The sequence below is a fragment of the Camellia sinensis genome, chromosome 8, assembly GCF_055761805.1.
Source record: "Camellia sinensis isolate YWXY chromosome 8, ASM5576180v1, whole genome shotgun sequence".
NCBI classification, from domain to species: domain Eukaryota; kingdom Viridiplantae; phylum Streptophyta; class Magnoliopsida; order Ericales; family Theaceae; genus Camellia; species Camellia sinensis.
In genome coordinates, this window is record NC_138968.1 from 17516331 (window position 1) to 17588419 (window position 72089).

Sequence of the window (72089 nt, forward strand, 5' to 3'; positions counted from 1 at the left end):
GAGTTACCAGCTGAGGCAAAAATCAGTGTGGTTCGGGAGGATGGACCTGGTCAAGGGTTAGACGACCTAGAAGAGCTGGAAAAGGATATTGCCAATCTAAAGTTCTTCAACGAGCAGGACCTAAGGGATGTGAACATTAACTGGTTCGACTTGGATGGGTCAGCAGAAAATACTGGGTGGCTCAGCAACGAGCCAAATGTTGTTAAGGTACCTCAGCTAGAACAAGGGCAATCAGAAGCCGGAATATCAGCGGTGGCCAGAATGGCCAAGAATCAGGAGAAATCGCCGGAGAGCACGGGTGCGAAGAATTTTGCTCGGGATCCAGGCAGTTTGAGTACAGTAGACATTGAATAGGAGGCTGCACTGAAGCGTCTTGAGCAAGAAAAGATCGAGGATCTTGAGAGGGCTAGGAAGGCCAATGCCCCTGTTGTGACGAAATGTGTTGTGAGCACAGAAACAGTTGCAATGGGACTGGACAGTTGTTTGTCAGTTGCCGACGGGATGTGGTGGGAAGACGACGACTTACGTCTTGCCCACACCAACGAGGACTGGGGACAGAACCAACCAAATGACACTTGGTATGTTGAGGAGGTTGACCATATGACCAGGAGTGGGCGGTATTTCAAGCCCCCACACTTGGACTAACTGGAGGCATCCGAGAAGGACAAAGAAACGGAGAGGCAGAAGGAAAAACTGCTGGAGGAGAAGGCTGTACTGAAGTAGCTTAGGAAAATGCAAGCAGACATCTCCATCTAGGGACTGCTTATGGCCTCGAGGGTTCACAGACAGGCTGTCCTTTCTGCCATGGACAAGGCAAAACTTTCAATTGATACCACACCCGAGCAGTTGGTAGGGCTGGTTTTCCCGGGAGGAGCTTCCCCGATCTTGACGTTCACCGACAAAGAACTACCGCCTGATGGCTCAGATCATAACAAACCACTCTACATCTCTGTGGAGTGTAGAGAGAAATGGATACCGGTGGTCTTGGTCGACACGGGGTCCATAATCAATGTATGTCCGTCGAGAACGGTGTATGCTATCGGGTTAAAGCCCGCGGATTTTGTGCCTACGACCCAGGTGATACGAGCCTATGATAATACCAGCCGAGAGGTGATGGGGACCGTACGGATTAAGACTCATGTTGGTCCAGGGCAACAGGACATTGAGTTTCATGTCTTGGATGTTCCCGCAACCTTCAATCTACTCGTTGGGCGGCCGTGGCTGCACCAGGTGAAAGCCGTCTCTTCCACCTTACACCAAATGCTGAAGTACCCTCACAGGAAGGGGGTGGCAATTGTTTTTGGAAATTCTTTGATACATCCGCCGTCAAAGGTTTCTACACCAGTTCTGGAGATTGAGTATGGCACGGAGGATGTATTTCTGTCAGGATTCACCCTAGTTGAGGCCCGGGTTGTACAAAATATGCTAGCTGTTGATGAGGGGCTATATGTCAGTGAACAATCTGTCTACCTTATGAACAAGCTTCAACACATGCCCGAGATGGGATTGGGGCGAAGTGGCTGGAATGGCGTTGCAGCATCGGCCGAAGTGCCGCACAACCCATATACCTTTAGCTTAGGTTATCTGCCTACCAAAGAAGATTGGGCGAGAAAAGGAAGAGAGATGGCCGGAAGAGCCAAGGCAAAGCAAGCCGGCCGGGAAGCATACCGACCCATCCAAGGGACCCTGAATGAACGCTTTGTCCAGGAAGGGGAAGACTTCCCATTCTGCGGCTTTCCGGAGCCCTGGATAAATTCAGAGCAGCGGCGCTTGCCTGGCTTCAAAATCTTTTTTGATCTTCAGTTGTCCGGGGATGAAGTTGCCTAGGAGCAGATAGACCCACCAGCTGAGGCTGAGCAGTGCAAGAAGGAGGATTCCGAGAGCACAGAAATTGAGATGGGGGTAGCATTGGCTTGCCTCCTCTCAGATCCTCAAATCGTACCGGAGTGCTTGGAGGATAACTTCTTAGGTTCCATGATCAGGGATGAAACGGCTGTGGGCCCATCTTCAGGCATTCTTAATACATCCAGCGCACCCTCCCTCATCTGGCAATACGAGGAGGGCTTTTTATCGAGCAGTTCTGGATCAGGTAGTGATCCAGAATCTGATTCCACTGAGTCTGTGGAGTTGGAATCAGATTCCAGCTCTTCTGAGTCTGAGTCCTGTATTCTTGGGAGTGATAACCCGGATGCCACCGTCCTGTCCAGGCCGTCTTTTTCTTTTTCCTTTGAGTCTGTTGTAGCAGAGGAATCAGGCAGACTGGATGTTATTAATGAGAATGGTACGGCTGTGGCTTCCAAGTACTTTTTTGTGCCTTTAATTTATTGCATTAATCAAAACTTTCAAAATTTTGATGAAAACGACGAGGAAGAAATTCCTCCGATTTTATAATGTTTGATTGATCAAGAGCAGGAGAGGTTTGTAAAACCTTTGGTTGATGAAATCACCGCAATTAATGTTGGTACTGAGAAGGACCCGCGGCTGGTCCAGATCGGGTCCACGTTGTCTTCGGAGAAGCGCCAGTGCTTAGTCATTTTATTAAAAGATTTCAAAGATGTTTTTGCGTGGTCTTACGAAGACATGCCTGGAATCAATCTTGAGATTATACAGCACCAGATCCCTCTTGACCCAGAGGCCCGACCTGTTAAGCAGAAGCTCCGAAGGATCCACCCGAACTGGGCTCTGAAAATCAAAGAAAAGGTCACCAAACAGATCGACGCAGGGTTCCTGTTAGTATCTGAGTACCCAACTTGGTTGGCCAATATAGTTCTGGTGGCGAAGAAGGATGGCAGAATTCGGGTATGTGTGGACTTCAGGGATTTGAACAAAGCCAGTCCGAATGACGACTTTCCTCTGCCGCATATCGACGAATTAGTGAACTTCACTACTGGGCATGCGCTACTCTCGTTCATGGATGGGTTTTTAGGCTACAATCAGATTTTGATGGCACCCGAAGACAGGGAGAAGACTGCTTTTACCACCCCGTGGGGAACCTATTGTTATAGGGTAATGTCGTTTGGGTTGAAGAATGCTGGAGCTATATATCAATGGGCTGCGACCACGATTTTACACGATATGATCCACAAAGAGGTTGAGGTGTACGTGGACGACATGATTGTCAAGTCCAAGGAAAGAGAGGGCCACTACACCGCCTTACAGAAATTCTTCCAACGGATCAAAGAGTATCGGTTACGGCTGAATCCTCAGAAATGTACATTTGGTGTTACAGCAGGGAAAATGCTAGGTTCTTGATCACACAGAGAGGTATCGAGGTCGATCCTTCCAAAATCAAGGCCATCTTAGAAATGCCACCACCGAGGACTGAAAAGGAGGTGCGAGGCTTTTTGGGTAAAGTGCAATTCATAAGACGATTTATTATAAAATTAATCTTGATTTGTGAACCACTGTTTGGTCTCCTGAAGAAAGGAAGAAGTTCCAATGGGACGACCGATGCCAAGTTGCTTTTAAACAGATCAAGCAATATCTACAGAACCCACCTGTGTTGTCACCGCTTGAGCCGGGGAAACCATTGATTCTGTACCTATTAGTGACCGAAATGACGATAGGCTGCATGCTTGCACAGGAGTCTGAGGACAAAGTGGAGAAGGCTATCTACTATCTGAGCAAGAAAATGCTGGATTACGAAACCCGCTACACGCCGCTAGAAAAGGCTTGTCTGGCCTTGGTATGGGCTACCAGGAAGTTGAGGCACTACCTATTAGCTCACTCTGTAATACTGGTTTCGAGATTAGATCCCATCAAATATCTCTTCGAGAAACTGGCACTTACGGGTAGGCTAGCTCGTTGGTTGCTTCTGCTTTCCGAATTTGATCTGAAGTACATGACGCACAAGTCAGTGAAAGGGAGAGCGGTAGTGGAGTTCCTAGCTGACCACCCAGTCAAAGGGGATGAAGCAGTTAAATATCTGTTCCCAGACGAGGCCATTTTACATGTCGAAGAAGAGACTTGGACAATGTACTTTGACGGAGCCTTAAACCAATACGGGTATGGGATAGGGGTGTTACTGATAGCACCCGACAATTCCCGTATACCTCTAGCATTCAAACTCCAGTTCAAAGTATCGAACAATGAGGCAGAGTATGATGCATGTATTGCTGGATAGGAAGCCGCCTTGGAACTAGGGGTAAAACGGTTGGATGTCATCGGGGACTCGAACCTTGTTGTATCTCAAGCTAAAGGAGATTGGAAAGTTAAAGAAGAAAAGATGAGAATCTATCACCAAACCTTGGACATTCTGATTCTTCAGTTTGAAAAACTAAACTTCACTCATCTGTTGAGAGAGAACAACAGGTTCGCCGATTCATTAGCAACTCTATCTTCTATGATAGACATCCCTTTTGGAGTTCGGATGCGTCCGATCATCATTGAACAAAAATTCGTGCCGGCCTACGAGCTGATTGCTTCCATAGATGAGATACAAGATCAGAAGCCCTGGTATTATGATATCTAGAACTTCTTGGAAAAGGAAGCTTATCCACCAGGGGCAAATACCAAAGATAAGAGGGCAATTCGAAGAGTGGCCTCTCAGTTCATCGTCTGCGGAGGTAAACTGTACAAGGGGGGTCATCTCGGGATGCATAAGCTATGTGTTGATGCTGAAGAATCCAAGTGCCTGATGGAGGCCATCCACAGAGGAGAGTGCGGAGCGCACATTAATGGGGTGATGCTAGCCCAGAAGATCCTTAGACAGGGTTTTTATTGGTTAACCATGGGGGAGGATTGTATTGGCTTTGTCCGGCGATGCTACAAATGTCAGATCCATGCAAACCGCATGAACATTCCGCCATCAAAGCTGTACAATATGACTTCACCATGGCCTTTTTCAGTCTGAGGGATTGATGTAATTGGGGTTGTCACTCCAAAGGGGTCCAACGGGCATAAGTATATTCTGGTAGCGATAGACTACTTCACGAAGTGGGTTGAAGCCCAATCTTATGCTGTGTTGAAGGCGCCGCACATTGCTAAGTTCATCAGGAACAACATTATCTGTCGCTACGGGGTCCCGAATGAGATTATTTCGGATAATGGTTCCCACTTCAAGAAAGAGGTGATCGACTTGTTGGAGAAGTACAACGTGGCTTTTCATAAGTCATATACATATCGGCCACAAACCAACGGAGTTGTTGAGGCCGCCAACAAGAACATCAAGCACATTCTGCAGAAGATGGTGGAAACCTACAGGGAAACCCCAAGAAACTATGAAATCCAATCAAAGGAGTGACAAACTGCATATTTTTGTTTTAGCCGAAGAGTCCTTAAGCCTTCGTTTGAAATGTGGGTTGATTTTTTAGCTTTTTGTCTTTTTGACTATTTTAGCCTGGGCTAAAAAGTCTCGTTTAGGATGGACTTTTTGGCTTTTGTGAGAGAAAAAAATGAAATAATTATGGTTTGGATGTAATATTTTGTCTTATTGAGTTAAAAAGTCTATTTTGTCTCTTTGTGACTAAAATAACCCAAACCCAAACCCTAACCTTTATGCCAAACGAGCTAATTCAAGACAAAGTTGATTTTTTTACAATTCAATTTAAAACTAATAAGGAAACACCTAAAAAAAAGCTTTAGAAAGTTCAAAACAAGTCTAAGTAACTACAGGGTGGTTGGCCTAGTAGGTGACGATTGGAGCTTGCAGGTTTGCTTCCTCCGAAGTCTCAGGTTTGAATCCCCTAGCCAGCAAACACATACCTTGGGGCCACGGACCGCAAGGCATAAGCCCTATTTCGGAAGGCTTGTTCGGGATGTAGGGTCTTAGTTTGGTGCGCGTAAGCTGGCTTAGGATACCCTACATAACAAACAACAACAACAACAACAACAACAAAAGTCTAAGTTGACTAAGGCCTATTTTGAAAAGCCACACTTTAGCCAAAAAAAATCCTTATAAAAAAGTTAACACTTTTCTTTAATTTTTTGTACAAGTTTTTTTTCGTAAAAAGTTAATTTTTTTATAAAAAAAGTCAAATTGCAAAACAATCCTAAATAAATTTTTCCACAAATCCATAAAATGTACTATGTCAAAACCAAATCAACTTGAGAGTAGACAATGAGCCCAAATCCAACGTAGCCTTCGTAAAAGAAAACCACTGAACTATAAACTTTCTTTGCTGAATAGTTAGAATTTTTGTTGATATATTCCATGACATATTGTCATATAACATATTGTCATATTCAGCCTTAAATGTTATTCAAACTACCATTACTAAGATGATGAGTACTTGGCTTTTCAAACTTTTGGGTAAAAAAATACTTTAATAAGAATCGCCTTAGGATATAGAGCACACCATTACAAGAGGACTATTAATAAAAAAGCCATATATAAGTTGTAGTATTGAAAGGCTATAGTAATACCATTCATAAACAATTAATTCTACACTCATTGATAAGAATAATGAGATTAATCCTATTACATAGTCAAAAAAATATTGCTAATTCATTATTTCATTGAGGTTCAGAAATTATTTCTAACTCACTATTAAAAGTTCTTCCACCTATTGTTCCCCTTGTTGACATTGGATTTGTGGAAGCAAATGGACTGTAGGGAACTGTTAGAGTGTCTCTATCTCCTTCCAACATCTGCACCACAACTTTCATCGATGGTCAGTCCACTGGGTACCATTTTATGCACCAAAGTCCCACAATTGTGAGTTTCCTTATAATTTTTGCATCCCCGTCTACCTCAATTTGTATTCCTAGATCTTCTCCTTAATCCAAACATTTATATATCCATTCCAGAAAGTAACACTCACTATTTTTTTGTGTTACCGTATTTTGCCTCCCTCCAACCATATCTAGCAACAACATCCCAAAACTATAAATATCTGATTTGTATGTGTGATGACCGAGTATGTCCCTCGTTTAACCTGGAATTTACCCTAATAGAGTGTCAGGTTAATTTGGAACCTTGTTGAGTGTTTGGGGTTTGTGTTGTCCGGAGGGTTTATCTCAATGTGATTTCTATTCACGTATTTATTCGGTGTTGAAGTTTCTTTCTTCCGAGAAGTGCGGGGTCAGGTCCGGAGTGCCCGGGAATGAATCAGAATTTTGCTAGGTTGCTGGGCCTAGGCCACACGTTCGGGGCCCTAGGACGCACGTGTGGGATGGGACCGCACGTGCAGGGAGTGAGGCCGCACGTGCGGTGAAGGTTGAGCAGCAGGGGTTTGCACACTGTCTAAAAAGCTCATGCAAAGTGAGGTTCGAAAGGGGGCATTGCAGGTGTGGGGGTGTAGGCCGCACGTGAGGGAGAGGCACACTGCACGTGAGGGGAAGGGCGCCGCACATGCGGCCAACTGGGCAGCCCAAAACCCTGTTTTTCTTCCTCTTTTTGGCCGAACTTAAATCACATTTGGGGCTTTTCTATCTCACTCTAAACTCTATTTTTCTCCTCCTTCTCTCTAGAAAACCTCCTCAAACATCAAAACTCTTGATTTCTTGAAGTTCCTTGGGTCAAGATCCATCTTCTTCCTCTAATATTCAAGATCAAGCTTGGGCTCTTCTTGGTGTAGTGAAAGTTGAGGGACCTTCCATCAAAACTAGGGTTCGTCTCTACTTCTTCATCAAGCATTGAGGTAGGGAAATTTCCTTGAGTTATATATATTTATGTTAGATTTGGTTGATTTTAAAGGTTTCATTAATGATATTGAAAGTTTGGTGTTGTCTCATAAATGCTAGGGTTTTAAAAGTGGATTGATCTCTCTCTTTCTAAAATATCTTCTTGAGGATTTTAACTCACATAATAGGAGGGGTGATGTCTTGAGAGAAACCCCTTTCAAAAGATGGGGAGATGTTTGTTTTGGTTTTTGACATAAAGCCCTAGAAATTTTGGAGATTTTTAAAATATGTGAACATGTTTAGGGGTATCTTGTTGTTTTGTAGTAAGAGAGGGAACTTTCATCATATGTTTAGCAATAATGACAATTTACTTGGTATATGAGAAATGAGGTGTTATTTAACATTTTTGTTAAACATTTGAAAGTGTATTATTGTGAAATAACAAATGGTTGTGCACCTTGGATAGTGAAAATTGTAAACATTGGGGCTAATGTTCGAAAGACATCACAAGTAGTCTTGAAGAGGCTAACTTGTTATGAATTTGGTATGATGGGAGATTGTTGTAGCTATAAATTGATGGCATGGTCATTTGTGAAATAATATTGAGGAGAAGAAATGAAAAAAAAAACGTGGTAAATTGTTAATGTTGTAGAGATGTTTGAAATGGAGAAATGTTATGAGATATTATGTATTGCATCATGTTCTCATTCGATTTATTATCATTATTGCACATCTTGAAATGAATTGGAAAACGTTTACTTTGAGAAAGATTATGTTGTAATGAGAACTATGGAAATGTTTAAGGGGTAAATACGTGGGTAAGTCCAGTTAGGAGGAGTAGATGAAATTGATAAATTGGCCTAAGTGTCCGGAGTGAAATACCGAAAACACGGGCGGAGGAGGTACCACTTCCCTTCCGGTTAGCAACCGGTAAAGTGAGGTTATTGGTAGTGCTTGTTGAGCCTACTTGCAGACACTAACCTAGGGACTACCTGAGTCGTATTTACCACCCTTTATGATTTAAAATTTGAAGTTTTGGAAATTGATGAGATTGCAAAAATGTTAATGAAAAACATGGTGATTTTTCAAGAAAGACATGACATGAGATTATTTTGAAAAGGCATTGCATCGCATTTGCACTTGCATTTAATATTGGATATCTTACATAAATGTATATACTTTGTTAGATATTTCTCTACTAGGCTTTATGCTCACCCCTATGGGATTTTGGTGCAGGAAAAGACGTGGTGATCCCGCCAAGTTAAGGGCGTGGACAATTGTGAAGAGTACATAGCTCTATTTTGTTGTGATTTAATTGCTAGCCAAGGGCTATTTTTGTATGGGTCCGAGAGGCCACTTTTGTGTAACCGGGCTTAAGCCTTGGAAGTTGTAGCCCATAAGGGCATTTATTTGTTTTTGAGAATTATATGTTTCACATGCTATAGATTCATGTGTTTTCTTACCAATGAATGTATAATCTGCATGAGAAACTTTTGTATAAACTCTATCATTAACTATGTAAAGATGGAAGGATTATTGTCATTGTTTTAGTACACATTAGTTGATGGGGTTAGTTTATGTGAATTATTTCGGGGCGTTACAGTATGACACGTTCCAAAGTTCCTGGAGAACACTTCGGGTGCAATGCAACCCACAGTCCCTCTAGCAGTAGTCACGGAAACAAAACTTTGTTCCTTTGAACACAATTTTGCTAGACCGAAATCAGAGATCTTCGGGGTAAACTTATTATCTAACAAAACATTGTGAGGCTTAATATCGAAGTTCAGGATTCGTTGATCACACCCTAGGTGAAGATATTCAATTCCTTTAGATATGCCAAGAGCATTGTCATGCAACTTCTCCCAACCAAGTGAATTCTTCTCTTTATTAGTGGATATAAACTTTTCAACTGAATTGTTTGGTAAGAACTCATAAAGAAGAGCTCTTCTGAATCCGTCAGCACAATATCCCACCAAGTGAACCACATTGATATGGCGGATTCTACCCATTGTTTGCACTTCATTGATGAACTCATCACTATTTCCTTTCACATTGTTGAGGATCTTGACTGCACCATGAACATCATTGGAAAGCTTGCCTTGGTACACTATTCTGTAACCTCCTCGGCCTACTTTGTCCTGAAATTGATTTGTTATTTTCTTGATATCTGCAAAGGAATATCTTGCAGGCTTGAGAGCTTTGTAATCCTCTAAAAATTTGTCAATCTTTACTTGATCCTCTTTTTTCATTTTGTTTGATCTATAGACAAGATATATTGTAATGACAACCATAACAAAAAGAGTTAGGCCTAGGTCTCCACCTACAATCATAATAGACAATGTTAGTAAATTTCTACCTCCTCATTGACAATTCAAATTAAAAAAAGGAAGGATCAATTCACCTGCAATCTCTAGTTTCCTCAATACACCTACAAAAGTTTAAAAACTTCTTAAACTATCACCTTTAAAATACATATACACACAAATATATATATATATATATATATAATTAAAAATTTTACCACATAGATTCATAATAAATGTATTTTTCAGTGCTAAGGAAAAGAAGCTGACATGATAGAATCAGATATCCAAATAGGGTTAAACCTCCTTAGAAAACAAACAAACAAATAAATAAATAAAAACCATTAAATCAGTAAATAACAAAGGCCTAATCAGGTTCTCAACACATCCTCCATTAGGTTTACTACCTCTAAAAAAAAGCACACAACCTAATCTATAGAGCAAGACTTATGATCGTCGCACAATCAACAAGGCTAAGTAATCTAATAGATCAAAACAAAATAAAACAAAGGCATTGAAGCTAAAATGATCTTGTAGCCCAAAGACGTCGAATTGAATTTTTTTATTTGGGTACACTATTGAGTTGTAAATAGGTAAACAAAATCTAAGCCATTAATTTGGGAAAATACCGACGTTACACACATCTGAAACTTAGATTGGATGTCCAGTTCAATTGTTTGAATTGGAGAGAAGAAGTTCGGCCCAAATTTCAATTCAAAATTGTGGTAGAATATGACATCATTGTAAAGTGAACACAATAATTACACATGAAACAAGATGGTAAACAAAATATAATAATCGTAACTTGAAGTAAAAGGGCAGAAATAGGCTAGAGTAGAAACGTACCCATAGATGGTCGTTTGGGCTTGTCTAAGCATTTAGTTGTTCCACTGCTGTTGTTATTCTTGAATCTACAATACTTGCCTTGTGCTTCACAGTTCCCACATTTCGGTTTGCTCCAATTCAATTGAAGATCATCAAATGTGATGGAGGCATAACCAAAATTTTCCTGTGGAAGTGACATGTTATACATCTTTGTGCAAGATAAATCCAGGAATGACCAAGAATAAGTGGCATAAACTTGGTGACTCTGGTCACTAAGGCAAGCAATCCGAGACCAATCAAGCCAAAATTGATCCAATGTATGGGAACAATTAATGAAGCTAAAGTCGCGATAGTAATCGTAATTTGATAGGAATTAGAAGGGAGAGGCATATAAGTCGAGGTTTTGAAGCTGTCGTGGGAAGCGTCCATGGGGGTCTGATATATGTATGGTCTAAGATTTGTAGTTGATTTTCTTGACAAACACATTCACAAAATTTGGGAGCTAGAGCATAGGGTATACACTGTGAGGAGTGCAAGAAAGATCAAAGCTAGGATGATACCCACCACAGTAGTCGGGCTGTTTCTTTTTTAGGTGGAAAGGGAATCGAATTTTAGGGCAGTGATGTTTTCTGCAACTTGTTGGCATGATGCACTCATCATGTTGTTCCTCTGCTCCTCCGAGTCTTACTACTGTAGCTGCTACTACCATTGGTACTAACAATAAGACTATGACCAATAGAATTCCTTGAAAAATTGCCATCTTAAATTAATTAATGGCTAATATTTGATACTCTGGAACAAAATCCTAATTACTCTACCCTCCCAAGTGTGCGTTGTTTGTTTTGTGATGGAAGAATTTTTTAATGGCGGTGGAGTTGGGTTAGAGAGACAATTTTTGTACTGAGGTTCAAATTTTTGAATCCAGTTGTTTGCAAAGCTTGACGATCACCATCGTCATTGGTATTGTTAGATATGGGGAGGTGAGATTTGTGCATGTTTTCAGGGCTTTCATCAGATGTGGGGAGGTAAAAATTGTGCAAGATATGAAGTAAATGCTCACCAGAGAGTTCCAAGGATGTACTTTGAATTGCTTGGTCGCTCAAACCCAAAGCCGATTTGAAAAAGAGTAATGCTATTTTGGCCACATTATGCTCAGTAAATGATGGTTGTGGTATATGCTCTTTTATAGTGTCCAACAGCTTTTGCAGAACAAAAAAGGAAATATAGTTCTCAAGTAGTGCCAAATCATGTTGAAGAGTTGCAACAGTCCGAGCATTATTGATAATCGGGTTAGCAACTTTGTCTTTATATTTGTCAATATTTGAGTGCCTCAAAAATAGTTCGAGTATGAAGCACCCATCAACTAGTAACATTTCAACTAGCTGGTGGTTGTCCAGGTCTATAGTTTCTGAATAACATCTTCGGATATCTCCTTCCAAAGCTGGTATGGCGATGGCACACTTTTCGAGGATAGAAAGTGTTGTTAGAATATGGAATATTGTATATTTAATTTAGAAATTTAATTTTAGGGTTTGATTGTGTAATTTTTTAATTCCTTTTTCATGTATCTTATATTGATTATATATAGACATGGTCTCACCCAAATTAGGGTAAGCCAATATTTTATAACTCTCTTCTTGGTATCAGGATATTTCTCATGCCTCTCAGGAAGCTTTGGGTTTTACCGTTGCTGAATTTTTTGGGTATCTTCAATCTCACTAGGAGGAGTTAGCACAGCATGAGCCATTGAGTGATTTTCCAGCTGTTGTCGCCTTTATTGTGTCTGCTCGTCTTGCTCGCCAGCACACTTATCAATTTTTGATGGGTTTAAAACCTGAATTCGAGTCTCTTCGTATTCAGATTTTGAACACATCACCTATGCCATCCTTATATGAGGCTTTTGCTACTATTGACAGTGAAATGGTTACTTTGGAGCATAATCACACATGGGATCTTGTCACTTTACCTTCTGGTGAGACGACTGTTGGGTGCAAGTGGGTTTTTACTGTCAAATACTTGGCTGATGGTACCGTGGACTGCTATAAGGCTCGTCTTGTTGCTAAAGGCTTTACACAGGTTCCTGGCAAGGACTTTGGGGCTACGTTTGCACCGATTGCTAAATTGACCACTGTTCGTTTACTTATTTCCTTGGTTGCCTCTTCTTCTTGGCACCTTCATCAACTTGATATCAATAATGCTTTTCTTCATGGGGACTTACTTGAGACTATCTACATGGATCCTCCACCAGGGTTTCGGGCTGAGGGGGAGTATACTGGCAAGGTCTGTCATCTACGTAAGTCTCTCTATGGCTTGAAGCAATCTCCTCGTGCATGGTTCCATCGTTTCAGCTCTATTATCCTACCCATGGATTTTACTCAGTGTCACTCCGACCATACATGCTTCAGTCGTCGTCTTCCCACTGGTCGATGTATTATTTTGTTGGTCTATGTGGATGATATCATCCTTACAGGAGATGACACCATTGGTATTGCTAAGGTAAAACAAGAGCTTAGTCGAGTTTTTGACATCAAGGACTTGGGTCCTCTCAATTATTTCTTGGGGATTGAAGTAGCTCGTTCTCGCAGTGGGATATCATTGTCCCAACGAAAGTATACTTTGGATATTCTTCGGGACACCGGTATGATGGGTTGCAAGCCTGCCTCTACTCCTATGGATCCGAATTTGAAACTTTCAACTGAGTCTGGTGAGTTGTTTTCTGATCCAAGTCGCTACCAGAGATTGGTAGGATGTTTGATCTATTTCACTAATACACGACCAGATTTGACATTTGTTGTAAATGTGGTTAGTCAGTTTATGCATTCACCTCATACTGCTCCTCTTGATGCTGTTCACCACATCTTAAGATATCTCAAGTCGTGTCCAGGTTTGGGTTTATTCTTCAATGGTGGGATTTAGACATGATTATCCTATTTTACTGATGCAGACTATGCCAGTTCATTGACTGATAGACGTCCCACTTCTGGGGTATGCACCTTCCTTGGTACCCATCTTCTATTATGGAAAAGCAAAAAACAGGTAGTTGTTTCTCGATCCTCTGCTGAAGCTAAATACCTCGCCATGGCTCATGGGACATGTGAGTTACTATGGCTTCGGTCCATTCTTACTGAGTTAGGCTTTGAGGAGAATAATTCCTCTAAACTATTTTGTGCCAATAAGTCTGCCATCTTGCTTGCCTCTGACTCTGTGCTTTATTAGCGCACTAAGCATATTGAGGTTGATATTCATTTTATCCGGGAAAAGGTTCGAGCTGGCATTGTATGTCCTTCATTTGTTCCATCTTCTGATCAGACTGCTAATATCTTCACCAAATCTGTAGGACTATCCCTACTTCGATATTCCATTGGCAAGCTGGGGTTGGTTGACATCTTTGATCCAACTTGAGGGAGAGTGTTGGAATATGGAGTGTTGGAATATGAAATGTTGGAATATGGAATATTGTATATTTAGTTTAGGAATTTAATTTTAGGGTTTGATTGTGTAATTATTTAATTCCTTTTCCATGTATCTTATATTGATTATATATAGATATGGTCTCACCCAAATTAGGGTAAGCCAATATTTTATAACTCTCTTCTAGTGCAAGTTTAGATATTCTCATAAAAAGAAGTAGCATGTATCGCCGTTTGTTCTCATTAAAAGCTTGCAACTCTTTGTTATGACGACGAAATGGTCCGATGGAGGCAATGCTAGGTGTATAGGCATCTTCCTTGATTTTTACAAGTTTATTTAGAACTTTATATATACTCATCTTCAGCGGCTTTTCCACTTCAGCTAGCGAGTTGTTAATCCTAAGTATCCATTCAACGGGCTATGTTTCGCCTCTTTCATCTTGTTGGTTTCTGTGTGGGTAATTTTTCAACCACACTGCCCGCTTAGTAACCAGCTGGAGAGCATCGGCAGAATAGATAGCACCTGACTGACTGTAGACGTCCCCGAACGCCCCGGGAGGAACGAGCTCCCGTTCTGTTCATTTGGGGTCACTACAGCTCAGGACTCTCAAATTTGTCATGGTTCTAAATCTGAACCAAAGAGTCCAAATCCGGCAAATCGTTTTGAGAAACAGATTTTGAAAAGAAGTGCCAAACATGGACTGCTTTGCCAGATATAGAGTCGCCACCTAAATGTTTTTTAATGGGAAATTTAGGGAACCCTGACTCGGTGCCAAAGGCCACGTGTCCGTCATCACCAAAGTTGCCTCGGCTCGGGAACTTGGGTACGATTGGGGAAGGTCACTTCGTGAGCACCCCCGCTCGCCCGATCAAAGATTGGCCTCTACTAACCATGATATCTATTTTTGAAAACATTGTATGTTCTTATTCCGGTTATTTAGCCTAGCTTACTATGTGATGCACACAGCATATAAGTATAGATCGGGTCGCCTGAATTGGAACAAAACCTTTCATGTTTGTTTTTTTTGAAAGATGGTTTGCTACCCGCAGGTAGGCTTAAAACTCACAGTCAATGATTTGTTCCAATTTAAACAACCCAACCTTCACCCACAGGCATTCAGGCAGTTATATCACATAAGCACATAGCCTCATGGTAAGCATGCTATTCATGGCAGTCACTCACACGCATGCAAGGATGCTAAAGCATAAAAACTCACCGGGTACTCCAAGCCAAAACAGAAGCTCATTAGAAATTTATGCATGAATCCTAAGTATACAGAAATGCCTAATGCAACACATGCAAGAATGCAAACTATAGCAGGCTCGGCTATTCTAAATATGGCATATGGAATGCTACAGCTAACATGTATTCAACTTGTAATTGAAATACAAATGCAGTTAGTATGATGCGCCGAGCCCGGTGCATGCAAAACAGATGAATGATGCAAACATGCTGTCATACTGTATGCTAATTGAAATATGCCCTAATCTAACCATCAAAAGCGGGTAAATAAAAGGGAGAAAGACGTGGGGTTGGAAGACATACATCACACTCACGCACACTTATTACAATTATGCCCTCGCGCAGAGGGTCCAAATAAATAGTACAGTCCCGAATAAAAGAATAGTATAGTCCGAATGCTACAGTCCAAATAATATACAAATTCCTAATTAATTAATCAAATTAACTAAGAAATCTGTAAAACTGGCGTGCAAGCCAGGGACTGTCATGCTTCTGATGAATGATGCATGTCTGGGCTGCCTTGCACAGAAATTAACTGGGATGCCCCGATTAGCCTCTGTTTTGTGATTTTTCTTGGAAAGCGCGCTAAACTCTGGAAGTTTGCTGATTCTTCATTTGCTGCAACAGAGAGCAGGAAAGGGGCATAGCAATGTATTTTCACAAATGTATGCATGCCTCGATCCTCGTGCCACCAATCACGCATATCGATGCATGATGGCCGAGGAATCAAAATGTGCAACTCAATATGGAATGAATGCACGTATAAACACAACAAAACCTAACTCCATCATGGGTAATCCAGAGTGTCGGTGACTGGGGAATTGAGACGCGTTTCGTCACTCGGGGTACGAAACGAACCTCGTTTCCCGCGCCCGGACTAACTCCTATTCCGAACGCAATGCAATATGCATGACATGCATGAATGCAACTAAGATACAGCCTAGTATGCACTATACTGTAAAAATGAGATGCCTCGAAATGCGTGCACACGGGCACGCAAACCGAGGCAATGGCATATGCAATGCAATATGGCTAAAATGGCATATAGAATGCAACATGGACTTATACTAACACGAGAGAGCCTCAGCCACACTCACATAAGAGGCCGGTGGATGACAATGAAGCGCCTCGAAATGCGTGCACACGGGCACGCAAACCGAGGCAATGGCATATGCAATGCAATGGCATGAAAAATGATATGTAAACATGCTAATGGAATTTCAGCACTAAAATGTGGGGGAAAACAGCCCCGGAATAAGGCGAAATTACACCCGATACATGGAATAGTCCCGAAACATGAATTTTGGCACCCAAAATGGCCTATAGCTATACCAAACATGCACAATGTGGACATGCAATGAATAGACAGTAGCAAGGACGCCCAAAAATAAGCATTTTTCCAGTTCAAAGAATGGCCAAACAGCAAACACAAATAGGGCAAAAATAGCATGCAAAAATGGCCCTAAATATGAGATAATGAAGCAACTCACAGCTGATGACCCCAAACAGATTAGGGGCCTTCTACAATATTGAAGAGGGGCCAAAAATAGGATCTTTTACAGTTTATGGAAAACCACAAAAATCAGCACAAGTATAGCTAAACTTTCATGCAAGAAATGGGCCAAAAGGTGGCCAAAGCACAAAGTATACTAAATATCCATCAAACAGCCAAAGGCCCTTAATGAAACATGAAGAATGAGCCAAAATAAGACTATTTTCAGTTCTGTAAAATGACCAAAAACCGAAGCATAATAGGCTGCCAAAACATGCAAGAAAAGGAGACCAAAGAGGGATATAACATGAAGTGGCATATGGAGGTCCCAAACAGTGATGAGCCCTTCTTCAATGTTGAGGAGAGGCTCAAAATAAGCCTATTTTCAGTTCTGTAAAATGCCCAAAAATGGAAGCATAATGGGCTGCCAAAGCATGCAAAAATGGGGACCAAAGAGGGGATATAACATGAAGTGGCACATGGAGGTCCCAAACACTGATGAGCCCTTCTTCAATATTGAAGAGGGGCTCAAAATAAGACTATTTTTAGTTCTGTAAAATGCCCAAAAATGGAAGCATAATGGGCTGCCAAAGCATGCAAGAAAATAGCATTCAAGGAAGATATTGAAGCAAGTGCAAGATGGGGGGCTCAAACAGGGTTGAGCCCTTAAGAAAAAGTGAAAAAGAGCTCAAAAGAAGGCCACTTTCAGTTAGGGCCGGAGCTCAAAACAGTAAGCATATATGGCTAAGAAATGTTGCAAAAATAAGCTCAAAAAGGGGGAAATGGTACTCACCCTTGAAGACAAGTCTTTTGTTGCTTCTTGGCTTTGAGAAGTGGTGCCTCTTAGCTGCTGGAAAGCTTCCCAAGTTGCTGGAAATGGAGTGGTGGTGGTGGTGCTTGGTGGTGATGAAGAAATGGGGTAGAACTTAGGAGTTTTTGAGAAAATGAGAGAGATAGAGGGAGATTTGGATGCCTATGCTTGAAACAATTTTTTCTAACCCCTGATACAAGTGTTGGAGGCTGGTTATATGGACCAAGGAGAGGGGGAGCATGGAGGGAAAGGGTGGGGGAAAAGGACCAAGTCCTTTCCCCAAAAGGTGTCCCCCGGATTTAGATATTTCTGGGGGACAACAGCTATATAGCTGTAAAGTTCAAATTGTGAGGATCATGGACGGCCACCTTTTGGAGCTGCAGGTGGCCGGCCGGCCACCCCCTCTAGCCGGCCGGCTAGGGGTCAAAAAGGTCAAGTTGATTTTCTGGCCGGCCACCACAAAAAGGTGTCCTCCCAGCTCCCCTCATCACAACCCTGTGGTTCGAATTTGGAAATTGTAAAACAGGAGAGAGAATAGGCCATTTTTAGGAGGGGGTCAAAAGGGTCAAGTGGAATTACTGGCCGGCCACCAACTTTTAGGGTCCTCCCATGTGTGTACATCACAAATATGTGGTTAGAAGTTCAAGAAAATGGGCCAAGGGTGTTCAACATTGGCTCGGAAGTGAGAAAAACGGGCGTCGGAGGGCGCCGGAGGATATAAAACTGGTTGCTGCAACAATTGCTGGCCTCCCACCCTTCTACGGCCTTCTTGGTGATGAAACAGAGGTACTTGCCAAAAATAAATGAAAACCAATGCAAAACGAATGCTCGGGGGCCAAAACGCGCAGTTCGAGGCCCCGAAAACTGCTTGTTAAACACCGAAAGTGGTATTCGACCACGAAGTGGGTCTCTCAGACCTCAGTGTCCCTCAAAAGGGAGCAAATAGGAAGTATGCCAAAAATCAGAGCAAACGGAGATGGTTAGACGATCCCGAACAGAGGCACACGACCAACAGTCCCGAAAAACCGGAAACCGGGCTCCGAAATGGGCAAAATGGCCTATAGCCACAGAATGTAGCCCACGGCCACTGAGAGACGGTCTACGGGACCTCTCCCTCCCCTCAGGAAAAGAAACAGAGAAAACCGAGTCTGGTTCGCAAACCGAGGCAAGGCACAAAAGAAGGTTCGGAAGTCCGGAGGCAGGGCTCACGGCCGTGACTCTGAAACTCCTGAACGAGCACATAATGCAACATCACCAAGCGCTCAATCGGTGACGTCTGAGTCTTAAGGTCGGTCAAAAATGGGGTGTCTACAGTTGCCCCTCTTTGACAGAACTCGGAAGTCACAAGTGACGGGAGTGAATGTCAAAGCCCAGAGACGACCCATTTTTGACAAGGCCGAATACTGAGACAAACGTACAAAGTAAACAGAGATGTGCCTGCAGGCAGGGGGGGCAAAATGCAACTGACAATGTAAGAAGCCGAAGGTAACTCAATGATCGTGCAAATGCAGCAAGCTGTAATGAAGCAAGTATTCGCAAATAGATGCAACAGTTTTAAGCAAGAATGCAAAGCAACAACTACATTTCATGCAGTTAAGAATGCAGAGAATTATTCAATCCTCGCCACGTCTCACACGGAGAAGATACGATACCTACGCGATTCGTCTGGTCGCACCAGCCTCAAATGAGCCGTACATACAATATCGTGCCTGCAAAAGAGAGAAATTCAACAAGCACAATATGCTAGAAACATATATTCAATGTGATTCCGAAAGTTTGACACACGCAGTGCCGGCAGGTGAATGCATCGTGATACGGGAATGGAACGTGCGTGACAACGCATGCTCAAGCACATAGGTGTGGCAATATCAAGAAAAGTGCATAACAATGCAAGTATGCTCATGGGAATGCAAGCTATGTGCATGATAGTGCAAAACGAGCATAAATCAAGGTGCCCGTTTGTTATGAAGTGACGAGCAAGGAAACGCGTGTTTCGGCGAAGGTGACTCGATCACGGCCTCCGATCCACTTCCTGGAAAGGCTACAACACATTCAAAAGGGATAAATCTTGATTTCGATGAATGATGATGAGACACATGTCAGAACTTGAAGCTGAAGTTCCGGCAGAGCAATTTCGCAACAGAAAGTACACTTTCTTTGAACTTTTTCAGGTCCCGGGAACTCCAATCTTCCTCAAAATTTGCAGAGAGCTAGATGAGCCTGTGGGGGACATGGCCGGCTAGTTTTATGGAGGGTAGGAAGTGGCCGGCTAGTTTTCCAAAAAGAGAATGGCCGGCCAGCCAGAAAAGGGGGCCGGCCGGCCATCTGCCCAAATCCGAGGGCAATCTGGTCTTTTTACCTCCTTTTCTTTATGCTCTCTCACCCAAACACTTTGAGCCTATAAATGCAGCCACGAAATCTTCTTCTCTTGCTTCCTACACCATTTTCTCCCCCAGATCCGGGCTCTATACGCGTTTTCCAACGCTCCACGCAAGTTGTTTTCGGGAAAATATTAATTTTCAAGCACTTTGAACCGCTTAAATTTTGGTTTCGGGGCTTCTTTTCTCATTTTCGCCACTTGAGGTGAGTTTGTCTCAATATTTGGAAGATTTTCTCGGGAGTTGACTTTTGTTGACTTTTTCATTTCCCGAGAGTTGACTTTTGTTGACTTTTTCCAATTTTGGCTCATTTTCGCTCATTTTTGCTCCTTTTGCAGATTTTCTGAAAATGGCAGGTAATTCTCCTCATGGTGGAGGTTTTCCGGGTGCCGGGGATGATTTTGATGCCATGACTTTGCCCCCGAGGGTCCGCCCCTTTATTCCCGGGAGGTATGCTCCGCCAGCACATGTCCTCCCTCGAGCCATTTTTCGTCATTTCACTGATTTTGACGATCGAGCACCTGGAGATCTACTCCTGCGGGAGCCAGAGCATCACCTCTCTTATGAGGCTCGAGAGTTATTTACTTCATTTTCTGCATTTTTCGTGAATTTCGTGTTTTTGCCATGCTTAAACACATAGTTTAGCTTATGACATAGTACTTTGTTTGCATCCTGAATATGTAGTTTTAAGCACTTGAATTTCTGAACACTCGGCCCATTAACTGATTGCGAACGTACGGCACGCATTTAGTTAGGAAATGAACACATGGCTCAAACGCTGACCTGTCGAACACACAACCCGAATTTGAAAGTGAACACACGGCACACACTGACTAGGAGTAGAACACGCAGCCCAAACTCCGATTTTCTGAACACGCAGTTCGGATTGAAGGTGAACACGCAGCCCACACTGATTAAAAATAGAACACACAGCCCAAACTCTGATTTTCTGAACACGCAGCCCAAGTTGATGGTGAACACACAGCCCACACTGATGTAGAGTAGAACTCGCAGCCCAAACTCTGATTTTCTGAACACGCAGCCCAGATTAAAAGTGAACACACAGCCCACATTGATTGAAAGTTGAACACGCAGCCCACACTTTAATTTTCTGAACACTCAGCCCAGATTAAAGGTGAACACACAGCCCACACTAATTTAGAGTAGAACACGCAGCCCAAACTCTGATTTTCTGAACACGCAGCCCAAGTTAAAAGTGAACACACAGCCCACACTAATTGAAAGTTGAACACGCAGCCCAAACTTCAATTTTCTGAACACGCAGCCCAGATTAAAGGTGAACACACAGCCCACACTAATTTAGAGTAGAACACGCAGCCCAAACTCTGATTTTCTGAACACGCAGCCCAAGTTAAAAGTGAACACACAGCCCACACTAATTGAAAGTTGAACACGCAGCCCAGACTTTAATTTTCTGAACACGCAGCCCAGCTTAAAAGTGAACACATAGCCCAAGTTAAAAGTGAACACACAGCCCACACTAATTGAAAGTTGAACACGCTGCCCAAACTTTAATTTTCTGAACACGCAGCCCAGATTAAAAGTGAACACACAGCCCACACTAATTGAAAGTTGAACACGCAGCCCACACTGATTGAAAGTTGAACACGCAGCCCAAACTTTAATTTTCTGAAATCTGAACACGCAGCCCAAATTTAAGGTGAACACGCAGCCCACATTTGATTTGCACGCAGTCTATTTACTTGCACACAGCTTATTCACTTCATTGGCACGCAGCTCATTCATTTTTATACTGACACTTGTATTCGTTCTGAATGCAGGTTAGTTCTCGCGCTGTGCGGGGATATGGCTCCACCGCTGCGAGGGATTGGTACGTCGAGCTCCCGGAGGGTGTCCGGGATTTAGTAGATCTGGCAGGGTTCGGAGCCTTCTGCATTGGGTTGTCACGTTGTCCTGCCAGGAGGACACTGATGGCGGCTTTGGTAGAGAGATGGTGGGACACCAAAAACTCCTTTCATTTCTCTGCCACTGGGGACATGACTATGACCCCTCTGGATTTTGCTGTGTTGACCGGCCTAGACATAGGAGGTTGGTCCATCCCTTATGACGAGGACATGGGCGAGTGGGAGGCCGCTTGGATATATCTGCTGGGGGCTCGCCCGCCTGTTGACAGAGCTTCGGGGAGAGTCCGATATACTTGGTTTTCTTCCCACTTCCGGCGGGCGGAGATGGAGCCCGAGACTCCTGAGGAGACAGAGCAGTATGCCCGTGGTTTCCTTATGTTCCTCTTCGGGACTACTCTGTTTGCCGACAGAGGGAACACAGTTGGGCTATATCTGTTGAGCGCTCTGGTTGACCTATCACAGGCTAGTCGATACGACTGGGGTGGCGCCGGCCTGGCTACCCTTTACTGCTATATGAGCGCCACCTCCCGCGGGCAGGGAGACTTACTTGGCGGTTACTGGAGAGCCTGGGAGATACTTTTCTGTCCCCTTGATTTACATTTCTGCTCTTCATTACTTGTACATTGCATACACAGCGTACTTTACAGACTGTATTTTGCCCTCAGCACTTTGTACTTACATTCTGCACTGCTTTTCTCAGTTATGGGTTTAGGTATACTTCCCGGCATTAGCCCCAGAGTTGGAGGTGGCAGGGCCCCCCATGACCCCATATTCACTGGTGTTCGAGGGCCCGCACCGGCCGAGACCCCGGGAGACTCTCCTTTATCTACGACAGTATTTTGACACCGTGTGACCGTCGGAGGTATTTCAGAACTCTCAGTCCCTTCCGTTTTCATCTTTGATTTGCTACGCATATTCCCGATTTCTGATTGGTTTATGGACTTGTTATCCGCAGATTACATGGCAGCCCTGGGCGCCCTTGGGTGATGGTCTCCGATTTCAGTACCCCAGAGGATCGGGCACCTCCCAGTACAGGCTCCTGCTCGAAGGACCTGTTGGTAGAGCATGGTTTCTGGGGGATCGCTTTCTGCGTTAGGTATGGGGGTATACTTCTCAGGACCCTCCCGCAGCACCCCCAGTCAGTATGCGGACTGCTGATAGGCTCTCCCACCAGGATGTAGTCGGTGCTATGCTGGGTAGTGATGCTTTGCTGCACCTCGAGGAGGGGGACTACGCCACTTACCGTCATACATATTTGATGCCTCCACTGACGGGGGTTCGCACCCCGATGACGAGGTCTGCTGGTACGTCATCCTCGAGCCAGGCCCGGGCTCGGGCTGCAGACACCCCTTCTACTAGTAGGGCTGGTACATCGAGAGGTGGGGGTAGATCGGTTCCTCCGATTCCTCCGACTTATCCTCATCCTGGATGGCCGGACATGCCGACTGAGCTGATGAGGTGGCAGTTAGGGGCTACTTCTCCGACTCCGATCCTGTTAGAGCCTCCGATGCCCGGTGATCGATACGCCATTGATCCCGACTCACCACTGGTATGCCCCATTATTTTTTCACCTATTATTCAAACATTTAGACATTCCATTATTTACTGATGATTATGAGCTCATATTTGCAGCCACCTCGAGAGTACGTGGAGGAGGTGGTCGGATTGGTGGCCTCACTTGAGGGCATGGTCCTGAGGAGGGAGGCACAGTTGTCCATCGCGGGCATCCAGGTACCCTTTAGTTTTCTGGCATTTATCATACTTCTGATGACATGCTGATTTCTACTGCGTTGATAGGCTACTTGTGTAGAGCACGTCTGACACACACCCCATTTGTACATTGTGTTTACATGCACTCATTTCATGTAGTTTTTTTGCTTGTATCTGCATCTGATGTACATATCTGGACTGATGCATTTGAATTGAACTCTTTATTTTCAGATGCCCCTGATGTACGCTCAGCCACCGGCCAGGCCACCTGGGCCTCCTCGGGGAGCTGGGCCATCTGGGCCTTTTTACGAAGCTGGGCCATTTGGGCCTTCTCAGGGAGCTGGGCCATCCAGGCCTTTCCGAGGAGCTGGGCCATCCAGGCCTTTTCGAGGAGCTCGAGGAGGGTCCACCCGCAGACGCAGGGCACACGTTGTAGAGGCGGAGCCCGAGGAGGAAGAGGAGGAGGAGGTTACCGACCGCCAGTCAGAGACATCCGCTGAGGAGGGGGGCTCCGGTCTTGGTTCGGGGAGCAGAGGCGAGGCTGAGGGGGATCCTGAGGACGACAGCTCCGACCCGGATGATGATGATGGTGCAGAGGTTGTCCCGCAGAAGAGGATGAGGAGTGCTTCTCATTCCCGCTCCCGAGGGCATTGATGCTGCTGTTTCCTGCTTTATTTTTCTTTTTGCTAGTAGTTTGTAGCACTTTGCACATTGTTAGGCAGTTTTATTTTTTGTAAAACTTGTACCTTTGTTCGTTGTAAAACATGATGGAATGAAACAGCTTTTGAAAAGGTGTTTGTATTTAGACTTTTAGCATCGTATCGCATCATTTTATTTTGCACAAAAATGGAATTGAATGGGAATGTGTATTGTGTAATCACCCAGTCAGGTAGTGAACCGACGCAGCAAACTAAGCAACTCAACTTACTAAGATATAACAGAACCTTAGCAACTTTACAACTCGATAAACAAATTGCAATAGCGTTGACAACGCAAATAAACAAAACTTAAACAAAGATTGCTTAAACATAGAGCAATGACTCAAAAACGTGAAACACGACAGCTCGACAAACAACTCGATAAGCAAAACGACAACTCGATAATCAAAACAACAACTCGATAAACAAAACTCAACAACACAAAGCGTACTCCGGACGATCTGGGCGACGGAATGCATCCAAAACGGAGGGAAACGAAGGCTTTTGACACATCTGTTGCATGGAAATGCTCGAGACTTTCCCTCGAAGGGTAAAACAGGGCCAAGGAGATACACTGGAGTATTGCCGCCACCTTTGGGAGCCGGCCGGCCAATTTTATGGAGAGGGAGAGGTGGCCGGCCAGTTTTGTAAAAAGCAAATGGCCGGCCTGCCAGAAAAGGTGGCCGGCCGGCCACTTATTTCTGCAGCCACCCAGTTTTTGACACGTGTCCTCCTGAATAGTGTTTCTCCCCCTTTAAAAGCCCCAGCTCCATGGTTCATTCAATTCACCTCAATTTTACATCAGGAATGGAAGCGTTTCTTGTTGAAAACCTTACAGCTTGGATCGCTTCTCTAGATGGTTCTGAAAAGCTGAACTTCCGGGTTTTCGGCTTGAATGCACTGTTCACGCTGAGCCGCACTCGGTTGCACCTTCCTTTCCTCCACGCCGCGGCAAGGTTCTGGAACCCAGTGACGCACGTCTTTAGCTTCAGCGGCCAAGAGGTATGTCCCACTTTCGAAGATTTTCAGGTTTTGATGGAGTCTGAATGCTCTGAAGTGATCTTGCCCCAACTCCGCTTCGGCCACGCCCAGGCTTTAGGGCGGATGTGTGGGCACACGGCACATGATGCTCGATCTCTGATCTGCAGTGGGGAACTGGATATCCTCGGCTTGATCCATCGCTTTTCCGACGCCGGTGACCGCAGCAACCATTATTGGCAAGGTTTCCGGCAACACGCCCTCTGCTTGTGTTTGTTGTCTCACTTTCTGCTTTCCTCGGGCTTCGGCGGAGCTAGCATCCGTCTGATTGAAGTTGCCCAAGGCTTGAGAGAAGGAAAGAGCTGTATCGCCATGACCTTGGCTGAGACGCTGATGGGCTTGGATTCTGTCTATCGCCGGGAGACGACTAGGTTTGCTGGGAGTCCACTGCTACTACAGGTAATGTTTCCCACCCAACCTTACATATATATTTGCTCACATCACTCGGCCCTCAGACTCGGTTTTTCTCACAAAACCCTTGTCTTACTTTTCTCTCATCGTACACCTCTTTATTCTTTATTCTCTCATTTTTCATCCCTCCCCAGGTATGGTTAATGGACAAGTTGCAGGTTGTGGACTCTTGCCCAGCCTACTCGGCTCGAGGCTATTTCTTTCAGCAGCGCCTAGTCAATGCTCTTGATGAAAGGTGGTGGTTTGATTGGATGTGCAATTTGTCCGCAGATCACATTGCTTGGCGTTGTCCTTGGCTCAACCTCCCGGCAATGAGCTATAGTATGTCCCGGCTGATTGGGGTACAGTTGATTGGTCTAACCCACTGCGTATTCTACTTTCCGTTCCGGTTCCTGCATCAGTTCGGTCATGAGCAGACCTGCCCACCGGAGGGGATTGAGTACCCAGCTACTTTCTCGGTCTGAGGTGCACAGCTTGCCCGATATGCCACAGCATGGAGGACTAGAGAGCTTCTGGCTCCTGCTCCCACTTTCAGTTGCACTTTGTCTGACGAGTGTTTGGATTGGCTCAACGAGGAGGCACAGGTTGGGCCTAGCTTGGCATCAGATGCTTCGACCAGCTCTGGGAGGGGGCGCAGAGATACTTGACTCGACTATGCCCCAAATTTATTGCTTTATTAGTACTTTCAAGTTTTCTTTATGAATGTAATAAAAAGCAACCTCGATTGTATACAAGAGCAGGAGAACTCTGTTTTGAAATCAATGAAATTGAAGGTTGTGGTACTGAAAATTTTCTGTTTTGGTCCAAAAATGGTCTTAGTTGTAAAAAAGATTAATTTGAACAAAGTCAACTTTTATTAAAACTTTTCAAAACCATTTTCGATATGGATTAGAAATGGACATGCCGATGATCTATCACTGAGACGCACAACCCCAGAAATGGACATGCCGAAGATCATCACCAAAGTTGCCTCGGCTCGGGAACTTGGGTACGATTGGGGAAGGTCACTTCGTGAGCACCCCCGCTCGCCCGATCAAAGATCAGCCTCTACTAACCATGATATCTATTTTTGAAAAAATTATGCGTTCTTATTCCGGTTATTAGCCTAGACTTACTATGTGATGCGCACAGCATACAAATATAGACTGGATCGCCTGAATTGGAACAAAACATTTCATGTTTGTTTATTTGAAAATGGTTTGATGGTGCTACCCGCAAGTAGGCTAAGACGTGGATTTGCCACCCTCGGGTGGGCTTAGAAAAACATGATTTTGCCACTATCTAGTGGGCTTAAAACTCACAGTGAATGAATTGTTCCAATCCAAATAATCTAACCTTTACCCACAGGCACTCAGGCAGTTATATCACATAAGCAATTAGCCTCATGGTAAGCATGCTATCATGGCACTCACTCACACGCATGCAAGGATGCTAAAGCATAAAACTTACCGAGTACTCCAAGCCAAAACAGAAGCTAATTAGAAATCCATGCATGATCCTAATTATACAAAAATGCCAAATGCAACACATGCAAAAATGCAACTATAGCAGGCTCGGCTATTCTAGACATGGCATATGAAATGCTACAGCTAACATGTATTCAACTTGGAATTGAAAATACAATGCAGTTAATATGATGCGCCGAGCCCGGTGCATGCAAAACAGATGAATGAATGTAAACATGCTATCATACTGTATACTAATTGAAACATGCCCTAATCTAACCATCATAAGCGGGTAAATAAAAGGGAGAAAGACGTGGGGTTGGAAGACATACATCACACACACACATACTTATTACAACATTGCCCTCGCGTAGAGGGTCCGAATAAATAATATGCAGTCCCAAATGAATAAATAATACAGTCCAAATATGTACAAAACCCTAATTAATTAACAAATTAAATTGGGAAAGCAATCAATTGGCATGCAAGCCAGGGACTGCCTCAAATCTGCTCCGGATGATGTATGATGCATGCTCGGGTTGCCTTGTGCAGAGAATCCCTCGCGATGCCCCGGTTTGCCTCTCTTTGCAATTGTTCTTGGAATGCGTGTCAAGCTCCGGAAGGCTGCCGATTTCTGATTTGCTGCAACAGAGAGCAACAAAGGGGCATGGCAAAGTATTTTCACATATGTATGCATGACTACTCTTCGGGGAGTGTAGTCCTCGATCCTTGTGCCACCAATCACGCATATTGATGCATGATGGCCGAGGAGTCGAATTGCACGACTCAATATGAAATGAATGCACATATAAACACAACAAGACCTAAACTCCATCATGGATAATCCGGAGTGTCGGTGATTGGGAATTGAGACACGTTCCGTCACTCGAAATACGAAACGTCCCTCGTTTCCCGTGCTCGGGCTAACTCCTATCCCAAACACAATGCAATATGCATGACATGCATGAATGCAATTCTAACATGCAACCTAGCATACACAATACTATGAAATGGCATACACAATGCGTGATGTAACATGGCATACACGGCGCTCTAACATACAACCTAGCATACGCAATGCTATGAATTGAAATGGCATACACAATGCATGATGGACTTACACCAACATGAGTGGATTTCAGCCACACTCACATCAGTAGCCATGAGATGAAAATGAGACTCTCGAAATACGTGCACGCATGCACGCAAACCGAGGACCAAGCCTAAGGCATCAAATGCCACTCTACCCAATGCATGGAAAGGCATGGAACATGGTATGAAAACATGCAAATTTCAGCGCTGAAATGTGATACAAAACAGCCCTGAAATATGGAAACATGGCACCCGATGCATGGAATGAACCCCGAAATTCGAAACTAGGCACATGGAATGACTTACAGCTATACAAAGCATACATTATTTGATCATGAAGCATGAAGAAAGATGCAAGACAGTCCCAAAACATGCATATTTCTAGTTTATAACAAGCCTCAAAAATGAACACAAATAGGGCTGATCTATCATGCAAAAATGGCCCTAAAAGAGAGATTAAACACGAAGGGACAGCATCCGACCCTAAATGGCAAAGAGCCCTTCAACAAAGTTGAGTAGGGGCTCAAAACAAGGTACTTTATAGTTTACATCAAGCCACGAAAATAATCACAAATAAGGCCAAACTATCATGCAAGAAAAGGCCTAAAAGAGGGGTAAAGAGACAAGTGGTAGCTTCTGTTCTCAAACAGAGGAGATCCCTTCAACAAAGTTGAAGAGGGGCTCAAAAAAAGATATTTCACAGTTTACGACAAAGGCCAAAGCAGCTCACAAATACGCCAAAAATACTATGTAAAAATTGGCCTAAAAGAGAGATAAAGAGGCAAGTGATAGTAGGAGACCTCAAACAGAGGAGAGCCCTTCAACAATGTTGAAGAGGGGCTCAAAAAACGTTATTTTACAGTTTATGACTAAGTCCAAAACAACTCAGAAATAAGCCTAAAATACTATGCAAAAAAATGGCCTAAAAGAGAGATAAAGAGGCAAGTGGTAGTAGGAAACCTCAAACAGCTGGAGGCCCTTGATCAAACATGAAAAGAGGGTCAAAATATGACTATTTACAGTTTGGGTCGGAGCCCAAAAAAGCTTGCAAGTATGGCTTAGATAGCATGCAAAACAAGACAAGAAAGAGGGAAAAAGGGACTCACCCTTGTAGAGCCAAGCTTCAACAACTTTTGGGCCAAGTTTGGGAGCTCTTCACCTCTGGAAAGCAGCCTCAAGTTACTGGAATGGAGTGTAGATTGATAGGCTAGGAGTTGATGTAGAAATGGCCAAGAACCAAGGTATTTTGAAGCTTGGATGAGAGGGATAGAGCGAGATGTGTATACCAAGCTCAAAACAATTTTTCTAACCCTCTCAAATGCAGCTGGAAGTGCTGGTTTTATAGAGGGAGGAGGGGAGGAAAAAGGGGGGGAAATGAATTCAAATTTCCCCCAAAAGGGAAGACCTTCCGACAGTGGGTCAAATGCAGAATAGCTGGCATAGCTGGAACACACTCAAGAGGGAAAAAATGGCTGGCCAGCTCAAAAGGGCCAAAGTGGTCAACCGACCGGGCAAGTGGCCGGCCAACCAGTTCAGGTGGCCGGCCGACCAGGTCAAAAGGGTCAAGGTGGCCGGCCACCCCCTAGGATGAAGCCCCGGAAGTTAGCTTTCCAATGCCGCAAACCTTGCATCAAAATTCCTCCTGTACAAAAAGTTATGCCTGTTTTGGTGAAGCCACGCAGATTCGGTCCAAACGGATTTCAACCAACCATATCTCCCCCACCCGAACTTGTCCTTAGGAGATTCTTGAGTGAAAAATGAAGCCCCGGAAGTAAGCTTTCCAATGGTGGTAACCTCATATCTTAAATCCAAATATGCAAAGAGTTATGCTTGTTTCGGTGAAGCCGCGCAGTGTTTTCCTCCTTCCCGGATTCATGCTGAATCACTTTTGACCAAAAAAAGCTGGTTTTTCAGAAAAATTGCTGGCCTCCCACTCTCCTACAACCTTTCTAACAACGAAAATAAGGTCTCCGCCAAAAATGAACCCAAACCGATGCAAAACGAAGGTTCGGGGGCCAAAACACGCGGTCCGGGGGCCCGAAAACTGACTGTTAAGCACCGGAGGTGGCGTTTGACCACGAAGTTGATCTCTCGGACCCCAGTGTCCCTCAAAAGGGAGGAAATAAGATGTATGCCAAAAACTGGAGCAAACGGAGGTGGTTAAGCAGTCCCGAACCGAGGCACACGGCCGACGGCTCCGAAAAAACTGGAAACCGGGCTCTAAACGGGAAAAATGGCCTACGACCGCGAAACGTAGCCTACGGCCACTGAGAGATGGTCTATGAGACCTCTCCCTCCCTTCAGGAAGAGAAAACAGAGAAAACAGAGCCTGGTTCGCAAACCGAGGCAAGGCACGAAAGAGTCCGAAAGTCCGGAGGCAAGGCTTGCAGCCCGGACTCTGAAACTTCTAAACGAGTGCAATATGCAATATCACCGAGCGTTCAATCAGTGACGTCTGAGTCTTAAGGTCGGTCAAAAATGGGGTGTCTACAAATCCTAGTCCCAATAGGAGCCTGGCCCTAATGGACTTAGGATTACTGCTAATCTGGGACTCCCAGTGGGATTAGGATAAACTCTCTAAGAGTCTTATCTTTACCCAAACCGAAGTCTTCTCCCAATCTAGGACTCTTGTCCATATCCAGGTTGAGTTCCCTTTTCATTCTAGGACTCTTGTCCCTTATCCACTTATCTCGAATTCCGATATCTTTGGAGATAAAGATAACCTCGGCCTTGCCGAGATCACCTCGGCGTCACGACCAGGACACGTGGCACCTCGGCTGACACGTCGGCGTCACCTTGCCACGTGTTGGTACTTAGAAAATATATCCCCACAACTGCCCCCTAGGTTCTATTACCTCGGCATTCTAAGGTGATGGAACCTACACTGTTCGTTCATCTGTGCCCCTCTGTCCGAGATCAAACTTGCCGACCTCAAAGTTCCCTGGACTTTGCTGTCCACTGGTGTCAAGAATCAAGTTTCATGCTTTCCAAGCTGCTTGAAATCGCACCTCCTAGCCGGGGTTCTGGTTCCATTTAATTCGTAAACTCCAAGTGCTTTACAACTCTTCCACTCATACTCTCTGGTGAGTTCCCGATTTCCAGTCATCTATTTGACTCCGGCGATTTTCATATCGGCGTTCATTTCATTTTGTAGGTTCATAAACTCTTTACTTGCTGTTAAGCTCAATCTTTCATAACTCTTTTGATTTACTTTAAATCTGTTTATTTGCCATCTATTGCTTTCTATTTTCATCTGTCTTCAAGTCTTGAATTGTTTGAATGCTTAGTGCCTATGCACTTGGCTTTATTCTTCAACTTTGTTATCTTCTTGACTCTGATTTTTCTTTTTTTGTTTTTCTTGTTGTATTTCCAGATTCTTGCCTTCGTTTCTGTTTTCTGCATAGTCTTAAAACCATGTCCCTTCTTGAAATTGTTGCCGAGATAACAGTAGAGAAGCTCTCCCAACTGACTGCCAATGCTGAACCACCGTCAACCGTTTGAAGTAGATTAGTCCGACATCCTTGCCTTAGTCCCTAGTTCTTAGGGTCTTCATCTTTGTACTTTTGTTTTCTTTGCATATGTCACCATTTTTTTCTTCTGAAAAATGTTTGTTGTTGGCCGATGTTAATATTCCTTGCTCCTTGATTATTATTCCTTCTTCTACTGTATTTGATAGCCATGCCGGGTAATTGACTTCTCGAATGGCCGTGAGCTCCAGAAGTCTATCTACTTCTTCCTCTACTGCTTCGACATGTATCAACGTTGGCCCTCTTGCTCTTTGGATTATAGGTTTGGCCGACCTGTCGACGTTCAATTTGTGGCACGTGACCTCGGGGTCAATGCCAGGTATTTCATAAGGTGTCCAAGCAAATACCTCAATGTTTGCTCTCAAAAAAAGCTTCCAATTCCCTTTCTTCTTCTTCGGCTAAGCCTAAGTCGAGAAGAAAGAAGCGTTCTTTATCCCCCTCCTGGACGAGGATTTTCAGTGCCTCTTCACACCTCTCGACTGGCTCCTTGCCAACATCATCTAGTACCTCTATGTCCTCGTTTTCAATCTCTGCCTTCTCTAGTTCTCGAATGCTGCAGGTGGATTTCATTGCTGCCATGGAGCAATTCTCCGCCTGCAGTTGATCACTTCTTCAATCCCATGTTCTGTTGGGAACTGCAGTAGTTGATGCAACATTGGGGAACTGCCCCCATTGTATGCAGCCATGGCCTTCCCAAGATGATATTGTATGGTGAGGGCGTGTCAATCAGCATGAATTCTGTCTTGATCTTCTTCTAACTGCTCTTGCATGATTCTATACTTAGAATTTTTTGCATGCCTTTCATACTTTGCCTCCTTTGTGCAATCTTCTCGGGGTTACATACCTCGGGTATAATAGCTACAAAACTTTTGCTTCGGCAAGATACTGACCTGTAAACTTTTCATAAATTCTAACAAGTGTGAAACATATACTACTCAATGTTAACTTTCCAAACCTTTTCTCAAGTTTCAACAAGTGTTAAAACGGTGATCTCGATCTAGCCTACTTGTAAATTGCTACAAATTTCAACAAGGATTAACATATGCTGTAACAGGGATCAACAAGGATTAACATAACAAGTGTTAAACAATAATCTATTTGTAAATTGCTACGAATTTCAACAAGTGTTTAAACAACATACTTAGCTTTTCCTCAACCAGTAAATTGCTGCAAATTTCAACAGATGATCATATGCCGGCTTAACATTATCTTGTAAATTGTTACAAATTTCAACAAATGTTAAGCATCTTCTTTGGTTTAACCAACCTGTAGATTGCTACAAGTGTTTAGCAATAACCTCGGCTTTGCTTCAACTTGTAAATTGCTACGAATTTAAACAAGCGAAGAGAAACAGTAATCTTGGCTTAACTTTAACTTGTAAATTGCTACAAATTTCAACAAGTGAAGATAAGGAACCATCTTAGCTTAACTTCAACTTCTAAATTGTTACAAATTTCAACAAGTGAAGATAAGGAACCATCTCGGCTTAACTTCAACTTGTAAATTGCTACAAATTTCAACAAGTGAAGATAAGGAACCATCTCAGCTTAACTTCAACTTGTAAATTGCTACAAATTTCAACAAGTGAAGATAAGGAACCATCTCGGCTTAACTTCAACTTGTAAATTGCTACAAATTTCAACAAGTGAAGATAAGGAACCATCTCAGCTTAATTTCAACTTGTAAATTGCTACAAATTTCAACAAGTAGTAAATGCATTCTTCTTCTCTACGCCCCTAGTGTGAACTTAAAATCCACTTGGGTTCTCATCATACATGTAGCTTCGACCTTGTCGCCGAGGTTGAATTCAAGCCGAGGTTGTCGGCCTTGGTTTCTCTATTGATCTTACTTGGCTCCAACCTGAGTTTGATTTTCGGCCTCACATCGGCGAGCCGTTTCTCTTTTCTTGTTCCGACGCCTTTGTTCCCGGCATGTCTTCTTCGGCCCTAGCATACTTCTCAATTCCGGTCAACTTTAGTCTTATCTTGTGTGTTTCCTTTTTATCTTCTGGGATCTGAGATCTGCTCATTGTGCTCTTCTCTTCTCGAACTCAGGTGCCGAGATCTTATTTTCTGGAATCTTGGATTTGCTCACTTAGGTTGAGCTCTCGTCTTTTCGGGCCTACTTGTCTAGGCTGAGATCATGTCTTCTCGGATCCGGGATCTAGGATCTGGAATCCGGGATCTGCTCACTCAGGATGAGTTCTTCTATACTTGAATGTTATCGCCTTGGGAGCGCTTATGCCCCCTGTCTTTGCATCCCTTCTGGAAGGGTCTTCGTTCCTCCGCAGGTATCTATTCTTCCATACCTGGAGGTTGTCTTCGTTGCTTCGATCTGTTGTCTTTGGTGCGTCACCTTCCTAGCCGGCTTCTTTCACTCCGTGACTCTGGTCATGAGTTTCTGTGTTGTGGTTGTCTCCTTCAACGTCAAGGTCAATTGGGCTGCCACTCCCAACAGGAGTGTCGCCCCCAATGTTTTCCCTCTGTCCGTTACTGGCCATCTATTCTCCTAAGTTCCCACAGACGGCGCCAAATTGTGTGGGTAATTTTCTGACCACACTGCCCGCTTAGTAACCAGCTGGAGAGCACCGGCAGAATAGATGGCACCTGACTGACCTGCAACAGAAAGAGAAGAATCCCGCAGTGGTTTCGACCACCCGGGGGCACTCCGACGATCAAGTCAGTATATCTCTCAAAGATAAATCAAGTATTAAACTTACAAGCTTGAGTATCAAAAACAAACCTTAGACCCATGGGGGTGCCTCTCTTTTATAGCCAATACAATCCTAGTCCCAATAGGAGCCTGGCCCTAACGGACTTAGGATTACTACTAATCTGGCTCTCAGTGGGATTAGGATAAACTCTCTAAGAGTCTTATTTTTACCCAAACCGAAGTCTTCTCCCAATCTAAGACTCTTGTCCATATCCGGGTTGAGTTCCCTTTTCATTCTAGGACTCTTGTCCCTTATCCACTTATCTCGGATTTCGATATCTTTGGAGAGAACCTCGGCCTTGCCGAGATTACCTCGACGTCACGGCCAGGACACGTGACACCTCGGCTGACACCTCGGCGTCACCTTGCCACGTGTTGGTACTTAGAAAATATATCCCCACAGTTTCCTTATCATTCAAACCAAAAACAAGAAGATTAAGATTTATATAGATGGGGCTAAAGTGGTATTTGCAGAAAAAATAAAATGAGTCTAACAACCACCACTAGTCCAAACTTATTATATACAATCCTGTAATGGTGGAAAAAATAAAGAAAATTTACACATCAATAGTATTTCCTTAAAATTATTACATATACATAAAAAAATTTATAATTTTAATTATTAATATTGATAAAATGTACCATTTATTTGTAATTATTTTAAAAATTACCACTGAACTGAAAGTTTTTTAAAAATAAACCACCACAAAAGTTTTGGGAATAGAATGGGATTTTCATCATCTCCTTTTCATAGTGAAATGAAAATCTCTGTTTCATTTTAGAAGATTGTAAAACAAATTCAAATTCAAAATCAACTGTTAGATAACTACAACATCAGCATTGCTTTGAAAACTTCATCATCTAATTTAAAAAAATAATATTTGTCAATGTCTATCTTTCATACTCACTAACCATGGAATTGATACTAAAAAATATAATTGTTTCGTTGAACTTGGCATCTTCACACACACACACACACACACAGAGTACCAACTTTAAGACATGTTTAAGAAATGTTTGATTAGTAAAATTAATAGTAAGATAATTAATAATTAATGAGATATCCAGTTGGATTAGTGATATATATAATTTCCTTCTATCCAAGTTTGTTTTACAATAAATATACAAATATATAATTCTAATTATATATATGTTTTACATTATTAATTGAGAAATTAAAAAATTTGTCAATTTTATTAAATAAATTAGTCATTAAATCTAAACTAAGTAATAAAATTTACACTCAAATGATAAAATATAAATTTCATAAATTAATAATTTCAATTCTATATTATATATAATTCACTCGATAAAAAATGGTCCCACTTTAAGTGACTTGATCACGTGAATGCATAGCATTCACCAATAGATGCACCTTTGTCCTGTCCTCTTGGCCATGTGATATGGGACCTAGGATAAGTAAATGCCTTCCATCATGAAATACTGAGTCACTAATTATTGTCCTCTTTGTTAAAATTTACCATCACCTACCACCACCTACTCCTCACCTACTACACACTCACCCTCTCCTATATATAGGAATCAACGTAAACATATCAAAACATCTATCAATAATATACATCAATTTATTTTACATGGTATCAGAGCAAAGTTGAGAAGCTAATAATTCTGCTTCACCGGCGGGCGGCCGCCTCGTCTTGGCCGCCCGCCGAACCTCTACACATACCTTCACTCCGCTGCCACATTTCTTGCTGCTGGAGTTTTGTACTCATCCCCGTGACCTCTCATGTGCATCCTTAAATTAGCATCTCTCTTGAATCCCTTTCCACATATCATACAGAAATGGCACTGCCGTTTAAACCAACACAGCACTGCCGTTCATCAATGGCGACATCGAGCACTGCCGTTCATCAATGGCATTGCCGCCGACACCAGAGAAGCAATCGATGACGACTCCGCCGCCACTCCTCTCGGCGTGCCTGACAGCAATCGCTTCGGGCGTGACCGAGAACCATCATTCTTCGTCCATTTTTATACCCTGATCGTATTTGGAGAACAGGTCGTACCTCTGTAACCAGTACTTCTTCACCAGGTCGTACCCTAATTTTTAATCGCCGTTTTCCGATCTTGTGCTGTTTCAAGTGTCGACTTTTGCTAGGCTTTGGAACCTTTTTCTTCATCCTCGTCATTCTCTCTCTCTCTCTCTCTCTCTCTCTCGGAGAACTGTGCAGAATATACAGCACAGAGGTCACGAGTGAGAAAGCTGCAATACATTTCAAGAGCTGGAACGTAGTGTAACTACTTTACAGATTGAAGTATCGGCAATGTCACTGAGGATTGCATTCTTGGATCATCAACGGTTGATTCTTAATGTTGACAATAGTGCACTCAAGCAGAGGATTGCAGCACTTGTTCAGGACAAAATTTTTAAAGATGCTTATCACGAGGCATTAAAGAAAGAAATAGACAGATTATGACAAGTATACCATGAGCAGAACCTAAAGAAGATAGCTGTCACCAAACACTTTACAGCCATTCTCTCTCTCAATTCGGAGAACAAATTTTCTCTCTCTCACTTTACTTTTTCTCTCACCCACATTGCTCCCATTTCTTTATTTTATTTTATTTTATTTTATTTTATTTTTTTTCAAAAAAAAAAAACCAACACCATTGCTGTTTTTCACAACTCCGTGTGATAAAGATTTGCACACCAAACCTTCCCTTATTTTATTCATCTAAGGGATCAACCCCAATCACACTTACACAAAAAACAAAAAAACAAAAAAACAAAAAAAAAACAAAAAAAAAAAACACAAACAAAACAACCACACCCACAGTGGGATTTTTCTTTTCCCTTCTTTACTCTCCTGCAGGTCTCTTCTTCTTACTTTTATCTTGGGTGTCCCGTGCCAGTCCGGTCTCCGTGCTTCCTAGTCCACCGAGCACGTTCACTCCCCCATACTCCTCTACTGCAACATATGGCGGACCTCCAAATCGGAACATTACAGTGGCCTTCCGCTTCAGCTCCTTATTTTCCGCCTTTAGCACACTCATCTCTGCTCGCGCATCCTTATACATGCGTTGGAGCAGAGACAGCTGGGAGTTTAACTGTTGCACCTCATTTGTCCTGCTCTGCAGCCGGTGCGACAAGTTTGTGACCGCAGTCATGGTTTCCACACATGACTTCAGAGTATACTGATTGGCCTCAATATCAGTTTGCACCGCCATTTTTTGCTCCACCGACCGCATCGGAAAGTTCAACGGAGCAAAACCAGAGGTGTTTGGTTGAGGTTCACGGGCCACCGCACCAGTTATCTCTCTTGTTGACTCGTTGAGGTCGGGAAAGAGAGTGAGTAGACCACGGGATGAAGAGGCCATATTCTGGGTAGCTGAACGGGAAGAAGAGGCCATTGTTCAGATGTTTCAGAATGCAAATATTCAGATGTTTCAGAATAAAAATGTTCAGAGGTTTCAGACTGGTTTGCACAGCCTCTGCCTCAACCTTGGTTTAAATAGCCAGGGCCGATCCGCGCATCGCGCGCCACTTGCCGACAGACGACAAAACGGGCGCGCAAGCCAAGGCGCTCACGTGCCTCGCCATCATGTCTGGCACACCTTTTTATGGATTGGGCACGCCTTTTGATGGCACGCCTTTTGACAGATTGGGCACACCTTTTGAGGGTGCGACTTTTCCAACGGTCCGACATGACCCTATAAACTGTCCCGACATTTGATTCCGGTTAGCATCTCCAACGGTCCGATATGACCCCCTAAACTGTCCCGACATTGATTCCAGTTAGCATACAGTGTCCTCTACAACGTTATGAGACCACCATCCAGTGTCCTCTACACCATTATGACACCACCATACAGTGTCCTCTACAACGTTATGATACCACCATCCAGTGTCCTCTACCACGTTATGACACCACCATACAGTGTCCTCTACAACGTTATGACGCCACCATCCAGTGTCCTCTACCACGTTATGACACCCCCTTTCAGTGTCTTCACCAACGATCTGACACGACCATACAGTGTCTCCTATCCTTTTTTATTTTTATGTATTTTCTTGTTTTGTTCCTCTCTCCAAGCTCAAGTTGGTTAGTTTCTATCCTCCTTGAGTTTGCGGGGGGCTGTTAAAATTTACCATCACCTACCACCACCTACTCCTCACCTACTCCTCACCTACTACACACTCACCCTCTCCTATATATAGGAATCAATGTAAACATATCAAAACATCTATCAATAATATACATCAATTTATTTTACACGCTTAGCGTGTGATATGGGACCTAAGATAACACTACATCAATTCACACATTTGCGGATTAAAAATTTAGTCGGTAAAAAGTTTATTTTTAGGTTCATGTATGCACGTGTAAAGCAGAGCTCACAAGAAAGTGTTTAGGTGTGCAACGGTTGCACACTATATTTCGAGGGGAATATATATTTACGTAAATTTTAGGTGTGCAACGGTTGCACACTAAGTTATTTTATAAATTACACAATATAAATATAAATTCGCGTAAATTAATCTATAAAAATTTAAGAAATTATAACTTGATATAAGTTCTTATAACCTTACATAAGTCACCTCATAAAATAGCGTACTTAAACACAAATTCATATAAGTTAATCCATAAAAATTTAAAAAATCGTAATTTGACATAAGTTCTCACAAATATATTTAAGTCACCTCACAAAACACAAATTAGCATAAGTTAATCATAAAATGTGTCGTAAATTCTCATAAAAGTGTGTAATTTAAGTCACAAAAATATATAAGTAAATGATATATCTTATGCATTACAGACTCAGAAATTATCCCTAAGGTATATTAAATGGACCCCTACCGGGTTCTAAACAAGGGCGGCCTATATATTAGGCAAATTAAGGAATGTCTTAAGGTTCCTTATTTTGAGAAGGCCCCTTAAGACCCTTCATAATGGCTTCATATTGATAAAAAAAAAATTCAAAAGCTATGGAGTACATAGTTTTTTTGGTTGAACCAAAAAAACTACGACTAATTGATACATTATTTTAAGGGCAAATTACTAACACTCCATCAAGGTTTGATTAAAATATGGGTTTTTTTCTGAGATTTGAGAAATTACATCTCGCCTCCTGAAATTTATATTTTCATAACAAATTGTCCCTCATTTGTTATGCAAATATAACTCTTAGGGGGTAATTTGTAATTTTTCAAATCTCGGGAGGGAATCTGTATTTTTAGTCGAACCTCGAGTGGGTGTTGGTAATTTGCCCTTTTTTTAATGATGAATGTAATAATCTTTTTTAATTAAATAATTATAAATTTATATTTCTAATTGATAGCCATTAGATATGTTATGGGAATCCTTCTTTAATCCAAACAAGAAACTCTCATTGTGAGGCACCAAATAACAAGTCTCATAGCAATATACCAAAGATCTAACATAAACAACTAAAGATTCTGAAAACAAAGCGAGAAATAGCGACAAGAACAATAATTAAATTCTCTAATTAGCTAAAAACAAGAAATAACTCTTAGTAGGACCTCTAGAAATCCTCCAAGGATCTATAAAAGACCACCAAAGCAAGAACTACAATTCCAAAAAATAAATAAATTGAACAAGCCAATGGCCTCTCTACAAAAACAAACCTCAAGAAACTATGAAATCCAATCAAATGAGTGACAGACTGCATATTTTTCTTTTAGCCGAAGAGTCCTTAAGACTTTGTTTGAAATGTGGGTTGATTTTTTAGCTTTTTGTCTTTTTTACTATTTTAGCCTGGGCTAAAATGTCTCGTTTGGGATGGACTTTTTGGCTTTTATGAGAGAAAAAAATGAAATGATTATAGTTTGGATGTGATATTTTGTCTTATTGAGTTAAAAAGTCTATTTTGTCTTTTTTTTTACTAAATAACCCCAACCCAAACCCTAACCTTTATGCCAAACGAGCTAATTCAAGACAAAGTTGATTTTTTTACAATTCAATTTAAAACTAATAAGGAAACACCTAAAAAAAAGCTTTAGAAAGTTCAAAACAAGTCTAAGTAACTACAGGGTGGTTGGCCTAGTAGGTGACGATTGGAGCTTGCAGGTTTGCTTCCTCCTAAGTCTCAGGTTTGAATCCCCTAACCAGCAAACACATACCTTGGGGCTACGGACCGCAAGGCATAAGCCCTATTTCGGAAGGCTTGTTCGGGGCTGTAGGGACTTAGTCTGGTGCACGTAAGCTAGCCTAAGATACCTTACATAACAAACAACAACAAAAACAACAACAACAACAAAAAAAGTCTAAGTTGACTATGGCCTATTTTGAAAAGTCACACTTTAGTCCAAAAAATCCTTATAAAAAACTCAACACTTTTCTTTAATTTTTTTACAAGTTTTTTTTCATAAAAAGTTATTTTTTTAAAAAAAAAGTCAAATTGCAAAACAATCCTAAATAAATTTTTCCACAAATCCATAAAATGTACTATGTCAAGACCAAATCAACTTGAGAGTAGACAATGAGCCCAAATCCAACGCAGCCTTCGTAAAAGAAAACCACTGAACTATAAACTTTCTTTGCTGAATAGTTAGAATTTTTGTTGATATATTCCATAGCATATTGTCATATTCGGCCTTAAATGTTATTCAAACTACCATTACTAAGATGATGAGTACTTGGTTTGTCAAACTTTTGGGTAAAAAAATACTTTAATAAGAATCTCCTTAGGATATAGAGCACACAATTACAAGAGGACTATTAATACAAAAGCCATATATAAGATGTAGTATTGAAAGGCTATAGTAATACCATTCATAAACAATTAATTCTACACTCATTGATAAGAATAATGAGATTAATCCTATTACATAGTCAAAAAAAATATTGCTAATTCATTATTTCATTCAGATTCAGAAATTATTTCTAACTCACTATTAAAAGTTCTTGCACCTATTGTTCCCCTTGTTGACATTGGATTTGTGGAAGCAAATGGACTGTGGGGAACTGTTAGAGTGTCTCCATCTCCTTCCAACATCTGCACCACAACTTTCATCGATGGTCGGTCCACTGGGTACCATTGTATGCACCAAAGTCCCACAATTGTTATTTTCCTTATAATTTTCGCATCTCCGTCTTCCTCAATTTGTATTCCTAGATCTTCTCCTTGATCCAAACGTTTATATATCCATTCCGGAAAGTAACACTCGTTGTTTTCTGTTACCATATTTTGCCTCCCTCCAACCATATCTAGCAACAACATCCCAAAACTATAAACATCTGATTTGTATGACACGTTCCCAAAGTTCCTGGAGAACACTTCGGGTGCAATGTAACCCACAGTCCCTCTAGCAGTAGTCATGGAAACAGCACTTTGTTCCTTTGAACACAATTTTGCTAGACCAAAATCAGAGATCTTCGGGATAAACTTATTATCTAACAAAACATTGTGAGGCTTAATATCAAAGTGCAGGATTCGTTGATCACACCCTAGGTGAAGATATTCAATTCCTTTAGCAATGCCAAGAGCAATGTCATGCAACTTCTCCCAACCAAGTGAATTCTTCTCTTTATTAGTGGATATAAACTTTTCAAGTGAATTGTTTGGCAAGAACTCATAAAGAAGAGCTCTTCTGAATCCGTCAGCACAATATCCCACCAAGCGAACCACATTGATATGGTGGATTCTCCCCATTGTTTGCACTTCATTGATAAACTCATCACCATTTCCTTTCACGTTGTTGAGGATCTTGACTGCAACGTGAACATCATTGGAAAGTGTGCCTTTGTACACTATTCCGTAACCTCCTTGGCCTACTTTGTCCTGAAATTGATTTGTTATTTTCTTGATATCTGCATAGGAATATCTTGCAGGCTTGAGAGCTTTGTAATCCTCTAAAAATTTGTCAATCTTTACTTGATCCTCTTTTTTCATTTTGTTTGATCTATAGACAAGATATATTGTAATGACAACCATAACAAAAAGAGTCAGGCCTAGGACTCCACCTACAATCATGATAGACAATGTTAGTAAATTTCTACCTCCTCATTGACAATTCAAATTAAAAAGAGGAAGTATCAATTCACCTGCAATCTCTAGTTTCCTCAATACACCTGCAAAAGTTTAAAAACTTCTTAAACTATCACCTCTAAAATACATATACACACAAATATATATATATATATATATATATAATTAAAAATTTTACCATATAGATTCATAATATATGTATTTTTCAGTGCTAAGGAAAAGAAACTGACATGATAGAATCAGATATCCAAATAGGGTTAAACCTCCTCAGAAAACAAACAAACAAATAAATAAATAAAAACCATTAAATCAGTAAATAACAAAGGCCTAATCAGGTTCTCAACACATCCTCCATTAGGTTTACTACCTCTAACAAAAAGCACACAACCTAATCTATATAGTAAGACTTATCATCGTCGCACAATCAACAAGGCTAAGTAATCCTAATAGATCAAAACAAATAAAACAAGGGCATTGAAGCTAAAATGATCTTGTAGCCCAAAGACGTTGGATTGAATTTTTTTATTTGGGTATACTATTGAGTCGTAAATAGGTAAACAAAATCTAAGCCATTAAGGAAAGAAAAATGCGGCAGACCCCCAGTCCCCCCGGACCCCCAATGACCCTCAGCCCACGTGGCTGTGGGTGATTGAAAAAAAAAAAAAAAATTTATGGACCAATGAAAAAAAACTGGGGGTGCTGGGGGTGCCCCACCGGGGGTCCCTAGCACCGTTGTTAAGGAAAATACCGATGTTGCACACAACTGAAACTTAGATTGGATGTCCAGTTCAATTGTCTGAATTGGAGAGAAGAAGTTCGGCCCAAATTTCAATTCAAAATTGTGGCAGGAGATGACATCATTGTAAAGTGAACGCAATAATTACATATGAAACAAGATGGTAATCGTAACTTGAAGTAAAAGGGTAGAAACTGGCCAGAGTAGAAGCGTACCCATAGATGGTTGTTTGGGCTTGTCTAAGCATTCAGTTGTTCCATTTAATAATAATTTACTGTTGTTGCCACTGCTGTTGTTATTCTTGAATCTACAGTACTTGCCTTGTGCTTCACAGTTCCCACATTCCGGTTTGCTCCAATTCAATTGAAGATCATCAAATGTGATGGAGGCATAACCAAAAAATCCATATGGAAGTGTCATGTTATACATCTTTGTGCAAGATAAATCCGGGACTGACCCAGAGTCGGTGGCATAAACTTGGTGACTCTGGTCACTAAGGCAATCAATCCGAGACCCACCAAACTGAAATCGATCCAGTGTCTGGGAACAATTGATGAAGCTATAGTCGCTGTAGAAGCCGTGATTTGATAGGAATTGGAAGGGAGAGGCAGATGGGTTGAGGTTTGGAAGCTGTCGTGGGAAGCATTCATGGGGGTCTGATATATATATGGTCATGGTCTGAGATTCGTAGTTGATTTTCTTGACAAACACATTCACAAAATTTGGGAGCTGGAGCATAGGGTATTTGCTGGGAGGAGTGCAAGAAAGATCAAAGCTCGGATGATACCCACCACAGTAGTCGGGCAGTTTCCCTTTTAGGCGGAAAGGGAATCGAATTTCAGGGCCGTGATGTTTTCTGCATCTTCTTGGCATGATGCACTCATCATGTTGTTCCTCTGCTCCTCCGAGTCCTACTACTGTGGCTGCTGCCATTGGTACTAATAATAGGACTATGACCAACAGAATTCCTTGGAAAATTGCCATCTTAATTAATTAATGGCTAATATTTGATACTCTGAAACAAAATCCTAACTACTCTACTCTCCCAAGTGTTCGTTGTTTGTTTTGTGATGGAAGAATTTGTTAATGGCGGTGGAGTTGGGTTAGAGAGACAATTTTTGTACCGAGGTTCACAAAATATATATATATATATATATATATAATAGTAATAATATTATATTGGACAATTCTTATATTCGATCAATTCATCGTTACATTTTTAATTGATATAATTTTGATTTTTAATTATAAATTTTGTGTCAATTTGATCCAATTAATAACATTATTAGTGTTTCTTAAGAAAAATTATCACTAAATTTATTGAGATTAACAAACTAAATTGAATAAGTTTATAATTTTATCTTTAAAAATACGGCACGTGACACTTATGTGCATATTTTCTATATAAAAAAAATGTTAAGAATTGTAATCAATTGGACTAAATTGAAATAAAATTACAAATTTAGGATCAAAATTAAGTCAACTGAAAATACATGTGCTAAAATGACATAAGAAAATAAAGTACAAGGATTACCGTCATAATTTGCCCTATTATATATCTAGAAAAATTATCCAAATAGACATATTTAAACACAATAAAAATAATGGAGAAATGACAACAAATTAGGGTTTTACGAACAAATTTAGGGACAAAATCACTCTTTAGGGATCAAATATTTTTGTTGCCAAAAGTGTATTATTCTAATTTTAGCAAAAAAATTGGATATTTAGCAAAGAATTATTATCATTTTAGGACTAAAATTTTTGTCTCAAAAACAAATCTTTTAGGGATCAAATTATTTTGTCTCTAAAAATACATTTATTGGTAACATTTTGAAAATTGTTGCTAAAAGCCTTTTTTTTTTTTTACTTTTTAAAATAACCTTTTAAACACTATCCTCTTGACGACCAAAATTGGTCTCCAAATATGTTTCGTAACAAATTTTTCATTTTTAAAAACAAAAATTTAGTACCTAAAGCTCTTATTTGCTGTGAGATCTCATTAGATGGACTTACGGGGTACGTGGTCTTCCTACCTCTTACATCAAAAGTCATGGTTCCAATTTTTTTATTTTTTTAAAATTTGTTTTGTTTATAGTTTTGTTTATCTTTAAATTTGTGTCAATTTTTTTAGGTTCATCTAGTGTAAAAGGACTTAAAGCAGTAAAAAAAATTCAAAAAAATTCGCTAAAGACAACAAAAAAAAAAAAAGTGTTGCTTCTTTTAAGTGGACTTTTTTACATACTTTCTATTTTTTTTTAAAAAAAAAAAATTCTTTTCTAATTTAGTATATGTATATATATATAGAGAGAGAGAGACAGAGAGAGAGAGAGAAAGAGAGAGAGGGTGTAATATATGGGTGTCGGTGAGAGACATTAGACTATAAAAAAAAATATTGTGAATTTCTCCCATTATTAAAAGTTAGAGAGGAATGTTATATTAATTTTCTCTATTTTTAACTAACGTCCAACAAATTTCCTTGTGCAAATTTTATTTTATTTTTTATTTTTTATTTTTTAATTTCTAATTTTCTTTTCTAAAGTAGACTTGACTATAAGTGAGATTCTGCATTGTTTCCTATAGCAGGCTTGACTTCAACCCTCATATAAATATGTGGACTTGTCTTTAACCATACATTTTTCTGAAGTGTTAACTTTAACATTTTCTGGATGAAAAATGGAAAAAAACTCTAAGTTCATGTTTGTTTGGATGGACATGAATTTGGGATTGAACTAATAGTCCAATAAAATTATTAATCTGATGTTTGGTTAAACAATTGAAGTACGGATCAATTATTTTAAACTTGGCTATTAGTTAAGATAGGATACATAGTCCAACAGATTCGTAATCCTAGGACTATTAGTCATGAGAATGCTAATCTAATCCGCCTAAACAAACATGACCTAAAAGATTTATCAAAAATTTTATCAAATGTTTTACATATTTTAGTATTACTTTTTGTAGAATGGTGATTGAGCAGAGACCACAAATCAAACCTCGTTGAACATTCGATTTCTTAGCCACCACTTGGAGAAGTATTTGAGTGAGTCTTGATATAATGCGAAATTCTATATATCCATATTCTCTTTTCAGGTGTACATATTTTCGATTATAATGTTTTGTAATATATATGTTTATGAAAAGTTATAAAGTAGTTATATTAAAATAAAAGTAAACAAACATACAGATCAAGAAAAATAAAAACAAGAAGACCTTAAAAGGCCAAACAAACAATCTAACAAAAACTACAAAAACAAAAAACAAAATCACAAAAAAAAAAAAAAAAAAAAAAAAAAACAACAACAACAACAACAACAACAAACAGTTATGATCTAGGGAAACCACCAATCTTCTTATAGATATTGTTTCGAAAAGCAAGATCTACATCAAGAAATGCATACTTTAGGGGCCAAAACTATCTTTTATTCATATTTCTGTTAACAGACTTAAACCTAGGACCAAATTAACTCAAATTGACAACTTTGATGACTAAAATGACAAAATTAAAACTTAAGGGACTAAAATGACAAAAAAAAAATACATATTTTAAGGGCTAAAATTGTCTTTTATCCTTAAATTTTATTGATTTTTAGAGTTTAGCTTATTGATATTTGCAAAAATAATATGCAAGACAAGTATGATAATTAATAATGGGTTAGCTTATTGTATATTTACAATGGAGAAATTCCATTATATCATCTAATAGTGAGATGAGTATAATTATCTTTTTTAATTAAAAATAATTACAAATTTACATTCGTATTTCATAATCATTAGATATGTAATGAAAATCTTCTATTACATACATGGAATGGAAAGAATCAAAGTCTACTTTCCCTTCTGTCCTCACTTGGATTGAAGAGTGTTGTTTGGGCCTGGGGGGTCTATCATGATGTACGTGTTGATAATTTGAATCATTTATTTTGTAAGACCCTTCATGCATATCGTCCATGAAAAAAATAAAGTTGATCTGATAATAGTAATCTCCTTTTTTTTCGCGTTTATTTAAAAAAAAATAATGTTCTATTTTTAAAAATACATTTGTCGTCCATTTTTTTTGAAGACCAAAGTGAAAAAATGAAAAAACTTTTATTATCAAATTAACTTAGTTTTTTTCATGGACAATATACACAAAAGACCTTACAAAATAAATAATTCAAATTAATAAAACGAAACTCGTAATAAGTTACAGGAATCTAAACAACACCCTCCGATTAAAATCATAAATTTCTAACAACTCTAGCCCATTAATATTGATGTCAAAGAATTTAATAATTTTGGATAAATTACACTTTGCACCCCTACATTTTATATCAAATCTCACTTCGACCCCTACACATAAAATCATAATAGTATACCCCCTATACTTCTGGTCAAATCCCAATTTGGTCCCTACATATGAAATTGTGACAGTCAACCCCTTTTAGTTTTTGTCAAATCTCACTTTGGTTCCTATACAAGTGTCAATGTCCTCTTTTTGTTATTCAACTATTTAAATCTTTAACAGAATCTAATCATGTGATAAGAATGTGACTACGCATGAGGATAAGAAAGGAAAATCATCCTCATTTTCAACCAATACACACTTTATCCCAAAATTTACTTCAAAATATGACTATATTAAGTTAAAACAAAACGCATATTGTGAACAATTAAAAAGATGAAATAGGATTTCGCATAAATTAGAATCACGAAACTTTATTTTTCACTTGTCTATTCATCTTTCTTTCTTTTTCTTTGATTCCTTTGTCACATTTTTTTTTTTAATTTCAAAAACTCTATTTTCTTATCTTTTCGTCCCAATTTTTACCATACGAACACACACATATATATAGTATTATACAACTCGCATGTGTTTATCACGTAGGACAAAGTGTATTGGTAGGAAATATGAATGATTTTCCTCTCTTACTCTCATTTCCTAGTCACATTGTTGTCACATAATTGGATTTTATTAAAGATATAAAAGTTACAGAATAGGGATATTGACACTTGTATAGAAACTAAAGTGGGATTTGACTAAAAGTGTAGGGGTTGACTGTCACAATTTCATGTGTAGGGATCAAAGTGAGATTTGATTCGAAGTGCAGTGGGTTGACTATTATGATTTTATGTGTAAAAACCAAAGTGAAATTTGATGCAAAATGCAAAAGTGCAACACACAATTTACCTATAATTTTTGTACAACTTGAGCAGGAGGTGCATCCACGAAACGTACATGCTTGTGGTAAGGTTTAGACTTCTCAATTCTTCTTTGACTTGTCTAAAAAGAGTTGCAACTCGGGGAACAAACAACAAAATACAATTGATTTCTTTATTTAAGTGGTTCTCACTTCTCCTTATTCATATTCATAAATCTTTCTAGATAATTCCCGATGTTTGGCACTTGTTCACATAGCACAAAATAGACTTCTCCATTGATTGAATCAATGGATTGATCCCACACAAAATGTGGAATTGACCATTAGTAGAGTGTTTACAGCCGTCTCAATTATTGCATTAGAGTCTCAATCTGATTGGAAAACAAAGGACAAAATGCAATTTATTTCTTCATTTAAGTGGTTCTCATTTTTCCTTATTGATATTCCTAACTTTTTCCGGATAATTCTCAATGTTTGGCACTTGTTCACATACGACAAAATAGACTTCTCCATTGATTGAATCAATGGATTGATCCCACACAAAATGTGGAATTGACCGTTAGTAGTGATTATACTCGTCTCAATTATTGCATTAGAGTCTCAATCAGAGTGGAAAACAAAGGACAAAATACAATTGATTTCTTCATTTAAGTGGTTCTTACTTCTCCTTATTGATATTCCTAACTCTTTCCGGATAATTCCCAATGTTTGGCACTTGTTCACATAGCACAAAATAGACTTCTCCATTGATCGAATCAATGGATTGATCCCACACAAAATGTGGAGTTGACCATTAGTAGAGTGTTTACACCCGTCTCCATTATTGCATTAGAGTCTCAATCAGAGTGGAAAACAAAGAACAAAATACAATTGATTTCTTCATTTAAGTGGTTCTCACTTCTCCTTATTGATATTCCTAACTCTTTCCGAATAATTCCCAATGTTTGGCACTTGTTCACATAGGACAAAATAGACTTCTCCATTGCTTGAATCAATGGATTGATCCCACACAAAATGTGGAATTGACCATTAGTAGTGATTATACTCGTCTCAATTATTGCATTAGAGTCTCAATCAGAGTGGAAAACAAAGGACAAAATACAATTGATTTCTTCATTTAAGTGGTTCTCACTTCTCCTTATTGATATTCCTAACTCTTTCCGAATAATTCCCAACGTTTGGCACTTGTTCACATAGCACAAAATAGACTTCTCTATTGATTGAATCAATGGATTGATCCCACACAAGATGTGAAATTGACCATTAGTAGAGTGTTTACAATCGTCTCAATTATCGTATTTGCAGTATGGTTATTTCATTGACTTTTCTTTCTTTCTTTTATTTTATTTTCTTTGTTTTCATTTTTTATTTTTTCGTATTTTCTTTGGTGACATATTTTTCTCATTCACAATGGAACTTACGAATTGCATTTTAATTTGATTTTTTTGTGAAATTTTCTTTTAAAAAAATACCTATTACATCATTACATCAATAAAGTAGCATTACTAAAATGTAACATTTTGATATTATAGTAATATCAAAATTTAACTTTGACTATCCATTTTAATATTGTAGCATTGGAGATGATTGAATGGATCTCGAATAGGTCTCACCATTAATGATTTTTACTAATATTGTGGTGATACATCACATAATAAATAAAATAAGATAATAAAATAAGTTATCATAACAATAATAATAATAAATTATTTACATACTATATATTTAAAAAATTATTCAAAAATATATATCTTTCAATTATAATTATTCTAAGGGAAACCCACATTTTACTCATTTTAATTCAGTGTGAAATTCATTTTTTTTTTTTTTCATGAATCAAAGCATTTCTATTAATTTATTGTGTCTTTATCTATTTAGTGGCTGCTTCTACGGTCTATGTCTCTTACATCAAAAGTCATGGATTCCAATCTTAAATTTTTTTTTTTTTCACTTTTTTTTTAGGTCCATCTAGAGTAAAATGATTTAGAGAGTAGAAAAAAATGAGTGGGTATTTTAGAAAAATATTTTTAAATTAGTGATAAATTTTACAAATATTTAAAAATAAAATCATAATTTTTTTTAATAAATTTATAATTAAGTTTTGAAAAAACATCTCACATGCAATTTCCCCTAAAAAATTAAAAAATCAAAAAAGATTCAGTGAAGATAGAAAAAAAAATATTATACTAATCTCATAAATTATTAATCCCATTACTATTAATTCTGCTAATCAGATAGACCCTAAAAGTGTATAGGTTTTTTTTTTATACAAAAATTATACAAAAAGTTCACTAAAAAAAAGGCCAATGTGAATTGAGTATAATTACACTGACATCCTTTTTACTTAGTCTAAAGGCACCAACACTTACGTAAATTGAGTGAAAACCTAACCTAAAGATAAATAATATGAAATATACTCTAACATTTTAGTGTAAAAGCGCATGATAACATAATTTTTTCATTAATATGGCTTACGAATTTATTATCAAATTAGACTAAGTGTTATATGAATTAAAATTTTAAAGAAATTTAATGTAATTATACAAAACTTATAAAGCTCATTGTATTTTTAATTTTTTTTTTTAAAAAATCAATGTAATTTTTTATTTTTGTTTTTAATTAATGTTAACGAGTTCTCTCGTGCATTTTTTTTTATTTTTAGAAAATTACAAATAAAATTCTAAAGTTTTACCTTGTAGCGACCCCGGGTCTTTACCCGACTGTCATGGTATTTTGGATCCAAATCATGTTGTTTGATGCTACTGGTTATGTCTTTCTTCCTTACACCTCTTGAATTTGAGTTTTGAAATGACTTGAGCGTATTTAGAACAGGTTGGTTGCCTTTCGGTCTAGAATCTTGTTGCCCAAAATTTCGACCTTCCGCTCGAGCGGGACTTCTCGCGCTCGAGCGGAGTTTGCAACCTTTCAGTGTCGAGTGTCTCTGCAAATGTGCTGCAAGAGTGTTTTTCATGCTTGAGCGGCGTTTCTTACGCTCAAGCATGTCTGAGCTCAAGCGTCCATTTTGGCGCTCGAGCAGCTGTCTGCAATCTGTGACATACTGGACGGGTGAAATCCACGCTCGAGCGGTGCTCTTTGCATTCGAGCGAGTTGTTGTTGCTGTGTCTGACGCTCGAGCATGAAACCCTAGGCTCGAGCGGGATTCGCGTATATCAGATCGTAAAAGCAACTTTTTGTTGGAATGGTTATAAAATTCTGGATAAAACCAGAATTTTTTCCTAAGTTCGGTCTATTTTTTAGGTGGGTCCCGAGTGTCGATTTACTCGGGTCAAAGTGGTAACGCGTTCTATGCCGCGTTGTGATTCACGTGGTATATTTGGTTGCTCAAAACCATTACCGAGTGAATGGGAAATTGAAGCCAAAGTGTGCTCCATGGAAATGGAGTTTTGGTGGAAATTCCTTAAGGTTGTAAATTGGCTTGTCCCACATTGATTTGGTGGGAGGTTTTGAAAGGGTTTATAAGGCTTAGGGTGAGATACTTGGGGTGTGCCCCAAGGGGTACCCAAGTGTTTTAGAGGGAGAGGTTATGGGCAAAATGGGCTAGACCCATTGGACCCAAAAACCACCACGCGCGCGCGCGCCGCCGCCGCCGTCCGGTCGGGCTGGGCGCAGGTGCATGGTTGGGTTGGGCTTCTAATCTTTTTGGGCCAAAAATATTTGAATTTAATTTTATTTTTTATTAAAATAAAATCCATAATTCAAATTAAATTAGTTTGGATTTTTTGTTCTTCCAAACAGGGCCCTTCCCGGTTTCAAACAGAAATAAACTGTTTTGGAATTAATGCACACCCAAACAGGGCCCTTCCCGTTTTACTATCTATTTGAATTAATTCAAATCTGTTTGAATTCAAAACCCAACAGGTATGATACCTGTTCAATTCAAAACCAAGAGCTACATACCTGTTTATTTCAAATCCAAGAGCCACCTTCACATCTATAAATAGGACCACCCTCATTTGATGTTTTGCATTCAGAAATTTCGTATTTCACTTCTGTTTTCTATTCTTCATCTTGCTGCATTTTATTTCCGAAAGAAAGAGTGTAAACACTTAGTGTGTTCGTAAGGCAAACAGTTAGTAGTGCTGCTATTGTTTGTGGTAGATCATTTCATCCTGGGAGATAGACGTCCGAATTCTAAAAGCACCGTGGAGAGGACGAATCTGTCTTAAGGACACAGTGTTAAACACTGGACTTGATCAGAAAAATAATTCGAAGAAATTAAATCAAGTAAGTTATTTAATTACTTTCAGTGTTGTATTTATTTGTTTATTTATTCAGATTTTAATTTTGTTTTTGTTACAAAATAAAATCTGTTTTGTTTTTTATTTATTTATTTTTATTTCGAGTTTGATTTTTGTAATCAAACATATTCTCACCTTTACTCTATTTCTTTTATTCTTGTTGTTGTTTTGTACACAACAGAATTAAATACTTTTAAATACAGTGAAGATTGTCCAACAATCTTAAGACAGATTCCTTTTTGGGTATCTTCATTGTATTTAATTTTCTGTGTTTTCAAATTAATATTCTGGTTGGAAAAACAAATAGTGATTTATGCTATTTGACAGATAGTAGTAATATACTGTCTCTTTTCTTTGACAACTACTAGTAGTACGATACTGGTGTCATTAACAATTCAGAATATTATTTGGTATTACAGAAAATTCTTGTGATATTTTATTTTTCTAGTTTTAGTAACAAGGAAAATAAAATTATTTTGTTGTTATAATTATTTTCTGGTTTTAGTAACTAGAAAATTAATTTGTGTTTTAATATTTTCTGATTTTTGTAATCAGAGATTATGGCTACTACAACTGAAACTGCATCTGGCAGTGGTACTCCTATTGTTACACCTACATCGGTCCCTATCCAGAACCATGTTCATGTACCAATCAATCATAGAGAAAAACCGGAAAAATTTAATGGTACCGAGTTTAAGAGATGGCAGCAGAAGATGCTGTTCTATCTTACAACTCTTAATTTGGCCCGGTTTCTCCATGAAGAGGCTCCAGCACTTAAAGAGGGTGAAAGTGATCGGCAAGTTGTTGCCGCTGTAGATGCTTGGAAACATTCAGATTTCCTGTGCAGAAACTACATCCTAAATGGCCTTGACAATATGCTGTATAATGTATACAGTCCTCTGAAAACAGCAAAAGAATTGTGGGATTCTTTGGAGAAGAAATACAAGACAGAAGATGCCGGCACGAAGAAATTTGTCGTCGGTAAATTTCTGGACTTTGTTATGGTAGACTCCCAAACGGTAATATCTCAAGTTCAAAGTTTTCAAATAATTTTGCATGATATTCATTCAGAAGGTATGTCTCTTAGCGAGTCATTCCAAGTCGCTGTTTTAGTGGAAAAGTTACCACCGGCTTGGAAAGATTTCAAAAATTATTTAAAACATAAACGCAAAGAGATGACTATGGATGAATTGATTGTAAGATTAAGAATTGAAGAAGATAACCGAAAGGCTGAAAAGAGGAATGGGAAAAATCCCATTGAGTCCAAGGCAAATGTGGTTGAACAAGTTCATAAACCACATAACAAAAAGAGAAAGTTTGCTGGAGATGGTCCTAAACAAGGCGAAAGTAGCAAGAAGTTCAAAGGAAAATGCTATAACTGTGGCAAAACTGGACATCGAGCTTCTGATTGCCGCCGCCCTAAAAAGAATCATGGAAGTACAAGTAAGAAGACCACCAATCAGGCCAATGTAACAGAATTGGATTACATCTCTGACGGAGTGAATGACATCAACCTCTCTGCTGTGGTGTCTGAGGCTAACTTGGTTGGAAATCCCAAAGAGTGGTGGGTTGACACTGGAGCAACTCGTCACATATGTGCGGACAAGAAGATGTTCACTACCTACAATGAGGCTGCAAATGGTGAACAACTTTTCATGGGAAATTCTTCTACTTCTACTGTGGCTGGACAAGGGAAAGTAATCTTGAAGATGACATCAGGGAAAGAACTGACCCTCAACAACGTACTGCATGTACCTGACATCCGGAAGAATTTAGTTTCTGGGTCTTTGTTAAGTAAAAATGGTTTTAGGCTTGTATTTGAGTCTGATAAATTTGTATTAACAAAGAGTGGTATGTATGTTGGTAAGGGATACATGAGTGATGGTCTCTTTAAGTTGAATGTAATGACAGTTGTACCGAAAGTTGCTATGAATAAGAATAACACATCTTTTGTTTATATTCTTGAGTCAAATTTATGGCATGGTAGATTAGGACATGTGAATTTTGATGCTTTGCGTAGATTAATTGGTTTAGATTATATACCAAAGTTTGAAATTAATCCTAATCATAAATGTGAAATTTGTGTAGAAGCGAAACTAACTAAGGCTCCATTTAAATCGGTTGAAAGAAAAACCGAACCTCTAGAATTAATTCATACTGATGTATGTGATTTAAAATTTATTCAAACTAGAGGTGGCAAAAAGTATTTCATAACATTTATCGATGATTGCACAAGATATTGTTATGTTTATTTACTTAGAAGTAAAGATGAAGCCTTAGAAATGTTTAAACTCTACAAAACAGAAGTTGAAAATCAACTTGGTAAAACCATTAAAATGGTTAGAAGTGATAGGGGTGGTGAGTATGATGCACCTTTAAATGAATTTTGTGCACAACATGGCATTATTCACCAAACTACAGCCCCTTATTCTCCACAGCAAAATGGAATTGCTGAAAGGAAGAATAGAACCTTAAAAGAAATGATGAATGCCATATTACTAAGTTCAGGCTTACCACAGAACTTGTGGGGGGAAGCAATATTGTCTGCTAATTATGTTCTTAATAGAATACCCCACAAGAAAACCAAAAGCATTCCTTATGAATTGTGGAAAGGTCGACCACCTTCCTACAAATACTTAAAAGTGTGGGGGTGTTTGGCAAAAGTTGAAGTACCTGTTCCTAAAAAGACTAAAATTGGACCAAAAACAGTAGATTGTGTGTTTATTGGTTATGCTCAGAATAGTAGTGCATATCGGTTTCTGACTTATAAATCAGATATACCTGATATAAATGTGAACACTATTATAGAGTCAAGGAATGCTGTGTTTTTTGAACATGTCTTTCCTTACAAGAAATGACAGGAATTAAGTTCACAGAAAAGAACTTATGATTGTACACAAAGTCAAGAGACTAATGACAATCAAACACAAGAGACTAGTAATAGTCTCGACCAACAGGATTTAACTAATGATGAACCAAGACGGAGTAAGAGAGCAAAAACATCAAAATCCTTTGGTCCAGATTTTCTGACATACTTGTTAGAAAATGAACCTCAAAGCTTTAAGGCAGCTATGACAGGTCCTGAAGCACCTTTGTGGAAAGAGGCTGTTAATAATGAAATTGAATCCATTATGCAAAATCATACTTGGGAATTGGTGGATCTTCCACCAGGTTCTAAACCTCTTGGATATAAATGGATATTCAAGAGAAAAATGAAAGCAGATGGTTCAATTGACAAGTATAAAGCAAGACTTGTTGTTAAAGGTTACAGACAAAAGGAAGGTCTGGATTATTTTGACACATATTCCCCTGTGACAAGAATAACATCCATTCGCATGCTTATTGCTATAGCAGCGTTGTTTAATTTAGAAATACATCAAATGGATGTTAAGACAGCTTTCTTAAACGGTGATCTAAATGAAGAGATCTATATGGAACAACCCGAAGGGTTTGTAGTATCAGGGCAAGAAAAGAAAGTTTGTCGACTTGTAAAATCCCTTTATGGATTAAAACAAGCACCTAAGCAATGGCATGAAAAATTTGATCATGCAATGCTTACTAATGGGTTTAAGATAAACGAATGTGACAAATGCGTTTATGTTAAAAACACTGACCAAGGATATGTCATAGTTTGTCTTTATGTGGATAACATGCTTATCATTGGAAGCAGTCAAAACATGATCAAATCAACTAAGCAGATGCTTAACAAAAGATTTGATATGAAAGATATGGGGGTCGCAGATGATATATTAGGAATGAAAATTACTAAAACATCTGACGGATATGCATTATCTCAATCACATTATATTGAGAAAATTCTTGATAAATTTATCAAGGATGATTTGAATTTAGCTAGAACACCTGTAGACATCAGTCTTTATTTATCGAAAAATAAAGGTGATGCAGTGTCTCAGTTAAAATACTCCCAAATCATTGGAAGCCTAATGTACCTAATGAATTGTACTCGTCCTGATATAGCTTATGCTATCAGTAAATTGAGTAGGTACACTAGTAACCCTGGAGAAGACCATTGGAAAGCGATCATTCGAGTTCTTAGATATCTAAGATTTACTTGTGATCATGGTTTGAACTTTACTCGATATCCAGCAGTACTCGAAGGTTATTATGATGCCAATTGGATATCGGATACTAAAGATTCAAAATCCACTAGTGGATATGTCTTTACTCTAGGAGGCGATGCTGTTTCTTGGAAGTCCACGAAACAAACGTGCATCGCACGATCCACAATGGAATCCGAGTTCATTGCTTTAGACAAAGCAGGTGAAGAAGCAGAATGGCTTCGTCACTTCTTAGAAGACATTCCAATGTGGCCAAAACCTGTGCCAGCTATTTGCATTCATTGTGATAGTCAATCTGCAATAGGCAGGGCACAGAATCATATGTATAATGGTAAGTCACGACATATTCGTCGTCGACATAATACCGTAAGGCAATTGTTGTCAAACGGAATAATCTCAATAGATTATATAAAATCTAAAGAGAATATTGCGGATCCGTTAACAAAAGGTTTGACAAAAGAGCTAGTGTATAGTTCATCGAAGGGGATGGGATTAAAGCCTATTACATAAGAGTCGTCATAATGGTAACCCTACTTATATGACTGGAGATCCCAAGAACTAAGTTCAAAGGGACAACTAAGTTATGTATGGCTCGCCAGAAATCACCAAGGGATTAAAATTCCTACCCATTCCTATGGTGAGAGTGATATCTGCAACATATGTTGTATGCAGAGGTATAAGGATAAGCTTTGCTTTTAATGATTACTTATATCTTGATTAAGACATAAAATCAAGACGAGTATAAGGAGATACTCACAATAAGAATCACCTATATGAGTGTTGAACTGGGGCCGGTTCTATGAGAATGCAAAGGCTAAATTCTCTAGAAACACTTATGAAAACCAGGCGCGTTCAAGGCCAAAATGAACACAACAGTGAGAACCACGATGTGTTAGAAGATATTTTGTGTGAAATCTATTGTCTTGGCTTACACAAACGGCTGAACAATTCAAGGCATCGCGTCCATTGGTTAGCCAGTAAGTCCGATAGGTTATCACTAGGGAAGGTTCAAAGCCGAAAACTACCTATCCTGATGCAAGATATTTTCGACTTATACTCTTTCGTTAAAGTCTGCATTTTGTTGCATTTCCGTTGTCATCAAATTCCATTCATGTGGGGGATTGTTGGAATGGTTATAAAATTCTGGATAAAACCAGAATTTTTTCCTAAGTTCGGTCTATTTTTTAGGTGGGTCCCGAGTGTCGATTTACTCGGGTCAAAGTGGTAACGCGTTCTATGCCGCGTTGTGATTCACGTGGTATATTTGGTTGCTCAAAACCATTACCGAGTGAATGGGAAATTGAAGCCAAAGTGTGCTCCATGGAAATGGAGTTTTGGTGGAAATTCCTTAAGGTTGTAAATTGGCTTGTCCCACATTGATTTGGTGGGAGGTTTTGAAAGGGTTTATAAGGCTTAGGGTGAGATACTTGGGGTGTGCCCCAAGGGGTACCCAAGTGTTTTAGAGGGAGAGGTTATGGGCAAAATGGGCTAGACCCATTGGACCCAAAAACCACCACACACGCGCGCGCGCCGCCGCCGCCGTCCGTCCGGTCGGGCGAGCTGGGCCTGGGCGCGGGTGTGTGGTTGGGTTGGGCTTCTAATCTTTTTGGGCCAAAAACATTTGAATTTAATTTTATTTTTTATTAAAATAAAATCCATAATTCAAATTAAATTAGTTTGGATTTTTTGTTCATCCAAACAGGGCCCTTCCCGGTTTCAAACAGAAATAAACTGTTTTGGAATTAATGCACACCCAAACAGGGCCCTTCCCGTTTTACTATCTGTTTGAATTAATTCAAATCTGTTTGAATTCAAAACCCAACAGGTATGATACCTGTTCAATTCAAAACCAAGAGCTACATACCTGTTTATTTCAAATCCAAGAGCCACCTTCACATCTATAAATAGGACCACCCTCATTTGATGTTTTGCATTCAGAAATTTCGTATTTCACTTCTGTTTTCTATTCTTCATCTTGCTGCATTTTATTTCCGAAAGAAAGAGTGTAAACACTTAGTGTGTTCGTAAGGCAAACAGTTAGTAGTGCTGCTATTGTTTGTGGTAGATCATTTCATCCTGGGAGATAGACGTCCGAATTCTAAAAGCACCGTGGAGAGGACGAATCTGTCTTAAGGACACAGTGTTAAACACTGGACTTGATCAGAAAAATAATTCGAAGAAATTAAATCAAGTAAGTTATTTAATTACTTTCAGTGTTGTATTTATTTGTTTATTTATTCAGATTTTAATTTTGTTTTTGTTACAAAATAAAATATGTTTTGTTTTTTATTTATTTATTTTTATTTTGAGTTTGATTTTTGTAATCAAACATATTCTCACCTTTACTCTATTTCTTTTATTCTTGTTGTTGTTTTGTACACAACAGAATTAAATACTTTTAAATACAGTGAAGATTGTCCAACACTTTTTACATAACTTTTCCATCTCTTTTTCATCCAAACCCTAAGTTGAGAGCTTCTCTCTCTAGAAATACCCCCTGTCTCTATATTTGACCTAGATCTAGTGATCTTCTCACCCCCCTTCCTTAGACAAAAAGATTGAGCTCTTCAAGATCTTCATTTCCATCCAAGAAGAAGTGGGTTTTGCCATTTTTGAAAGCTTCACCTTTATCTAACCCTTCTCCTTGGGCTTTTACTTTGAGGTAGGGATATTTTTGAGTTATATATACTAGTTTTGCCCTTCTTATGATGATTTAAGAGTTCTTTTTAGTTTATGATGATATTGGCCTTGTAATTTCAAAATGTAAAGGTTTTCCTCAAAAGAGGGTTTCTCTTTTAACTCTAAATTTTTGGTCAAACCTTGAGGGTTCATCTTGTTGACCTAAGAAAAGAAATGTGTTGGATGAGAGTGTTCACCATGAAATGGAAAGTGATTGTTTGAGAAAAACCCTAGAAATTGGGGATTTTGGTAATATGGCAAATGTCTTTGAAATTTCTTATTTTCTTGTTTTGAAAGGATGAAAAGAGTGAGCTGCATCAATGTTTGGCAAAATGGAAGATTAGTTGTTATATGAAATTGAGGTGTTAATGTTAAATTGTTGACAATACATAAATGAACAAGGTTGTGGCGAAACTAATTTGTTATGTCTTGTGATATGAAAATTGTGACTACGTGTTGATGAAATATATTAATCATGTGGATGAACATTGAAAAGAGAAGATGAGAATGTGAATGTTGACATTGTAGTAGAGATACTCAAAAGTAGAGAAATGTCTTAAGATATGGAAAGGATCATTTGCATTGCATGTTATTTCATTTATTATAGTGCATTGTGAATCTAAATCTTTGAGTTTTCCATCACGAGGAAAAGAAATAGTTATTGTGTTGAGAACTGTGAAAATGTGTAAGGGATAAATACGTTGGTAAGTCCAGATAGGAGATGTAGATGAATTTAATAAGTTAGCCTGAGTGTCCAGGGTGAAAGACCCGAAAGCCGGGCGGATAGGTGTCAAGCCTTCCAGTTAATACCGGTAAAAATGACAGTTTGGTAGTACTCGTAGAGTCTACTTGCAAACATCGGCCTAGGGATTACCAGTGTCGTATTTATCGCCCCTGTTGAATTAATAATGGAAGTTTGAGATTGATGAGATCACATGATGGTATTTAGAGTAGGGTGATTTTGAAATGGTGCATTGAAATGAATATTTTTCCTCTATACCTTAATCTTGGCATGGCATTGCAATTACATTTGTTTTTATATTGAGGAAAAAGCATAACTGTATATACTTTATAAGAATACTCTACTGGGCTTTGTGCTCACCCCTATGGGATTTGGTGCAGGTAAAGATGTGGTGATCCCGCCGAACTGAGGGCGTGGATGTTTTTGAGAAGAGTACATAGCTCTTTTATTTTGTGTAATTCTTTTGAGCCAAGGGCTAATGTGTATGGGTAGCAGAAGCCTTTTTTTGTGTAACCAGGCTTATGCCTTGGAAGATGTAAGCCCTTAAGGGCATCGTAGTGTTTTGAGAATGGATGCTTTACATGCTATAGATTCATATGTTTGTATTGATGAATGTATACCCGCATGTAAAACCTTTGTAAAGACTCATTAGTAATTATGGAAAGATGGACAGATTATTGTTATTGCTGGGTAAATGTTGATTAATTACAGGCAGTTCTTGTTGAATTATTTCGAGACGTTACAGACCTTATAACAAAATAAATCATGAGATTTAATTGTCAATTTAAACTTGAAACTTTTGATTTGTTTTCAATTTAAATCATTCACATATTTTTATTAAGTAAAATTGATAAAAAAAAATAATAATATTTTAATCATTAAACTCAATCTAAGTATACATAAAATGTCTAAAATATTCATTTTCGTTGAGTTTCATGAATGAAACACTATTTATTTATTTTTTTTGTTAGTTTTACTTAACAAAAATATGAAGATGAACTGAGCGGTGGGATTGGTCCACTGGGATTAATCGATGTGCGTGTAAGTTGACTAAACAACTGATTATCAAAAAAAAAAAAAAACTCATTGTGGTGATAGGCAGTGATGGAGCCAGTATTTTAGCTTAGAAGGGGTATCTTTGAGTTGAAATGTTAACAAAAAGTGTAATCCAACTTAATCTAATTTTTAATTTTTTTTTATTTGATAATAGGACTAAAAATTAGTGTAATGCAAAATTATATTTAAATATATGCTCAAGTTAATCTGTCATTATCTTTATTGTTATTAGTTTAATTTTATGTATGATGATCATCACAGTTTAAAAAATAATCAAATGCCCTCATGAAATATGAGAACAATTTTTTTATTAAGATGCACACACAAAAGGAATGTGAATAAATAATATATAGTAGTTTTTTTATATCACTTACTTTTTTTCACCGTTATGAATAACTGAATTACATGACAATATTTTATTAGTTGTCATGAATTGTGTAATAATTATTTGTAAACAAATGAATCAATTTTGAGTTCATATAAGAGGCGGCATAAAACAATGACAAAAATTTTGTGACATATAATATTTTTCTAATATAAATTTATAAGAATTTTTTTAGTATAATTAAATTTTTAAAGTGACAAATTAAATAGATTTTTCTTAAAAATAAGGTAGAGAAAATAGTGATATAAAATTTTCAAAATTTACTTGAAAGGATTGAATTGAAATATATATATATATATATTGTTAGAGTCGATGTATAATTCTGGAAAAATTGAGGGGGACACGTGACCCCCTAGGCCTCACGTGCCTCCGCCCACTATAAGAAATTGCACTTTTGGCAACTACTTTGGCGACGACGTCATTTTTTCCTAGCCAAAAGTATATTTTTGGTGACACAGTGATGAATTCTGTTGGTAAAAGTAGGCTTTTACTGACGCAATTTACTCTCATCGCTAAAAAAGCATAACATTCGCTAAGCGCCAAAATTTCAAAAATTTTAGCTACGAGGCTTATTTTTTAGCAACACAATAAGCATTGCTATTAGTGTGCTAACTTTTGGGGACGATAAGTTGGCGTGGGCAAAGAGTTAAACATTTAGCGACGATAACACTATTTACCGGTAAAAGTTTTGCTAGTGAAACGAGGTGATTTAGTGATTTGTGTTTTTATTATAACTTTTGAAAGAGCTTTAAATATTCTAGTTATTGAATTGCAAAATTAAAGTGGTCATTGAATTAGTCGCCAAAAGTGAAAGTGATACATGAAGAAGTCAAAATGTGAGGGTTCAAAAATGAATGGGAGTAAAGTATATTCTCTAATAGTTAAGAAGGCCTTGATGTGATTAACCCTAAAATATCGCTACAAAAAAAAAAAAAAAAAAAAAAGGATAAAAGATAGTTTGTCCCTAAAATATACGTTCCTTATCTATTTAGTCCCGTAACTTTTAATTTTGTCATTTTGGTCCCTAAAATTGTCAATTTGAATTAATTTGGTCCTAACTATAATGTTCGTTTATATTGATAACGGGAAATAAGAATAAAAAACAGTTTTAGTCCCTAAATTATGCGTCGCTTGTCATTTTAATCCCTTAAGTTTCAATTTTGTCATTTTCATCTTTAAAATCATCAATTTGAGTCAATTTAATCATATCTCTAACGTCCGTCTACATTGATAATGAGAAAAATATTTTATACTTATTTTGAGGGTAAATTACACTAACACCTTCTCTATGTTTTTAAAATATTATTGTCACCCTCTTTTTACACGCACATCCCTTGTCAGCTAACTCCATTAAATGCAATAGTTAAATGACTATAATGTTGTTCTAACTTAGTCAAATTTCATCTATCAACCACTATTCTCAACTTTACTTAGGGTTGGTTTGAGAAGTAATTTTTAGTAGTTTTTTAGCTAAAATATAAGGGGGAAACAAAAGTGTTTGAGAATAACTTTTTACCATTTTACGAAAATATGTGCAAAATATAGAAAAAAAATGAGCAATCTTTGAATTTTTATTTATTTTTTTTTTTTGTATGACTTTTGAATTTTTGAACTTTTTTTAGCAACTTTTTACATTTTAACTGTATTAGCCTCATCCCAAACAACCCCTTGATCTCTTTCACCCTATGATGGTTCTGATTTGTGATTTGAGTTACTACCCAAAAACAAGAGAGAAATGAGAAATGTACGGGAAAGAAATAAACCTTCTCGTATAATCCTGTTGATCAAGTCCGCGTTCCTCCAAACGTCGTCGCTTTGCCACCTAAAAACACAAACGTGAGCTAACCGGCGGGTGTGTGCCGAAAACCCCTCCGATGCCTAAGTCAGCAACTAGACAAAAAGCTCTGTGTATCAAAGTTGTGTGTTACCTCTCCAAAGATGATATTTGTGAGCTTTTATAGGTTTCGTGTGGCATAATCCAAGTAGGACTTTTACTTCTCCATGCAGAGTCCTCCTAGGATTCATACTCCTGAAGGATAATGTTTATCCTTCAACACCCCCTCACTGTTTAAACCAAGTGAGATGGTTTTACCATGGCCAGACTACCATACAACCGAAATAACATTGCCATGCTAGACTAACTGAAGTGACTGATCCAACTATTAGTTCGGCTCTTCCTTGCTTTTCTCCTACCTCGGCTTCACATGCCAAGACCGAGCTATCCATAGAAGAGTTTAAGCCGAACTAACCCAAAACCAAGTCCTGAAGAGGGCTCAGTATACTTCGGTTCCCTATGCCATGACTGAACTATCTGTAGCGACCGAACTAACCATACTACGACAACCGGTACAAGTTTTAGTATGGTGACCAAGCTAACCTCTTTGGGACCGGAGTAACTTTATGGCATTTTTACTCAACCCTTCGCACTGAGGCCCACAACGGCCCAACTCGGCCCAATTTACATATAAATTCCCCTCTCAATTGCCCCTTAATTCCATCTGCGTAGCATGATAGGGATTACCTGTCTATAAACCGGGCTAAAGTTTTAACCTTTCCAGCCGAGCTAAAAAACCCTTTAGCCTTTCCAGCCGAGCTAAAAACTCTCAAGCCTTTTTAGCCGAGCTACATTTTAGCCGAGCTTATCCTTATCCGGCCAAAACGTCTCTTCAGTCACAGAAACTGAAATGTTTCCCATTCTAGTGACACGTGGCAGGCTCTGATTGGCCCTTTGCAGCTGTCACGCCGCCCTCGTACTTCGCAAAATTTAAACAGTTCCCGCCATTAACCACAAAAGCAAATTTTTTCATTTTTCCTTTCAAATCATTACATCTTCCTATTCACCTTTTCTCTCTCTCTTTCTCGCATTCTTTCTTGTAACTAAAGAGCTCGTGTTCTTCACTGCCATTGCCTCATCTTCAGTGCTTCTGCCCCTTCATCTGATAAATCACTCACATCCATCTTTCTTGCTTTTGTTGTTTTCGTATTTGCTTTATACAATCCACAGCAATCTGTTCATGTGTTTTTACAAAACACTGTTTTTTTTGCTTTTTTTTTTTTTTTTTCGCCTTACGTTTTCTGGGAAAAAACTTCATGAGAACCCCATGAACTTTACGAAGCAATCTGTAGAACACTCTGTTTGATCCATAAACACGTCTCAACCGAACTAGGATACTGTTTATGCTATGTGTAAGTCTAGCCAGACCATTCAACCGAACCAACACTTGTACCAGTAGTTTTAACAAGTCAAAAAATCATCTTTTGATTTATCTTAGCCGAGATAACAAACCGAACTAAGTCTGCACTTAGTGTGTTTGGAGGCCTCAATTCCGACCGAACTATCTTGGGGCTAAACCAGCACTCTTAGTTCAGACCGAACTAAGAAAGCTGCCCCTAGAATTTCAACCAGTCTAACAAATCACTTGCCCCAACCGAGCTACCAAGCACCTTGCTGAAACCGAGATAGGACCTGCAACGTTTCACAAAGCCGAAGTAGGACTTAACTTGTTTTTACTTTGTAGCACGGTCTAAAGATCTGTGCTTAACACTTCTGTTTTTCATTTTGCAGACTTAGGTTGCCCAGGCACTCCTTTTGATCGCTCAACCGAGCTACACAGCAATATTTTCCGACCGAGCTAGCACCAAGCATAATTTATACATAACTTAGGAATAAATGGGTAAATATAGGTTTTTAGTAGAAACACCAGGTGGCTTGGCCGAATTCCGAAGGGATTATAACATCCCTGACGATGTCCACCTAACCTTAGCCAAAAAAGATATTATACCTTGGGGAAACCAGGGCTTTGTACCCTTTACCCTTTTATCAATAATAGAAACCGGACTAAGATTTCCAGTCCAACCCTTAATTTGTGAATTCCTTAGGCTAGCGAGAATATGCCCAACCCAGCTTTCCACCAACTCATACCGCATAATAATGGGCATAGCCAAACTAAACCGCCGAGCTGGCATTAACCTTGGCTTAGCCGAAATCTTCCACCAGTACTCCATAGGGTCAAAAGAAGACGGCTGGGTTTATTATCTTAGAATACGACGCCGCCGAGAGAAAATAATAAAGGACACACCGGATAAAGACTTGAACGACGACGACTTCTTCTGGGTATCTGGGAATTTTGAAGATCACCAAGCCCAGATCCCTGGCCGTAGTATAAATTGGAAGAAAGGAACCCCCGGTATAATTACTTCGGTTTCTTGGCATGCTTTGTTTTATTTCAGTTACCCGTTCCTAATCCGAACTAACAGTTTGTCTTCTTTATGCAGATTCAGCCCATCTTCAATCCTTGTACAGTTACCCTAACCTGAACACTATCCGCGCCGCACTACGTTTTCCAGAAAGAAGTTGGGCCAAACTTTTAAATTTCAAACCGACATACAGATACAGCGGCCGCCGAAAAGCCAGAGTAACTGACTTTTTGTTGGAGGACGCCCCCGAACCGGACCCAACCTTGCCACAAGTTAACCTAATCCCACTGACTGCTGAAGAAGAAATGGCCAAGAGAAACAGAGTCAGGGCCCTCTTGACCGAGACAAACAGGGCCGAGGTACCACCACCAAACCAAACACAAGAAACCGTGGTGGCCCTACCATCACAACAACCCTCCTCATCACGCCGAACTAAGAGCGCCTGTACTACCCAGACCGAACAACGCTTAGTTGATGAAAACAAAACCACTCTGCCACTAAGCCCTCCACCGAGCTCGCAACTGGAGCACGCCGACCGAGCCAGCGCTTCCAAATGGGCACCCAAACTGACTTTCTAGAACCGTGATATTCAGGACACTGATTCAGTTGTCGCTGAAAAAGACCATCTAATGGCTTTCAACCTTGCCAAGAGTGTGTGCCTCCCAGCCGACATGGAACACCACAAGAACTTGACCGAGCTAAGGGCCATCTGCTCGGCCACGAAATCAATGATCCTGGTAAGTTGTTCTTCTTGTCTCTCTAAATATCACCGACTTTCTGTTCGATTTTGTCATTAGTTTTTTTTTTTTTTTTTTCAGGCCGCGCAAAAGAGCCAAATTGCGCATAAAAAGGTGTTGGAGCTCAGGAACACAACAAGGCAAGCCATGGCAGAGGTTGAAGCAAAAACAACCGAACTGAAGGAGTCCTACTAGAAAACAGCCGAGCTAGAGGCCGAGGTAGCTCGTCTGACCGGACTAGTTACCTCAGCCGATGCAGACAAACAGAAGGCCCTAACTGTGATGAAGGATAAGTACCTTCGTGAGCTAGTCAAGCTCGAAGGTAAGAAGGACGCCGAGATAACGGAGCTGAAGAAGAAGGCAAAAGATGCCGAGCTCCGGGGTTTCAAGGAGGGCGAAGCCCTTTATATCAAACAATGTGAAGCAGCAAAGGATTTATTCTTCAAGTGCGGCTGGAGAGGTGCTGTGGAGCAGCTCGGTTGTGGGCCCGAAATTGAGGTCTACAATGCTCCTTAGTATTTCATTCCAGCCTCACTAGCGGAGTATGCTGCCGACCTTCAGAAGCAATTTCTTGAAGAAGGTGGAGATGAAGGCTCTTTTTCTGAAGACGACTCCCAGCCCGGTCGCCAGCCTACTCCTCCAATTCCAGTGATCTTCAATCCCCCAGCACCTGATGCTATAGTCGTGTCTACAGCTGAGCCAAACCCAGAGGAGCTTGTTTCAACCGAGCCCAACCGAGTTCTGGCTACGACCGAACTTCCTGCTGAGACCGGACTTAGAGTTGAGCTGGATGCTGATCTGGACGATCTCTTTAATTGATTTTGTATCTTCTTTTTTCTTTTTGCTTGTTTTCAGTATTTTCTTTTTCCCTTTTGGTCTTGTAACCGGGCTGAGGCCCCTCCTTTGTATTTGCTTTGAATTTGATCAATAAAAATCATCTTTTGTATTCAACATTTATTCCGGTTTGATCTGTATGCTTGCACTTGCAATGAGTTTTTCAATGAATTCTTTTGCTCCAACTGTTATCTCGGTTTGCTTTCCTGTTTGTGCTTGCTTTCTAACTGCAACTTGAACGAAACACAATTTTTTTCGGCCGAGATACTTTATTTCAGTCTTAGCTGAGCAATCTGACTGAGCTTACTAGCCAACCACTCTTTAGCCGATATACTTACTTTGGTTGAAGAGTAATAAGGGTTTAATCCAGCCAACCTCTAAGTTGGTTTTTTCCAGCCAACCACTCTTTAGCCGATATCCTTACTTCAGCTAAAGAGTACTAAGAGTTAGTTTAATCCAGCCAACCACTCTTTAGCCGATGTCATTACTTCGGCTAAAGAGTACTACGAGTTGGTTTAGTCCAGCCAACCACTCTTTAGCCGACGTCCTTACTTCGGCTAAAGAGTACTAAGAGTTGGTTTAATCCAGCCAACCACTCTTTAGCCGATGTCCTTACTTCGGCTAAAGAGTACTACAAGTTGGTTTAGTCCAGCCAACCACTCTTTAGCCGATGTACTTACTTCGGCTAAAGAATACAAGGAATTGGTTTAATCTAGCCAACGACTCTTTAGCCGATGTACTTACTTCGGCTAACGAATACTAAAAGTTGGTTTAATCCAGCCAACCACTCTTTAGCCGATGTCCTTACTTCGGCTAAAAGAGTACTAAGAGTTGGTTTAGTCCAGTCAACCACTCTTTAGCCGATGTCCTTACTTTGGCTAAAAGAATACTAGGAGTTGGTTTAATCCAGCCAACCACTCTTTAGCCGATGTCCTTACCTCGGTTAAAAGAGTACTAAGAGTTGGTTTAATCCAGCCAACCACTCTTTAGCCGATGTCCTTACTTTGGCTAAAGAGTACTAAGAGTTGGTTTAATCTAGCCAACCTCTAAATCGGCTATCTTTGTCAAAAAATGTCTGGTTATTCCGACCAAACGTCCTGCAGTCTGGATCCTTATCCTGGGCTTAGGAAGGGTGTTGGTTTTTCCAGCCAACCTCTGGATTCGTTTTTCCAGCCAACCCAGAGTAAAGTGTTTGGTTGTTCCGACCAAACGCCCTGCAACCTAGATCCTTATCCTGGGCTTAGGAGGGGTGTTGGTTTTTTCAGCCAACCTCTAGGTTGGTTTTTCCAACCAACCTAGAGTAAAGTGTTTGGTTATTCTGACCAAACGTCCTGTAGCCTAGATCCTTATCCTGGGCTTAGGAGGGGTGTTGGTTTTTCCAGGCAACCTCTAGATTGGTTTTTTCAGCCAACCTAGAGTAAAGTGTTTGGTTATTCCGACCAAACGTCCTGCAGCCTGGATCCTTATCCTGGGCTTAGGAAGGGTGTTGGTGTTTCCAGCCAACTTCTAAGTTGGTTTTTTCGACCAACTATGCTTTCAACGCCCCTAGCCTACTAAAACAACTTTTACAGAATAAAAACACTGATGCTGAAAGAAGACTACTTGTTTTATTGGGGAAAAGAAAGATTACAAGTATTTTAAAGTAAAGCTAAAAATAAAATAGTTTGAGATTGGCAGTATTCTATGGCCTAGGAATGGCTTTTCCGTTCTCATCTTCTAGGTGGTATGCCCCTTTGCCAGCTAATCCGATCACTTTGTAAGGTCCTTCCCAATTAGGCCCTAACTTGCCATCTCCTGGTACCATGGTGTTTCCCATCACTTTGCGCAGCACCCAATCTCCGATCTTGAATTGCCTTGGATGCACTGTTTTGTTGTATTTCCTGGATAACTCTTGTTGGTATGAGGCAATGTGAAGCAGTGCTCTTTCTCTTCTTTTTTCGGCGAGGTCAAGCTCCAATGCTATGGCTTCTCCATTCAAGTCTGGATCAAAATTTTTGCTTCTAATTGTGAGGAGGCCAACTTCCAGTGGGATTACTGCTTCTATGCCGTAGGCTAAGGAGAATGGTGTTTCTCCTGTTGATCGTCGAGGTGTAGTGCAGTAAGCCCATAAAACATGAAGAAGTTCCTCCGCCCATTTGTCTTTTGCCTTCTCTAACCTTTTCTTCAATCCATCCAAGACAACCTTGTTTGATGCTTCTGCTAGGCCATTTGCTTGAGGATATGCCGGTGTAGAATTGTAGAACTCTATCTTGTATTCTTCACAAAAGCCTCTAAAGATTCTGCCATCAAACTGAGTGCCGTTGTCAGATATTAGGGCTTTAGGTATGCCGAATCGAGTAATGATATTCTTCCAGACGAACTTCTTCACATCTTTTTCCTTGATTGATGCTAATGCTTCTGCTTCCACCCACTTTGTGAAGTAGTCTGTTGCTGCGAGAAAGAATTTCCTGTTTCCAGGTGCTGTTGGAAGTGGTCCTACTATGTCTAAGCCCCACATTGCAAAGGGCCATGGGCTGGACAATGGTAGGAGTTCTCTGGCCGGCTGATGTATTTGATGTGCGAACTTCTGACATTTCTCGCACTTCTTCACATACTTCTCTGAGTCTGCTTGCATGTATGGCCACCAGTATCCTTGCGAAATGGCTCTGTAAGCTAACGATCTTCCTCCTTGGTGGCTTCCGCACACCCCTTCATGTATTTCAAACAAGAATGCTTCTACTTTGTTGGGGTGGACACACTTTAGATAAGGTCCTGAGAATGACTTTTTATATAATGCCATAGATGGGGAGAGCCAAAATCACTGCGACTTTGCTCGAATTTTGTTGGCTTCTTTCTTGTCTTCCGATAAGACGCTGTCTTTTAAGAACAGTATAATGGGATCCATCCATGAGGGGCCTAATTCAGCGCAACACACCTCTTCTACTTCAAGGTCTTCAATGCTTGATCTCGATAGGTAGTCAATTAGTAGTGGGTGAGGGATGGATGTATCTGCCATTGATGCAAAGCCTGCTAGTTCGTCTGCTCTGCTGTTTTCCTCCCTGCCAATCTGTTCTATCCTTACTACTTCAAATTTCTTGATCTCTATTCTGACCAATTCTTGGTACTTGGCCATCCTGTCATCCTTTGCTTCATAGTCGCCAGAAATTTGGTTTACCACTAGCTGTGAGTCGCTGTAGACCATTAGTTCGGTGGCCTTCATGTAGGATGCTGATCTGAGTCCTGCAAGAAGTGCTTCATACTCAGCTTCGTTATTTGATGCTGGGTGCTGGGAAGCCAAGGTTGATTGCTTGCTCCACAACCAGGCTGTCTGGTGAGATGAGGACTATGCCAAGTCCTGCACCATGCTGGTTGGATGCTCCATCCACAAAGAGCTTCCACATCTCTCCAACGAACAACTTCCAGCAAGTGGAGGGATCAGATGAAGTTGTGGGGTCAAGAATGTTGGTGGTGTTTTTTTCAAGGTCCATGCTTACTGTCTGCCCCTCGCTATCTGATTGTACAAAGTCTTTATTTGTTGGTGAGACTTGGCTCGGTGTAGCTTGGTTTACTTCTTCCTTGCTGTCTTTACTCTGGTCTACCATGGGGTCTGACTGAGTATACTGCACCAGGGGTTGCGCTATTCCGGCGTCAACTTCTGTCCCCAGTTCGGTTGTGTCAGTCAGGTCGACTGGGCAGATATGATGACTTCCTAGGGTAAATACTGCGACAAAGTCTGCCAAAGCTTGGGCCTTTATCGCGGTTCTGGGTTAGAACTTGATGTCGAATTGTCCCAACTCCACTGCCCACTTCAAGAATCTCCCAGAAAAGTTCGCTCTTTCAAACAGGGCTTTTAATGGGAAAGCTGTGAGGACAACTATGGTGTGGGCGTGAAAGTAGTGCGACAACTTCCTTGATGCCGTTATTAAGGCTAAGGCCAGCTTTTCTAGTGGCAAATACCTTGTTTCGGCACCCAGCAATGTCTTGCTGACATAATAGATGGGCAGATATTGGATTCCTTCCGCACGGACCAACACTGCGCTAATTGCATGCTGAGAGACCGCCAGGTACAGGAAGAGTTCTTTTCCTGGTATTGGGGTGACCAACAGTGGTGGAGAAGACATGTATTCTTTCAAGCTTTCCAGAACGCGGTCGCATTCTTCGTCCCACTCAAACTTGGATTTTAATGCTTGAAAAAATGGTCGTCGTCTGTCTGACGACCGGCTAATGAATCTGTTGAGTGCAGCTGCCATGCCGGTGAGATGCTGTACTTCTTTTATTGAGTTAGGCCTCTTCAGATCCTGAATAGCTTTGATTTGGGAGGGGTCTGCTTCTATACCCCGATTGGTCACCAGGAAGCCCTGGAATTTTCCAAATCCTACACCGAACGCGCACTTGGATGCATTAAGGCGCAACTTGTGCCTCATCAGAATCTGGAACATCTCTCCTAGGCCCCTTAGATGGTCATTCTCATCCTTGCTTTTGACCACCATGTCGTCGATGTAAGCCTCCATTGTTCTGCCTAACAATGGCTCAAACATCTTGGTAACCATTCTCTGGAATGTTGCCCCTGCGTTCTTTAGGCCAAAGGGCATGACCTTATAGCAATACAGTCCTCTTGGAGTGGTAAAGGACGTGACCTCCTGGTCTGGTTCGTACATGGCAATCTAATGGTAGCCTCTGTAAGCTAAGCCGGTTGTGCCCCGCTATTAGGTCTACCAATTGATCTATCCGTGGTAGGGGGAAGTTGTCC

At 40.0% G+C, this 72089-nt stretch overlaps 1 protein-coding gene across 1 annotated transcript; it reads right to left on the reverse strand.

Moving 5' to 3' along the window:
- Window positions 1–41245: 41245 nt before the first annotated feature.
- Window positions 41246–44380, reverse strand: LOC114263463 (rust resistance kinase Lr10). The gene is made up of 3 exons (XM_082882136.1): window positions 43467–44380; window positions 42572–42598; window positions 41246–42490 (listed from the first exon to the last, which is right to left on the reverse strand). Exons 1-3 carry the CDS (start codon window positions 44233–44235, stop codon window positions 41388–41390), a joined length of 1899 nt encoding a protein of 632 aa, XP_082738262.1. The 5' UTR covers window positions 44236–44380; the 3' UTR covers window positions 41246–41387.
- Window positions 44381–72089: the final 27709 nt, after the last annotated feature.

Excerpts from the sequence above, each read along its gene's own strand:
- LOC114263463 (XM_082882136.1), bottom strand. The coding sequence starts at position 44,235 with ATGGCAATTTTCCAAGGAATTCTGTTGGTCATAGTCCTATTATTAGTA. Across the intron at positions 42,599-43,466 it reads GCCCAAACAACCATCTATGG|GTGTATTGAGGAAACTAGAG; the intron begins GTACGCTTCTAC and ends AAACTTTTGCAG. Across the intron at positions 42,491-42,571 it reads GAGGAAACTAGAGATTGCAG|GTGGAGTCCTAGGCCTGACT; the intron begins GTGAATTGATAC and ends TCATGATTGTAG.